Source organism: Pleurodeles waltl, chromosome 1_1 (assembly GCF_031143425.1).
Source record: "Pleurodeles waltl isolate 20211129_DDA chromosome 1_1, aPleWal1.hap1.20221129, whole genome shotgun sequence".
Lineage (NCBI taxonomy): Eukaryota > Metazoa > Chordata > Amphibia > Caudata > Salamandridae > Pleurodeles > Pleurodeles waltl.
In genome coordinates, this window is record NC_090436.1 from 758,458,788 (window position 1) to 758,530,876 (window position 72,089).

Sequence of the window (72,089 nt, forward strand, 5' to 3'; positions counted from 1 at the left end):
CCTAACTTAGCTTCATTCAGGCCCCCCACCTCCCCTGCGCTCTTTCCGCTCTTTTTTTTGCTCCAGACAGGCCTCCCTGCATCCCATTTTTTCTTCTCCTGCCCCCCTAACTCTCCCTGTGCCCCACTCCCCAGGACCTATGTCAATCAATCAATCAAAGCATTTTGAAAGTGCACTACTCACCCATGAGGGTCTCAAGGCGATGAGGGGGGCTGCTACTGCTCGAACAACCAAGTCTTGAGGTGTCTCCTGAAGGAAAGTATGTCCTGTGTATGTCGCATGTGGGTGGGAACAGTGTTCCACGTCTTGGCGGTGAGGTAGGAGAATGATCTGCCACCAGCAGTCGTTCTGTGGATGCATGGAACAGTGGCGAGGGTAAGGTCAGCGGAGCGAAGCTGTTGGGTCGGGGTGTAGAAGGAGAGCCATCTGTTGAGGTATTCTAGTCAGGTATTGTGCAGTGCCTTGTGAGTGTGGGTGAGGAGTTTGAACGTGATTCTCTTGTTGGCGGGAGCCAGTGCAGGTCTCTCAGGTGGGCTGTGATGTGGCTGTGGTAGGGGATGTCCAGGATGAGGTGTGTGGAGGAGTTCTGTATGCGTTGCAGTCTTTTCTGGAGCTTGGTCGAGGTTCCTGCGTAGAGGGCGATGCCGTAGTCCAGTCTGCTGCTTAAGAGGGCTTGGGTGACTGTCCTTCTGGTTCCAGTGGGGATCCATTTGTAGATCTTCTGAAGCATGCAGAGGGTGTTGAAGGAGGAGGAAGAGACGGCATTGACTTGCTGGGTCATTGACAGCGATGAACCCAGGATGAATCCCAGGTTGCATGCGTGGTCGGTGGGTGTCAGTGCAGTTCCCAGTGTGGCAGGCCACCAGGAGTCATCCTAGAGCCATGGATGAGGTCCTCAGTTTTGCCAGAATTCAGTTTCAGACAGCTTCTTCCATTCGGCGATGGCCTTCATTACTTCGTGGAGGTTGGTTTTGGCAGTGGCAGGGTCCTTGGTGACGGAGAGGATCAGCTGGGTGTCATCAGTGTATGAGACAATGTTGAGGTTGTGAGATGGGACAATATTTTTGAGCGGAGCCATGTAGACGTGAAAGAGGGTCGGGCTGAGGGACAATCCCTGGGGTACGCCGCAGATGATTTTGGTGGCTTCAGGGCAGAATGGAGGGAGGCGGACTCTTTGGGTTCTGCCGGTGTGGAAGGAGGTGATCCAGTCGAGGGCTCTGTTGCGGATTCCTGCATCATTGAGCATATGCGTAGGGTTTGGTGGCAGACGGTGTTGAACACGGCCAAAAGGTCCAGGAGCATGAGGGCCACGGTTTCACTGTTGTCAATTATGGTCCTGATATCATCGGTGGCGGCGATGAGGGCGGTTTCGGTGCTGTGGTTGCCGTGGAATCCGGATTGGGATGGGTCTAGAGTGTTGTTCTCCTTGAGGAAGCGGTCAGTTGTTTGTTGACAATTTTTTCAATCACTTTTGCCAGAAAGGGGAGCAGGGAGATGGGCTGGAAGTTCTTGAGGTCCTTTGGATCCGCCTTTGCTTTCTTGAGGAGGGCGTTGATTTCTGCTTGTTTCCAGCTCTCTGGGAAGGTGGTGGTCTCGAAGGAACTGTTTGAAGATGTGGTGAGGGCGGGGGTCAGATGCTGAGCCGGAGTGGATGGTGTTCATGATTTTGATGGTGTCGTCGTCGTTGATGTGGTTCCAGGAGAGCAGGAGGCTGGTGTGGCTGGGGGGGCGATGAGTCTGTGGTGTCGGTGGTTGACGAGGGGTCTGGGTATTGAAGCTGTCATGGATGTCTGCGATCTTGCGGTAGAAGAAGGTGGCTAGGGAGTCGCAGAGGTCTTGTGATGGCGGGATGTCATTGAAGTTGGAGCCGGGGTTGGAGAGTTCCTTCATGATGTTGAAGAGCTCCTTGTAGCTGTGTGCGCTGTTGTTGATGCATTCTTTGAAGGCGGTTCTTTTGGTGGTTCAGATGAGTTGGTGGCATCTGCGGATGGTGTTCTTGAAGGCTGTGTGGTTGTCCGGTGTCTGTTCTTGGTGCCACTTTTTATCGAGTCTTCCGCATGTTTGCTTGGATTCTTGGAGGTAGGTGATGAACCAGAAGGCATTTCTGTTGGTGCGTCTGTTAAAAGGTTTCTTGATTGGGGCGAGAGTGTCTGCACAGTCGTCGATCCATTGCCTGAGGTTGCGGGCTGCTGTGTCAGTGTCAGTGGTGTCGATTGGTGGGTTCCCGGAGAGGGTGGTGATTAGCTGGTCTTCGGTGACCTTGTCCCATCTGCGGTGGCAAAACCGCTGTGGGTGATGGTGTGTTGTGGGTTTCTTGTAGGAGAAGTGGATGCAGCGGTGGTCGGTCCAGTGGAGTTTGGTGGTGTGGCTGAAGGAGACATGTTTGCAGACAGAGAAAATGGGGTCAAGCGTGTGACCTGTGGGGTGAAGGTGTGTCGTGATGAGCTGCTTGAGGCCGAGGTTGGTGAGGTTGTCGAGCAGGGTGGTGGTACATTGCCCTCTTCACATCCAAGAAGTGCAGCAAAGCTTCTTCATCAGAATTAGGATCAGGGAAAAACAGCATCAGCACCACCTCTGTAGACCTGAGAAATTAAGAGGGCACTTTAGGGTAGAAAGTGGGATTAGATTTCAGAATCACTGTGTCCGACAAAATCTCAAAAAAGTTTCAGATTTCAAGAAAGAACTCAACCCACCTATTCCCCTGGCTAAAGAAATAGCCACCACAAATACTACTTTAGATGTCAAGAACTTTAAGTCAACTGACTCCAATGATTTGAAAGTTGTCCCCTGTAGAGTTCTTAAAACAAAAGGTAAGTCCAATGATGGAGCTGCCCTCATAGGTCTAGGTCATTTCAGAGCAAAGGATTTCAAATAATCGTGTCACTAGAGTATCTGGATGATCAAACAAGGGACATTTGAAAGCAATAATAGCTGCCCACAGATCTCTAATGGTCAAAGTGGCCAATATAAGAGCAAAACCAACTGATTAGAAATCAAGAACTCTAGTTGGGTCCACATCTTAACAATCAAAACCTTTCCTAATGCACCATGTAAAAGAATTCCCCAAATATTTGCCATATCCTTTCAATGTAGAAGTGTGCCTAGACTTTGGATCAAATCTTCCTCCACAGTTGAACAACCTCTGGCTATCAAATTTATCCTTTCAACAACCACGCCTGAAGGTGCATTTTCTGTAGCATGTATTTCAGCAGATGGGGACCCACTAAAGTATACGAATGAGACTGACCCTCCCACTCAGGCTGAACTGTTAACTCTACCAACAGGGGAAATCTCTGTTATCTCTACCACCCTCAAACAATCAGAACTACAGAGGCCCTGTCTACTCTGATCTTCTGTCAGAGGGAATCAAAGGAACCTGGCATATTTGATTTACTTATGAGTCTCTAGTAAAGTGCACTACATCTGCCTAGGGCCTGTAAAGTAAATGCTACTAGTGGACTTGCAGTACTGATTGTGCCACCCACATAAGTAGCCCCTTAACCATGTCTCAGGCCTGTCTTTGCAAGGTCTGTGTGTGCAGTTTCACTGCCACTTCACCTTGGCATTTAAAAGTGCATGCCAAGCCTTAAACTCCCCTTTTTCTACATATACATCACCTCTAAGCTAGGCCCTAGGTAACCCATAGGGCAGGGTGCTATATACGTAAAAGGCAGGAGATGTACATATGTGTTTTATTAGTCCTGGTATTGGAAAACTCCTAAATTCATTTTCCACTAATGTGAGACCTGCTCCTTTCATAGACTAGCATTAGGACTGACTTCATATACGTTTGAGTGGTAGATTCTGATCTGGAAGGGGTAACCAGAATGGTAATAGAAAATCCTGCTTATTGGTGAGGGTGTTGTATTGCTATTTTAGAAATGTCACTTTTAGAAAGTGAGCATTTCTCTGCACTTAAAACCATTTGTGCCTTGGAGCCTGTCTCCAATCAGTGTCTGGTCTGGGATGGCTGACAGCTCCCTTTTGCATTTCACCCAGACAACCACGAACACAGGACTCTCAGTCACAGCTGCATTCATCTGCATATTGAATAGATTTTCCTGGGCTGGAAGGAAGTGTGGAGGGCCTGACACTTACATTTCAGAGGCCAGTGGGCGGCCCTCACACAATGGACTACCAAACCCCCTTCTGGGACCATGGCATACTGGACTGAACTGAAAGGGGAACTTGTGCACTTCAAGACCACTCTTTGAAGTCTCCCCCACTTCAAAGACATTTTGGGGTATATAAACTGGCTCTCTTACCCCACCAACTCAGGCACTTCTGGACCTTCTCCTGCTCCCTGTCAAGAGGAACTGCCTGGCTGTCCAAAGGACTCATCTGGACTACTTTGCTGAGAAAGACTGCTGCCCTGCTGTTGCCCTGCTACCCTGCCGGCCTCTGAACTTGCTGAGGAAGACTCTGCCTTCCCCAAAAGTGCCCTCCAAGTGGTTGGATTGAGCTTGCCTACTGTTTCTGAAGGCTCAAGGCCAACAAAGATTGTATTTCTTGAAAGAAACTCCTTGTGCGTCAGAAATCGATGCAATGCCTGCAGAAAAAGACACAAAGCCTGCCTCGCAACTGAGAAATGGCCACACAGCCCATCAGAATCATGCAGCCTGACTTCCCGAGTGGAAATTCGATGCAGCCACCTTGCGACTGAAATATTTGATGCATTGGCTACCTGATTGATGCAGCACTTGTGCCTTCTTCTGGCGCGTCAAGGATTTTCACCCATAGGAGTGAAGATCTCCCCGCATCACAGTAAGAAGCATGACTGTGTGCCAAAAAATGATGCAAACCCCTTCCAGCGTGGAAAAAAATGACTCATCGTCTGTGCTACGCCAGAAAATTTGACGCACCACCTTATTTTTCCAATCATATCCTTCTCTGCAGTCTCCATGATTCAGTATTTTTGACGCATACCAGGTAGTTTAGTTTAGTTTTTAGAATTTATAAAGCGCATAGCGACCCAAGGGCATCCCAGCGCTGAAGCAACAAAAAACACGAGTAGGTAGGGGGGTCATTGTTAATTACGGAATATAATAGTTTTGAGCTTTTTCCTGAAGAGTCGCTCCGAGGATTCATAGCGGAGCTCCAAGGGAAGGGCGTTCCAAAGATGGGCAGCCTTGCTGGAGAAGGAGTTATTGCCCCAAGCTCTCTTAGACCGAGAAATGTGTGCATACCTGAGAGAGGAGGATCGTAGATTCCTAGATGGAATATGCAGGAAAATTTGTTTTCTCAGAGAGATGGGACCCTTACTGTGTAAGGCCCTGTGGACAATGCAGAGTGATTTGAAATGGATCCGTTCTTTGATGGGGAGCCAGTGAAGAGTAGAAATAGCCGATTTGGCGGACGAGTATTTTGAGGAGTGAGTAAGAAGCCTGGCAGCTGCATTTTGCACTCTCTGCAGCTTCTTTATAACATAAAGCGGTGAACTGAGGAACAGGGAGTTTCCATAGTCTAGACGGGAAAGGATTAAGGCTTGAATAAGGATTCTTCTAGCTGTAGGAGGGAGAAGGGTAAGAATCTTCCTAAACATGCGTACAAGACCAAAACAAGTAGCTTGGGAATCCATAGTAAGCCGAGGATCAAGCAACACACCCAGAGTCTTAACTTGAGGTTTAGGAGGAGGGATATTGCTGAAGGTGTCTGAAAGTGATGGGAGTGGAAGAGCAGGGGAACCATTGCCCAGGACCAAGACTTCCGACTTCCCATCATTGAATTTGAGTTTGGACTCAGTCATCCAGTTGGCGATGTCACTCATACAGCGGGAGAGGCTATCCACAGACGAGTCTCCAGAGCTGGAGAGGGACACCACCAACTGTGTGTCGTCTGCATAGGTGACCAGTGACAGATTATGAGGGGCGATCACTTTGGCTAATGGTGACAGATAAACATTGAAAAGAGTGGGACTAAGAGAGGAGCCCTGGGGGACTCCACATGCCAAGGGGAAGAGGCCAGAGAGGAAGGTACGGTCCAAAACTTGGAAGGATCTACCTTTGAGGAAGGAGGAAAACCAGGAAAGGGCGGAGCCTCCTACCCCTATTTCTGATAGTCTCCAGCAGAGAAGATCGTGATTGAGTGTGTCGAAGGCTGCACTTAGATCAAGCAAGATAATGGCTACATGAGTCCCTAGATCTAAGAGCAGACGAGCCGACTCGGTTACAGTGCAGAGCTTTGAAGCCCATTTGAGTGGGATGGAGGAGCTCATGGTTTTCAAGATAGCTAGTTAGTTCAGAATTGAAGTGTTTCTCAAGAATCTTGGTGGAGATAGGGAGGAGGGCAATAGGTCTGAAGTTTTCTAGTAGAGTGGGGTCAAGTCTAGGTTTCTTCAGAAGGGGCTTAATAACAGCGTGTTTAAAAGACTGAGGAAAAGAGCCAGAGGATAGAGAGTTGTTAAGAATTTTTGTGAGTGGAGGAACAATGGTGTCTGATACCCGCAAGAGAGCAGAGGGAGGAGCAGGGTCCAAAGGAGAGCCAGATTTGATTTTGGACAAAAGGTTGTTAGTCACCACGTCGGTGAGAGGGGAGAAGGTGGTTAAAGAGACTCCTTCAAAGCGGGAATCTATGTCCTTACAAATAGGGAGCAGATTCGTTAAGGCGGGGAACCCAGAGTATATACTGATGACCTTTTCTTGAAAAAATTATGCCAGTAGATTACTGTGGGTAACGGAGGCCTCCATCATAGGGGCAGATATGGGGGGTGTAGTCAGTTCTTTAAAGATTTGAAAAATTTATTTCTGGGGACATGAAGAGCTTTCTATTTTCTCACCATAATAGGTGGACTGGGCAATTTTAATATTATGATGATATATTCTGATCGATTGTCTGTAAATCTCTCTGTTGGGGAGACTGTCGTTTTTTTGCCACAGCCTCTCTAATTTTTTACAGTTCTTTTTAAGTTCAATAAGGTGAGGTACTGTGTGTAACAGAGACAACTGTTTATTTCTAAGGATTAAGATTCTTTTAAACCTTTTAAAAGTGATATTTCAACATGTGCTTATTTGATCTTTTTCGTTTTGACATTATTTTATTCTGATAAATATCTATTTTTCTAAACCTGTGTGGTGTACTTTTGTGGTGTTTTCACTGTGTTAGTGTATGATTTAATGCACAAATACTTTACATGTTGCCTTCCAAGTTAAGCCCAACTGCTCAGTGCCAAGCTACCAGAGGGTGGGCATAGGATAGTTTGGATTGTTTGTGACTTACCTTGGCTAGGATTGTGGTCCCTACTTGGGAAAGGGTGTACACCTCTACTGACTAAAGACCCCATTTCTAACAAGCCACCAGTTCAAACCTTCATTCAACTGTGCTTTGACTGGAATCCCCTGTGTATAATTCTCAGAATTCAGCAACAGTGGTCCAGTAAATGATTGATCATTGGCTACACATGCAGCCAAGCCAAAGGAAGACCCAAAGGAGCAGCTAACATCATGCCATAGAGATGTAACCTATGCTTTACAGGGGGATATGGCTGCTACAATAACTTCTTGATGTCCACCACCAGAGTCTGCCTCCTCTCCATTGGTAGGTACAATTTCCCCACTAATATCTTGAAATGTGCCACTATTAAAGTCAGGTTTTGTGTCGGAGTGAGACACAACTTCTTTTGATTCAACAAGAATCTGTGTTTCTGAAGGATCATACAGACTTCCTCGACCTGATGCTCAGCCTTAGAGAAAGAAGAAGCAGAAGTCAGCAAATCATTCAGATATGGAAAACCCTGAATCCCCTTAACATGAATGATTCCAATTAGTGAAGCCAACACCTAAGTAAAAACCCTTGGTGAAGACACTAAACCAAAAGGTAATATATTGAACTGAAATTGCTGACCATTCCCACATAACCAGAGAAATCTCTGAGAGCTCTGATGAATTGGCATAGGCCAATTATGCTAGAAAATCCCATTGATTTATAAAGAGGAGAATGGTTTGCAGTGCAATCATTTTGAATTTTACATGGGGTATGAACTTGTTCAACTACTTCAGCTCTACCACCCATCTGAATTCCCCTGAATGTTTTTACACCAGAAAAAGTATACAATATATGCCCTTTTCTCTGTGTGAATGCAGAACAGGCATAATTGTTCCTTTTTCCAGGAGCTTTTGAATCCCTTCTTGTTAGGCTTGCCTTTTTACTCCACTTACTGGGCATGGAGTTGCCTTTAAAATATCTGGTGGAGAGGTCCCAAAAACTTCCTTCACTACTTGCAGTGCCCACTGATCTGACACTGTAATTTTCAAACATGGCAGAACAGAGTAATCCACCCTCAAACTGGAATGTGAGCACTGTGCATATAGTCAGGGTTTTGCGCTGGACTGATATGAAGAAGTCACAGATGATGAAAACAGGATTTTTCCGAGGTAGGGGCACCTTGGCATCACCCCTACCTCAGAAAGGCTGGTTGGGCTTAACCTGCAAATTACGAATCAAAAGCCTTTTTATTACTATTATTATTATTCAGTGAACTTCTTAGTCATCTCCTCCGAAGGGGGCCCATACAACTTAATACTAGAAAAAGGATTTTTTATTAATAATGATTTTTGTGCCACACCTGCCTTCCAAGATCTCAACCACATCTGACGTCTAGCCACTATAGATGAACCTGCTGTTGAAGCCGCCTAATCCACAGAATATATCAAAATGTCAGATAACAGTCTATCTCAGTGTTCCATTGAGGCCAATGTAGGAGTAATATCCTCCTCTTGATCAATCGACCCCACTAGTGACTGAAAATCCTTCATGAGTCATTGAATAGCATAGGATGAATATGCTGCTGCCCTAATTGCAAAGTATGATGCCACAAAAGTACACTTCACAGCCATACCCACCCTTTTTCCCACCAGATCTGATGGAGACGCATCTCCAGATATGATAATACCCCAGGATGCTTTGACTGCAATAAAATAATCCACTTTGATGGATGCATGTAACTTCTCAGCAAACTCCTGTAACAGATACTACTCCATACATTTCTTAATTGATCAGTGGAGAGACAGGGAATCTGTCTCTTTCCTCTGATTCTGTGAAAAACAAATCTTCACTTTTCTCTTGCAAACAAATATAAGGAAATCTAAGTTTTGCCTGATGTGATCTGCTGAGGGACTTCTTTCAATTCCTGTCTTTGTATATATCTCCCTATGATCGTGTCATCCTCAATGTCATAATTCATGACAGAATCCACAGTAGTCACTGTCTCCAAATGAGGAAGTTTAGGAGAAGGCTGAAGCTCCTGCTCCTGAAAGGTAGCAGCCACTGCTGCCTGAATCATCTGTTGTAAAACACCTAAAGAAGGAGGGCCTCTTGTGGTCCTGGCTTCTCCACACTGTAGACTGGCTCTGTAGATTTCCCCCAGATTTCATTGTGTGCTGGTAAACACTAGCCAAAGAGCAGGACTTCCTGCTTCCTATAGTTGCTAGGTAATGCCTTGACGATTGCAAAAACTTGCCACCGTCTCTTAGAAACACAAAAACATGCACCACAATGCCTTGCACCCCTATCTATACAGCAAAATCAGTGAGAATGGGCATTGCTCTTGATGTGATCACTGCATCACAATTTACACCTTTGTGCCCTCTACATGCTTAAAAGCTGAGCACTCGAGAAACCTGCACCCTTCATGAATCACATGCAGAGGTGTCTCAACACTTCAGCCGCTGAGTCCTCTGGAGTAGGACCTCCATTCAGGTAGAGAGCATCCAGGACAAGACATTAGCACTCCACATGCACCATGGTATCTATCAGCTGATGTATGATCGCCCTGCGAGACAATACATAAACACAAGCAGCAGACACTATACCATTGCGCTGGGCTCGTTACAGCAGGATCTCACATTGTAGGGCTTTAAAGAGTCGGCTAAAGTCAGACTTCTGCCTCTTTGATTATGGAAATGCTCACTTACCTTCATGAAGATTCAGTTTGAAGTTTCATACAGAAACAACAAAATACAGTATGTGGATGGGGATGACTTCCTTTTTCTACATGAGAGGAAAGAGTAAGTTGGTGATCTTGGATGAATGGGACAGATGGGCTTATTTCTAAACCACCAATATGCCAGTTTTTTTTTTTGTTTCCCTTTTTTTGTTTTGTGCTGGGGGTGCCCCCTTTGGCAAGGGTCACCCCCTAAAGGGGGGACAGAGCTGTTGGCCATTTGTGCCCCCCTTGGGGGCAGATTGGGCTATTTGTTTTAGGCCCGTCTGCCCCCAAGGGGGGCAGAATCCATTTAGGCACCAGGGATCTTGTGTGTGTGTGTGTGTGTTTTGTGGGGGTGCGGCCCCTTTGGCAAGGGTTGCCCCCCAAAGGGGGCTCATTACTGATGGCCATTTCTGCTCCCCTTGGGGGCAGATCGGGCTATTTCTGTAGGCCTATCTGTCCCCAAGGGTGCAGAAGCCACCAAGACGTGAGGGAATTTTTTTTGTTGGTTCCCCTTAGTTTTTTTGTGCTGGGGGTGCCCCCTTTCGCCCCCTTTGGCAAGGGTCGCCCCCCAAACAGGGTACAGAGCTGTTGGCCATTTCTGCCCCCCTTGGGGGCAGATTGGCCTATTTATTTTAGGCCCATCTGCCCCCAAGGGGGTCAGAATACACTTAGGCACCAGGGATCTTGTGTGTGTGTGTTTTGTGGGGGGGCCCTTTGGCAAGGGTCATCCCCCAAAGGGGGGCACATTACTGATATCCATTTCTGCTCCTGTTGGGGGCAGATCAGCCTATTTTTTTTAGGCCCAGCTGCAGAAGCCACTTAGGTACCAGGGACAATTTCTAAGTTCTTGGTGGTAGAGTATTTGTCAACTGGATAAGTATTTATATTTGTGATTATAACAGTTTATTTCTTCTTTTTATTCTAGTTCAAAGCTTTTGTTTCCTTTGCTGTGGATCCTTGCGGTTTTGGCAGTAGTTGTCTTGCTGTTTGCATAGTTACATGTTTTAGGTAAGTAAAAGCAATTTACTCCAAAGGAGTATTGTTGACATGAATGAATGGCATGCTTGTAGGTGGTGTACTAAATGCAGGATTGTGTGTGAAATTGTCCTTAGATTTGAGCACGATATTTGTGTTGTCATGTGTCTAATTTGCTTTTTCCTTTTTTATTTTTAGTGGGATATCATTGGTGATTGCTATTTCTGTGCAGAGTAGTTGCTGGTGAGTAGTTTTTTCATGCAAGTGAGTGGTATAGTTTTTTAGTACATAACTCTTTGTGATAAAGCTACACTTTGTTTATTACTTATTTTAGTGCTGGTTGTTGTTGGCAATACATTTGTTGTTAGAAAGGATCATGGTTAGCTGCAGCAGGTTGTTGGCATGCTTTTTGAGTCATCTTCTGACCATGATTATGAGACTGACTCTGCATATGAGGCAGAGGAGGAAGTGAGAGATTCTGGCAGTGAGCTTTCTGTCCAAGAGGATTATTCTTATGAGGAAGCCACTCTCAGTGCAGATGAAGGGCCTGTTTCAGAAGAGGACATTGATGTGCCAAGAGTGCAGCAGCCTGGGGCTGAAGGGTTTCCCATTAGAAGACCTGACACCTGGATTGCCCCAAACATGGAGCAGCCACAGTTACCTGCATTTACTGGTCTCCCCGGGTGTAGAGTCAATACGGAAAACTTTTTGCTTCTTCTTCTTTGTATGCTGCATTTTGTAGACACTGCTTCAGCCTTGCCACAAGATCACCCTGATTTTGACCGTCTTTTAAGATTAGGCCTGTCCTTGATCATTTTGTAGATTGATTTTCAGAGGTCTATGTTCCAGGCAAAGAGATAAGTGTGGACGAGTCTTTGGTCCTGTTCAAGGGGTGTTTAGTTTTTAAGCAGTACATTACTAGTAGGATGGCACGGTATGGAATTAAATTGTATATGCTGTCAGAAAGTAGTACAGGGTAAGTGTATAATTTCTGGGTCTACAATGGTAGGGATTTCAGTATTGACCCCCCTGGTTGTCCGCCCACTTTTGGAGTTAGCGAGATAATTGTGTGGGAACTTGGTAGACGACTGTTTAAAAAAGGTCACCATTTGTACGTAGATAATTTCTACACTGGAGTGCAGTTGTTTAAGGAGTTGTTCAGAGTTAACACTGTTACTTGAGGCACAATCTGTTCTAACTGGAAAGGCTATCCAAGGGAGCTTGTCTGTAAAAACTTGAGAGGGGACAGTGCAATGCCTTGTGGAAGAATGAGCTGCTAGCTCTGAAATTTTCACACAGGAGGGAAGTGTACATGCTATCTACCATTCATGATAAAAGTACTCCCCATGTGACTGTTTAGGGTCAGGTTGCCGAAGTGCGCAAACCTTGGTGCATTTTGGACTACAATAGGCACATGGATGGTGTTGATAGAGTAGATCAGAGGTTGAAACCTTACACTGCTCTTCGTAAGTCTTACGTGTGGTATAAAAAGTTGGCCCTACATTTATTTCATTTGGCAACGTTTAAAGCTTTTATTGTTTTCAAGGATTGTTCACCTGAGTCAAGGATGAAATTTGTTAAATTTGAGGAGTCAGTGATAGAGAGCCTTTTTGTGGTGGAACAGACAAGTTCTTAGCGTAGCAGTGGTGGAGGTTGTGGCTAAATTGAAAGATCGCCACTTTCCAGATCCCATTCCTCCAACTCCCAAAAAAGACTTGCCCACTAAGAAATGTAGAGTATGTGGCCGAAGAGGTATCCGGAGGGAGAGCCGGATGACCTGCCCTGATTGCTCTTCTATGCCTGGGCTGTGTGTGGCCGGCTGTTTCAGGAGTTACCACACAAAAAATATTTTTGGGAAATACCGTGAGCGTAAACTGCCTATTTTATATTTTCATATGTTCAGTTTCAGGGTTGGCATTACTGTCATGTATTTAGTTAGATCTTTTGTTTTTGTAGTTTTGTACCTATTTTATTATTAGTTAGTGGTTTCTTTGTTGTTTATAAACAAAAGAAAAGTGATGGTGGTGTGTGTGATGCTTGGCTGGTAGTTTGCATGGAGTGGCGCTTGGCTGGCGGTATGTGTGGAGTGGCGCCTGGCTAGCAGTGTGTGTGGAGTGGTGCTTGGCTGGCAGTGTGCGTGGAGTGGAGCTTGGCTGATGGTGGGTGTGGATTGGCAATTGGCTGGCGGTGTGGGTGGATTGGCGCAAGGCGGTGCCAGCCAAATGTCAGTCCACACACTCCCATCAGCTAGTGTGATTGCTGTATCAGGCAAGTGGGTGTATGTAAGTGATGGGCCCTTGAGTGGCACTGCCTGTCGATGCGAGTGTTGTAATGTGCTGGGCCCGTGGCTGGCGGCATGAATGGTCTTGTGCATGTCATGTATGAAAGGTGTGTGAATGGACTGTAAAACAGTTGGTGCCTTGACACGGCTTTACAGCTCACAAGCTGTGAGTCATTGGTTCAGTTTTTTGGCCTTTCAGTTATTAACAGTGCATTTCACTTTTGTGAAATCTCTTGTTAATAAAATTTGATCTACTGAACCATAACTCACCCTTGTGCCAAATCCAACCAGTATTTGTGTTAAAAATGACAAAACCTGCTCCGCTGTAATCAGGCGAAGCATGCAACCGACTTGGTTGGTGGGTAAGGGGACTTTTTCACATAACTTAAGTGCGTTTCTTTTCACAGTTTTAGTGTTTGGCACATCACAGACGTACGTGGACACATCAAAATGATATATTACAAAACTACCTGTGTTTGGGGGGGAGGTAACACCTATGTTTTTGGTCCTGGGTGCAGCCTTCATCTAGGGAAACCTACCAAACCCAGACATTTTTTAAAACTAGACACCCCAAGGAGTCCAGGGAGGTGTGGCTTGCGTCGATCCCCCAAAATTTCTTACCCAGATTCCTCTGCAAACCTCAACATTTGCTTGAAATAGCATATTTTCCTGACTTTTCTTTGTAGGATCACCGCTCCGACACAAAATTCCCCCTCCCCAGCATCTCCCTCCGTCTCCTAAGTAAAATGACACCTCACTTGTGTGGGTCCCAAAAGCAGAGTCAGCCTAAAGATGTGTTAAAGAAAAATATGTGCTTATCAACTTGCTGTGCTATCCCCTCAATCGCTACAGGTTTTTGGCCTTTTTCTGTTGCAGGCACCTGGCCCACCCACACAAGTGAGGTATCATTTTTATCAGGAGACTTGGTGGAACGCTAGATGGAAGGAAATTTGTGGCTCCTCTCAGGTTCCAGAACTTTCTGTCACCGAAATGTGAAGAAAAAGTGTTTTTTTTAGCCAAATCTTGACATTTGCAATTGATTCTGGGTAAGAAAACACTTGGGAATCAACGCAAGTCACACCTACCCGGACTCCCCTGGGTGTCTAGTTTTCAGAAATATTTGGGTTTGTAGGTTTCCCTATATGGCTACTGAGCCCAAGTCCAAAAACGCAGGTGCTCCCCCTCCCCCAAAAAAACAGTTTGATTTTTTGGGGATAATTTTGATGTGTCCACATTGTGTTTTGGAGCATTTCCTGCTGCAAGCACTAGGCCTGCCCTCACAAGTAAGGTATCATTTTTATCCGGAGACTTGGAGGAACGCTGGGTGGAAGGAAATTTATGACTCCTCACAGATTCCAGAACTTCCTGTCACCGAAATGTGAGGAAAACGTGTTTTTTAGCCAAATTTTGAGGTTTGCAAAGGGTTCTGGGTAACAGTACCTGGTGAGAGCCACACAAGTCACCCCGTCTTGGATTCCCTTAGGTGTCTAGTTTTAAAAAATGCACAGGTTTGGAAGGTTTCCCTTGGTGCCGGCTGAGCTACAGGCCAAAATCCACAGGTATGCACTTTGCAAAAAACACCTCTGCTTTCTTTCGGAAAATATGATGTGTTCACGTTGTGTTTTGGGGCATTTCTTGTTGAGGGCACTAGGCCTACCCACACAAGTGAGGTATAATTTAAATCAGGAGACTTGGGGGGATGCTGGGTGGAAGGAAATTTGTGGCTTCTCTCAGATTCCAGAACTTTCTGTCACCGAAAAGTGTGGAAAAAAGTGTTTATTTAGCCAAATTTTTAGGTTTGCAAAGGATTCTGGGTAACAGAACCTGGTGAGATCCCCACAAGTCACCCCATCTTGGATTGCCCTAGGTGTCTGGTTTTTCAAAAATGTACAGGTTTGGTAGGTTTCCCCAGAAGGGGGCTGAGCTAGAGGCCAAAATCCACAGGTAGGCACTTTGCAAAAAACACCTCTGTTTTCTTTGGGAAAATGTGATGTGTCCACGTTGTGTTTTGGGGGATTTCCTGTTGCAGGCCTACCCCCACAAGTGATGTATAATTTTTTGTTTTTTTAATTGAACCCATATTCTAGTGAGTCATGAACTGTTGTTTTTTAATGGTGTTGTCCTTTTTTTAGACACTTTTTGCATTAAACATTAGTTAACCTGTTTCCCTTATAAGATTTTAAACATTCTGGTGTCTCTTTGCTCATTAGTTTTTGTACTATTTTTCTTAGTTAGTTTTGGAAATTTATTGTGTTGCTTTCTTGATTATATAATGGTTTGTACTGCTTGAGTTTAATCCTCATCTTTCAAGCAAATTCCCTGCTTCTTGTGGTGTGTTTGAAGGACTGAGTTGAGTTTCTCTGAGACTTGTGTTGTGACCTAATCAAGGTGTGTTTATTAAGGTGCTAAGGGTCCCCCTTCCCACAGTAATAACCTACTCTTTGATATACTTGGATTATGAACATTATTTAATTCACCTCTGAAACAACCACCTTTTTTTAACTCCTCCATTTCCACTTCTACCATTCTGACGGCCAGTAATGGGCCATTATAAAGCATCCTATTAAAAAATACAATGCCAAGCCTAATATCTATTCTAACTACTGCCTTACAATAACTTCTATCTTTTGCAGTCAAGGATTTATGAATATAAGTTATTAGTAGGTGTTCTGGGTATGTAATTGTGTGAGGATAGGTAATATTTTGTGCAAGCAAGGCTGCCTGTGTTTCTAAAAGATAACAGTTGAATGGAAATGGAAAATCTCTACCTGCTGTGGAATGTGCTATGCATTATAAACATTTTGCCACTAACATTTCCTCCAAAATACAATTTCTATGGAGGGGCACTTTCTACTTTTTTGTTCTCTTCCACTGGAAAGCAGCCATTTCCAATTTAAATTCTAAACCAGATCCATTCTTCTACCTCTCTTGTCCTCCCACAATTCAGTTCTTGATGGGGGAGAGGTGTTCCTCTCCGATGCATCACATTCTGCTTGTATGCAGGGGGCTCACTTGATTTTCACGGTGACAAGCTGGAAGTATCCATTATGTAGACAGTTTCTCTAGCAATCATTCATCAATTTGTGCCTACACAGACACACACACTTTCTGCTGCTTCAGGGACAGAGTCAAAGGTAAAGCAGACAAATCACAGGACAGTGGTCTTCTGTCTTTGAAACAGATTTCTAATAAACAGTGGGTTTTGCTCATGGTGATTTGAATCTGCTGTCCTTAGTGCAAGAAGCAGATAGAAAAAAAGAGAAGGTCATCCTTTTACAGACATTACGCTTGTGATTCTAAGATGGTCAGAATGTAGGTGCTCTTTATCGTACCCAACAAAGTCTGACTACCTGGGGTCCAGAATTTATCTGATGAAAAAATTGCACTTATTTTGAGTGTTTAAAGTAATAACGTGCAGATTTTGGTGCTTAACACACCAAAATCTGCCTGTACCAGTAATTACCATATGTCTTCTCCTATAGTATTCCACCAATTTTGATCTGCTTACATTTCATGAAGGGTGAGGTATCTAATGCACTTGGTAATTACAGTGTGCAGTAAATTTCACCCAACTTGGAATTTTGATCTCTGTGCAGGAGTCTAAAAACATCAACTAACTTGGAATTAGGGAATTAGAGGAGTTTTGTAGATGGAAGTAAAGGGCCATGCTCAAATATGTTAGAATGTCTTGTTCCTGCACAGTGTTCCAAGGCTCTGATATGTAGACTGGATTCCACTATTTCACTCTTCCCCATACATGGTTGCCATTGAATATGTCAGGCTGTTTGCAGTTATTTGGAATTAGTAGGTTTCATATTTCAATAAAGTGTAAGTATGAGATAAGAAAGATAGAAGGTTACATTGTTAAAAGTTGGATTGAGTACTTGTGGGTCAAAGTGGGCAAACCATAGAAAACTGCCACTACACTGAAATGCAGTGGTCTTTTCTGTATGCTCCAAGCTATTGAATGCAACAGTCTGCAACAATATGAAGGGCACTCAAACAAATTCTGAAAAAGTAAATTCAACCCAAAATATTGTAGTTACAAAGTTATGAAAACTTTAAGGAAGACTTTGTTTAAATTTATGGAGAGGACTTCACAGGAAAACCAATGGCAGTCAATAACTTGCATTGAAGGCCAGGTGGTTGTTTTCACCATCCAATTAGTGGATTAAATCCTGCTTCACTTATTTCTATTACTCGGCCAATGCCTCTTTGCTTACACTAAAGCTGCCAAGCATATACAAAGTAATGGATTGAAAAGTGATCAAGAAATTACAGGTGGCTGAGATTAATTAAGTCTCTCCACCCATCACTTTTTAAATAAATATTATTGCCTAAATATGATGGTTCACCCTGATATATGTGCCATAACCTACTGTACATTTAGATCTCATTCTCAACCTGAATGATGAGGCCCAATAAGGCTGAAACTGTTACTGGTTTGCCTGTGTTTCTCTTCAGATGGGATGTGGAGTGGCAGTTCTCTACAGATTGTTCCCATTTGAGCCGGACCAAGTCAGATTTTCCTATGGTTGCTCCCTTTCTGTAGTGGTAGAGTAGGCAAACCATGTTCGGACTAGAATGTGACCCAGTGCTATTACCACTGACTCAGATGTATTCAAATAGTTCACCATTCCTTTATTTGTTTGTCTCAGTGCAGATAGTAACAACCTCATTTTCCTGTTCTCCAAATTACGTCCTTGTGTTTGGTGAGCACTTAATCATTTTAGATACGGCTATTTAAAAACAAACATGACTAATGCAAGCACCCTTTCTGAGTTTGCTTGAGGCCAGCATTATTTTGCAAAATAAACTAAGGTTTTACTCATTTATGTTTGAAGGGCTGGTTGTTCAGAAATATGGGGTGCCTATACTGTTTTGAATTTTTGCATTAATTTGCTTATTGTTGTCAGGGAGGGTGAGGATGCAAGCAGCCCATTGCAGCCACAAGTGCCAACTCATAACAGGGGTTGGTGTAGGTTCAATGGCCATCCACTTTGCAATATCGAGAGTGAGTGTGTTGGTACATGCTTTTTGTGCTTTCTGACTAATGGCCTTAAATTTACTGACATTATTCTAACTTTTTTATTCTAGGAATTCGGTACATGTGGAGGACATATATTCTTCCTGAATTTATTGCTTCTTTTGTAGATGTTTTTTGTTTGTCTTGGCATGTTTGAAGCCTTCTGTGTTTGCCACAGACAGCATACACAAAGTGCATAATTTTTCCATTCTCTGTCCTGTTGTCTTGGAAGTACTGTTTTTAGGGAGTTCTTCTGCACTCCTTGCCTAGTATTTGTGTTTTAGTGGAGTGATCAGACTAGGAGGCCATCTTCATTCCTTTATTGCCTTAGATCGGTAATTTGTATCTGTGTGTTAAGGTCCTTGAATGTTCTCCAATCAAAAGATATTTAACAATTCAATATATTGTTTAAATTAAAAAGGAGAAAAATACATTTTATGTAGTTATAATATAATGTAAAAAATATTTAGATCATAATTTTAACATTAATCAGAGTTAATAGTCATATATTTTAAAAGTCAGAATTAATTTATTTGACAATATTTCCTCTGGGGTTTAATTTTAAGACCCAGCTTCCATTATTTTTTATGAAAGGCTGTTGCAATACCTGTGGTTGGCCATGGGTAGTGTTGGAATTATGCCAGGTCTGAGCTGGAGTACATCTACTACTATTTTAGGACATCTTAACTGTAGTATATTTAGACATGTAGCTTGTGAATAGGAATGGACTTACTCTTTTGTTGGTGGGTGTCTGTTTCTCTATAAGCCCATTTAACACTCCTTTAACACCTCCTTAGTCCTACCTAAACCCCCCTTATTTTGTAATAAATGTGTCCCATTTTAAAAAACATTCCCCCAGTCCTACTCACATTTACAACTAAATAGTAGACATATATGTGTGGAGCTCCCTACAGAAAATATAGAAGAGGTGAAAATTTGCACTCGTAGGATTCGGAATAGTATTTTTTAGGTCGTTGGTAGTACTATTGTAGTACTCCTAAATGTACAACAAAATGGAGTTTGTTAATAGGCCCCCACATCTTCACACTTGCTGGGGCTCAACATAGCATTTAACTTGATGCATCAGTATTATCCTTGAGAGTGCTGAGAAACTGGCACAAAAGGTGTTTGTCTCATTTTAGGTCTGGATGTTGCTAATGCAGCTGTTAAGAAAACTGTTTTAACATACTCACAATTGCTTTGGTTCTCTCGCTTCAAACATTTCGGGGCACATTACAACCTCAGCAGTAAAAACCGCCTACCGCTGCGATGACGTCCCCCAAAAGACCGTTGCTGCGGCTACCAGCCATCCGCCATATTATGACCACAGCCAGATTTCAGCCAGAAGGTTGCCGGAAATTCGCCTGTGGTCATGCCGGTGGAATGCGGTACGGTGGCGCTGCTGTGGGCTAGTAGACCGCTGCAGACCGTATCATGACCCATGATACGGCCTGACGGTGTTCTGCTGGAGGACGCTGCTGCTGGCCTCAGCGCCCCGTCCCGTCTCCTGTCAGAGGACCCGCTGACATCAGGTAAGTCGGGTGCTTCAACAGGGGAGGGAGGTGGGGGTGTTGTGTGTGTGTGGGGGTGTGTGTGTATGTCTGTACGTGTGTGTATGCAGGTGTGTGATGTGTGTTGTATGTGTGTGCATGTATGGATGTATGAGTGCGTGTATGGTGTGTTGTGTGAATGCGTGTGTGTTTGTATGTATGTCAGTGTGTGTGGATATGTGCATGAATGGATGAATGTGGGTATGAGTGTGTGATTGCGTGTGTGTTTGCGTGTGTTCGTGTGTGCATAAAAGTGCGTGTATGAAGGGCGAGGTCTGGGGAGGGGGTAGCCAGGGGAGGTGTTCTGAAGGGATTCCCTGTCACTGATAGTGCCTACTGTCATGGTTTTCGTGGCGGTAAGGTTGCCATGAAAACCATGGCGGTAGGCGGGGTCATAATTCCGCAGGCGGGCAAGTGGCAGCCGCTGGGCTGGAGACTGAAGTCTCCAGCCCGGTGGTCATTACTGCTGTGGCAGTCGGTGTGGTACATTGACGGTTTGGCTTTAGCCAAACCACTAATGTCTTAGCATGGAGAAAAGTACCTCCAGCCTGTTGGCAGTACTTTCCTCCATATTGACGCCATCCACGTGGGTCATAATGACCCCCTTTGTATTTTTAGATCAGCCTCTTTCAGCCATTGCCCTAAGATTTTATCAATTATGTTATGGCTCATATCTATGGGGTATTTTTCTCTAACTTAATGCTTTTGGCTGTTTGAGTGTATCCTTTTACCTAATAATGAGTGCTTGCAATGCAAAGTATAAATGAATATTTTAACTATAAGCAAGGTTGTCATGATAGAGCACACTATTGGACCCATTCACAAACTGAATTTTGTAATATGTTTAGTAATAGTAGAGAAGTGCTACTCATATACCATGGAATCAGTTCACAAATCTCAGTGCAATGTACATCTTTTCAGTGGGGAAACCAACACTACCAGTTTGAAGATCTCACACATGTGGTTCTACATATTAGTTATTAATTTGAGAAGTGCAGGGAGAGAGGCTGGAAAATGGGATTCATGATATATTAATCACAGGGGTTCAAATCACTAAAGTCAAAAACTTCACAAAACAGCCTTAAATGCACTCCAGCTCAGTATCAGTAGCTTGAGGGAACCTGTTCAAACAGAAGGTGGAGTGGGGGGTGGACTGTCTCACATCCAAGCACTCAATTTGCCCTAATGCATCATGGTAAATGCAGTGCATGCTAACACTTACTTCAGTACTAGTATTTAATTTTTCACTGTTGTTGGTGCAGCTTGCACTCACTAACTCTAGACGTGTGCCTCTGGTTAGTTTCTTGATAAGTAGAGAGTGACAAGTTGCTTTGAGGTACTGTAAATGCTGCACAACGACTCTTCAGGTCTCTGTACCACTCACTGGGGGCAGGTGCATCAATATAAGCTCATCAGCTCAGTAGCTCAAGGGTGTCTTTTCAAATAAGAGTGGGGTGGGAGCACACTGCCTCACATACCAAACCCTATAATATACTTTAGAAAGATCTTTGCTCCGGTGGCTGAGACCTCTGTCTACTCCTAGGATGAAATTTACATTCTGAATGGGTGAACAGCAAAACAGTGTAAAGATGTTTTGAGGCACAGAAGTAAATTTACATGGAATTAAATCTATGTGTGTAAATTTACCTTTGGAATAAGGTCTTTCATAAGAAATGCCTCTTTATTGACTGTTTACTTTCAATAGGGCACAAATATTTTTTCTTTCCAAACTGGTTTGTCATTAACCAAACAGCCACTGACCTATTAACAAAAACAGCATTTTTCGACCACATTTTCTGAAATGTGAAATTTAAAAAAACAAGAATAATAATAATAACAATATTAGCAACAACAACAACAATAATAATAATAACAATAATAATAATAATAATAATAATAATAATAATAACAATAATAATAATAACAATAATCACTTATTTGCATACATGCACCTACTATCACTGAGTCAGTGGGGGCTGCCCAGTATAAAGTTCCCTAAATAACAGTCCTAATTATATCTACATTTAATGACACTCAATCGACTCAGGAGTAGATGAAGGTATAAGTTTACCCTGCTTCTAGTAGACCTTGTGACCCCCGCCTATGCACAATTGTTCTCAAGAAGCCATTACCTTGCAGGACCATCTTGGTGACTTAATACAATACTGTGCAGCAATAATTATTCCTCTAAGTCATATTGTACGTCTTTCATTTAGGTTTAAGTTGCTGCAGCACAGGGCACTGGGGATGTCATTTTCTAGTTCAGCAGTGTTTCTTCAGAGTGCCGAGCAGTTCAAGAGCACCTGAGAAGTTACCTCAGAGAAATGAAGACTGCTGCATAGAACTGACGCTGCCTTAAACAATCATACTATGGACTGCGTGCATTCAATCAATGGCGTGCAACATGCTGCCTATTGAGAGGATGTAGCTGGTCCCTGTAAACGTTGAGATGGAACGGTGTGTTGAACAACACAAAACTGTTCATGCCTGTGGGAAATCTCCAAGCTTCACTTTTTCCACTGTGCACAGATGACTATGAAGCTGAAATGAATTTTGCATTGTATTTTTATGAAATGGAACACATTGGCAGCTGCTCTCGGTTGCAAAGAAACAGCGCAACTATCTACCTGTGGCTGGTTGACCGAGGGCATCATTGAGGATCAAGTGCAGCTCAACAAATATGGGGACAGATTTATGAAAAGTGGTGCTGCACATAGTGCAGCGCCACTTTTCGTGCGTCCCTTAGTATCTATCGCCACCATGTGTGCACCGTATTTAAAATACTGCGCACCATGGTGGTAGTTAGGAAACTATTGTCATCATTTTTACTCTAGTTCAGCACTTAGCAGGACTAGCTAAAAAATGTTGACGCTTATCCTGCAAAGCACCCAGAGGCCCATTGAAAACAATGGCATGCTTCCTTTTAACACCTGCTCTGAGCATGCATTATAAATCCCAGAAAAAAATGACACAAATAAATATTTTAGATTACTTTGCGCCATTTTTTCAGCCACACTAATGAGGGAATGCCCTCCTTGCATACATTATGCCTGGCGCAGGCATAATGTGGCTCAAGGGGTTACAAAGTGGTGCAATGCATGCATTGCGCCACTTTGTAAATATGGCGCACCATTTTTGGCCTTCCAACACCACATTACTGTAAACAAAATGACGTTAATGTGGAACTGGAATGGCTCTAGGCCCTATCTTAAATCTGGACCATGTTGTGTTTTTACCGCTCTTATCAATTATGTGATTATCAAAAATAGATCTAAACCAATTGCATTGTACAATTAGCTGGAGTTAGTATACAGTCAAAACGTGGGAGCAAAGCAGACAGAATAGTCAGTTTGTGCCAATCAGTGTAAGCCTTTTGTACAACAGATCCATGAGGAAAACAAACATTTGTGGCTCAAACAACTAGAGCACATCTCTGCCTAAGCTCTCCCACTCTCAAGCCTCTTCTTTTGTTTGGTAAATAGCTTTTCACAAAGTCAACTGAAGGTAAATGTGATGGTTACAAACTGCAAAATTCATTGAAGACAAACCACTGGTTATTATAGCATTTCCACTAGGCATTACATCTTGAAATTTAGATCTAGGTTTTAATAGAGGAGCCATTATTATTATCACAGTTTTATTGCTATTTCATTGTTGCTATCGTTGGTATTATTATTTTTATTATTGTCTGTAATATACTTACAGTCAGCTTTGGATCCACATCTTCAACCATTAGTTCTTCTGGACCAGCCTCGTTTACCCCATGGATTGAAACTTAGTCAATCATGTCTGTGCTCAGCCTTCACAGCATTTCTCTCTCACCTAATACTATTGTCATTTTGTGTGCTAGCACTTCAAAGCATGAGGTGCTATTTTGGAATTAGCAACCTACTGCTCCTCATTGCTAATTCTTGCCCTTTTCATTTCCAATATGTTTGTTTAATTCTCTTAGTTTTACGGGGTATTGCTCATCCACCCTGGCCACCCCTCTCATGTTGTTTTCTATTTTCTATCCCAATTTCCCCTGTATGTCCCTTCTTCAATGCTTGCCTACCCATCCCTCTTGATGCTTCCTCCCACCTTTACCTCTAAACCCTTTGTGTCGCTCCCAGTAACTTTTGCGTGCCCATCCCTCTCATTATCTTATCAGAGCAGCCTTACTCTTCCCTCTGTGTGTAACTCCTTGTAATTATCTCTGACCCTACCTCTTTTCCCTATTGTTTCCTTTGAAGTTCCCACAGGTTCTCATAAGTGCCGCCAGAAGTGAGCATGTATATTTTTCTTAACTTTCATAGAAACAAAAACAATAAATGATATCTATCTGAAAGGTTGACTTTTCTTCAACATTCATTATAGTCTCTATGTCAAATAAAGGGTGGGTGCCAAAGAAGCCTTTATTATAGCACCTTTTTAGCTCCTCTATCATAGACACGACAGTAGGACTATAACGAAGGCTGCTTTGTCATCGTCGAACAATTAATTAACATACAATCAAAAGCAGAACTGCATTGAAGGCAAGGACGCTTTCAATATAGACCAGCTTTGCTTCTTAAATTTGTCCTGCTTCAATGTTCTTAGACAACTTATTCGCTTGCCAATAATTTCTGGCATGTGGAGCTTACAGTCCAAGTGCAATTTAGCTCTTTCATGTTTTCCACCAACATTAAACACCAGCCTTTTCAGGGTGGAGACCGTAAGTATAAATTGTAAGAAAGTTGTTGCTCGTTGACTGGGGTGTGAACCCGGGTCAAGCAGCAGCCACAATCCTTGTCAAGGTGAGGCACAAGCAAGCCCTAAATTAACCTGTGCTCAACCATCTGGTAGCTTGGCATAGAGCAGAAGTCAGGCTTAATTTTTAGTCAATTTGTAAAGTATTTGGGCAGCACTTCAAATAGTAATAAAGTGAAAACACCACACAAAAATGATCCCATACTAAGGGGGATCAAAACAACAAAAATCCAATGAGTGGAACCAGAGTTATCAAATGTTAATGATTTTGGTAAAAAAAGAAGAAAAAGTTGAAAGTGCTACCACTTTAGAACATGCATCAGCTACCTGGACCCAGTAAGGTGAACTGAACACAGTACCTTAAATCCTGTTTTGCAGAGCGTTGTGAGGATCCACATAAAAGATGCATCATGCAGTTGAAGCGATGAAACTGTTCTGAGATGTGTTGAAGCTGTGATGCAAGGGCGTATGTCATCATCAAGGATCCCATTGATGAGGTTTGCCCTGTGAAGTCAGGCGTTGAGGATGTAAAGTGCAGTGGGGGTGATGCATTAGTCCAGCAGCGTGGCTGTCCTTTCAGCAGCACAACAGCACCTCTTCCTGGCAGATAATCTATAGGTCCAGAAGTGTACTGAAGAGATGCTGTCTGAAATCCAGTATTTATACAGAGTTGTGTCTTTGAAGTGAGAAGTATCTAGATGTCTGCCTTTGAAGTGAACAGGTGCCCCGCCTTCCTGGCCCTGACGCCAAACTAACCACAGGGGGCATGCAGCCCTTTGTGTGGAAACAGGACACAGCCTATTCAAGTGTAAATGGTCAAATGGTCCTTGCCAATGATGGTCTGTTAGGCCTGTCAGCCTTAGGGTGGTTTTCTCCCAAACTTTTTTCCTGTGTGCCTGTATCTTTTTGTTGACGTTAGGACTCTGAGCTATTTGCCACTAGTGACCAGTGCTAAAGTGCATGTGCTTCTCCCCTAAACAGGGTGACATTGATGTATCCACAATTTGCGTATTTAATTTACTTGTAAGTCCATGATAAAGTGGTATACCATATACCCAGGGCCTGTAAACCACCTACTGGTGGTTGTGCAGCGCTGATTGTGCCACCCACTTAAGTAGCCATTTAAAAATGTCTCAGGACTGGGTGTGTAGTTTTACTGCCACTTCAATTTGGCATTTAAAATCCCTTGCCAAGCCTTAAATTCCCCCTTATTTCATATGTCTCCCCTAAGGTAGGCCCTTGGAAGCCCATAGGGCAGGTTGCTAGGTAAGTAAAAGGCACAACATGTACTTTTAAGTTTTACATGTCCTGGTAGTAATAATGTCCTTGGTCATTTTTCACTACCATGAGGCCTACTCTTCTCATAGGCCAGCACTGGAAATTGCTTAATATACTATTAATCTGTAATTCCTGACCAGAAATGAGTAGCTGCATCATGCTTCATATCATTGGAATGGTAATGCTAAATTCTTTAAACTGGTAATGTCAAATTTAACATTAGTATTTTGGAAATGCCACTTTTATAACCTGGGCATTTCTCTGCTCTTACAGCTCTGTGTGCCTGCAGCCTGTCCCCAATACACACCTGGAGTGGGTGACAACTACACAGGATAGGTAGGTGTGTCTGAGCACTCATCTGCATTCATCTATATTCTGGTGGGTCTTCCGAGGCAGGAAGGGTGGAGGGGAGCTGACACTTACACTTGAATAGGGAGGGCCTATCCCCAAATAGAGGGCTGATTACCTCCTACGGATAGCCTGGAGCCAGGGCTGATGACGTAAGGACATTTGAAGTCACCCTCACTTCAAAAGCACATTTGGGCATTAGAACTGAGTCTCTGATCCCTATCAAATCAGACACTACTGGACCTGTAAAGAACCCCTTCCGAGTAGGGACTTCTGCGGTAGAAGGAGTGCCGCTCTCCTGTACGGCTTTCCAAAAAGGACTGATCTCTGCTTTGATGAGTTACCCTGCTACCTGCTAATCTTTTACCTTTTGAGGAAAGGACTGGAGACATTCTCATCTGAACCTAGAGTGACTCCAAGGGCTTAGTGGCTCTCCTTCGGTTTGGGATATCTCAAAGCCATCAACAACTTCCTGCAACTTTGTCACTGCTTCTGGACTCACTATGCACATGTCTTACCCTTGCCTGAAGTGACAGTCTAGTCCTGGCTCTCAGAAGTTAGTCTCTGCAGCTTTCTGAACATTGACGTCGATGCATCAGTGTTTTGCATCCATCGGAAATTACGCTTCCCTTCGATGACGATGCAGCAGTTGCTCAATGTCTCTACAGCAGCTTGACAATAAAGGTATGCTCGGCTTACCAACGATGCAGTGCCTGCACCTCAATGGAGTAAGACACTGACATTGGAACCAAATGAGTTGCTCAACGATGACGCATCTACCTGACTGTGCGGATCAGAACTGACGCATGCCGACAGTTGCTCCATTCAAGGTATTTTTTCAGCGGGTACTGCATGGGTCCAATAGCCGGCCTTCCCTCCATCGAGGTGAGAAGATTGAACTTTGAATTTACCTTGGTCTACCGTGACCTCAAAAACCTTTTAGGGCTATTGACTTCTAAGCACTATTTTTGATTTATGCTTTCAAAAATGTATGCTTTCAAAATGTATAACTCCGCTTCTACTTATTGGATTTTTATAGGTTGATCTTGATTTACTCATAAAAATACTATCTAGTTGTCTAACCCTGGCTGGAGTACTTTTTTGGGTGTTTTATTGTGTTTGTGTGTGTTGCACAAATACTTTACACATTGGCTCTTTAGATGAGCCTGCCTGCTCTGTGCCAAGCTGTTAGAGGTTGAGCACAGGTTATCTCTAAAGCCCATATGTATAAAGCTACTTAGCGTTTCTTAAGGACCAAGGCCCTGATTCATACTTTTTGGTGCAAAACTGCACCAACTCAGTTTTGCACTAACAAGTTTAGCACCGGCTTACACCATTTCTGTGCACCAGCCGGGCACCATATTTATGGAATGGTGCAAGCCATAGCAAAGGGTAGGCTAGTGGCAAAAAAAAATTACTTTATTCGGGTTGGGCAGGCAGTATGGAAGAAGGGGTTTTTGCAAAAAAAATGACGTTAGGCAGGTTAGAGTAAAAAAAAAAAAAGACCCTAGAGTCATTTTCTGATGCAAAACCATCCATATCTCATGACTCCTGTCTTAGAAAAGACAGGAGTCATGCCTACCACCAAAATGGCCAGTACAGGGGACCAGGGTCCCATGGGCATGGCCAATGCACCCAGTTCCATGTAGTGGAGGCTCATTTCAGGGCCCCCAATTGCACTTTAAAAAATAAAATAAAATAGTTACCTGGGATGGGGTCTCCCATCCTCCGCTGTCCCTCTGGTGTGGGTGGGGGAGTCCCTGGGGCCTGGGGAGGGCACATGTGGGCTTATTGCATGGTGTTTCACCATGGAAATAGGCCTACAGGTCCCCTAACGCCAGCCCTGACCCAGGAATTAAACAATGGGTCAAAGTAAGCTATGCACCATTTTTTGACCCCTCCTCCCTCCCGTGCACCATTTTTCACTGGTAAATGAATATGACGTTAAGGCCATAGAGTCATTTTTTGCACGGGATCGCATACCTTGCATCTCAATAAGGCAAGGTAGGTTTTCACTTTCGAAAAAATGACTTTAACTCCATACATTTGGAGCTAGACGGGTCTAGCACCAAATAATAAATATGGAGTTAGTTTTGCACCGCATTAGAGTAAAAAAAATGATGCTTATTCGGTGGAAACAGAGTATAAATATGCCCCTAAATCGCTAAGCTTGGAACACGGTCGTAAAATGTGATTTCAACCATATTGAAATCGCATTTTGCTATTACCAAAATAAGAAATCGCGAATAGGGATTTCCTATTTGCGATTTCCAAACAACATGTAAATATAATTTCCTAAATGCAATAGGGCATCTAGGAAATTATATCACCATCAAATCTAATCCGATGATAACCTGGTGCAATGTTTTTAAATACTTCCAAAATGCAGTTTTTACAGTGCCATGTAGAGCGCTCACTCGCCTCGAGGGCATAGGAGTGCTGTATATGAGCAGCACTTTCTACTTAAGTATGTTTAAGGAGGAGCTTAGGCCCATAGGTATGAAGGTATCTGCATTTCCAAAATTGTGTTTTCCTATGAGGAAATGATATGCCATTTGTACCTATTGGCCTAGAGCCTAGGGCCCATCAGTACAAATTGTTTAGCATTTCCAAAATTGCCATAGACTAATATCGATTTCAACTCCATATGCCTCATTATTAGGATTTCTTTTATTCCATTTTGCATTTGCTAAATGGGGATTTCTTGGGATTTGCTATTTAGGATATGCAAATTTAAACTTTTGCACATATGGGCCTTAGTGTGTATCTAGCCTACCCAGACTAGAAGTGCTGGTGCATACTATGACATCCAGAAACCCGAGTTCTAACATGGCCCAGCCATGTCATGGCCCATCCTGTCAGACGTAAGCTCCCATTGTGTGTGGCTGTCTAGGAGGAATACACAAAGCTCAACTGCCACCCACACCCAGTCATGTGACCCACAGACAGGATGTAGACAGTAAGGGCCAGATGTACAAAGCCTTCCCCGTTGAGAATGGCACTGCAAAGATTTTTTCAGAGCAGGCAGTGGTCCTATGGACCACTGCCTGCTCTGAAATTTTTTTACGAAAACGTTTCATTTTTCATTTTTGTAATGCGTTTCATTTTCCTTTAAGGAAAACGGGCTGCATTACAAAAAAAAACCTGCTTTATTAAAAAGCAGTCACAGACATGGTGGTCTGCTGTCCGCAGCAGGCGGCCATCCTGTGAGGGCTGCCATTCGCAAGGGGGTCACAAATTGTGACCCACCTCATGAATTTTCATGAGGTGGGCCTCTGCAACCCCCTTGCGATTCGCAGATGGTGTCAGGGACACCATCCAACATTCTGAATTGCGACTCGCAAATTGCGAGTGGCTCTGACTCGCAATTTGCAGGTCGCATTTTGGAATGTTCCTACATCTGGCCCCAAACTACTAAGGTAAGAAAATGCCAACTTTCCAAAAGTGGCATTTTCAGAATTGTATTTTAAAATCCGACTTCACCTAAGTTAGGATTTTACATTGTGATTCCAAAGATACTAAACCTGTTCCATTTCAAAATTACACTTATAAAATATAATAAAATAATCTCAATGTTATCCTAAATTATGTTATTCTATGGTAGAGCCTGGCTTTGCCACAGTGCAAAAACGATTTTAAGAGTTTTTCACTACCAGGACATGTAAAACTGAAAAGTACATTTCCAACATTTTCTGTACACTGCACCCTGTTGTTGAGGCTATCCAGGGTCTATCTTTCGGGTGACTTCGATACATTAAAAAGGAAGGTTTTGGCCTGGCAAATGGCTTATTTTTCTAGGTTGAAATGACAGCTTAAAACTGTATACATACAGGTGAGACATTTTTTAAGTGCTACTAAGTGGATGGCATAATTAGTGCTGTAGGCTCACTTCACTGTAAAGCACACAATGTTCATGGACAAATCATTTGCATAGAAATATTTCAGCGATATTAAATACTATTACTGTTGTAATTAACCATAGATGAAATTTCACAAATTAATAAATCTTCAAACAGCGTGTAATTCATTTCTGAAGATTTTTTATATATTCACTAATAATCTATCTATTGCAAACAAAAAGAGATTGTTTTGTGTTTTTATACAAATGCACTGGTGACCCCTCTAGTCCACAATCCCTTTAAATCCAAGGAACAGAAGGAGAGCACCAACCCTCCTGACTCTCTAACCACAAAAGTTTTGGGTCCTATATGCAGTTTTCCAAACAATCAGAAATCACTCCTAAGGGACTCCAGCAGCTCATGCGAAGAATTGAATCATGAGAGTATAATGTCGACATTTCAGTCTCCCGATGCTCAAACCGCCCATGAGACCATCCTTAGGACAATGTATCAAAGTGGATTGAATCACAATAATTATTCCTTCAACATGCACTTCCTAGAACAGCACCGCTTAATCCTTTTCATCCAGCACATTCAACGCTAGTCAGGAAAGAACAATGTAATTTCCCCACAGATACGTAAACACCTACAGGGCTCGAATCAATCATAAGGCTCTTTAGAAAAGGATTAAGCAGTGCAGTTCTAGGAACTGGCATACAAACATGGGGGAGCAGGTGCTATATTACATTATCAAAACAGAAAAGGATGGCTTATATGGTGAGAGATTTCATAAAGGAAATGGTCCTGTGAATATTTCTCCCATACAAGTCAAATAAAAACATATGCACAGTTCCACAAAAAAATATATGATGGATCTACCCCTAGTCCAGGAGAGATCAAAAACGGTCCCTGTGGATATCCTAAATCAGGAACAGGAGCCCTCACTCACCGCTTGGTGACATGCTTCATCATCGGGCTTTGCTCCTCGTCAGACCGGCACTGCAATGTCTGATGGGCCCCTTGTGGGGGCTCTTTACCGGAGATCTTTTTCAAAGAGTATTGCTGGTGGTGAATCCAGTAATGTGCGATTGGTGAGATCAACTGTTAAATTTAACTAGAAGGACCATGTAGTAAAATATTTATTGAATGTGGGCCTCTGTCAAGACTAAAAACAAATTAGATAAGGGAAAGTAAGAAAAATGTCTGACTTACCCTATTCAACATGTGGTGCCTGATGTCAGTGAGCCCTGTAGTCTAGGGATCTAGTATGAGTATGGCAGAGTTGGACATCCCTACACTGCCTAAATTGGAAAAGGTCAACATGTTTTCCGCTAAAATAGGTCTATAAAGATCTAGGTGTGATTCGTCAGGGCCTCAAACTAACCATACCTAATCCTCACTGTTGTGGTAAACTAAATGAATATGCGACACAGGAACCTAAAAGAAGAAAAAGTTCATTAAGAACACAGTAGTCTAGTAACATATGGTGCAAAGAAATGCATGCCAGTGTTAATCAAAACACTAGTGAGAACCCCCTAGTTGTGGTTTCAGAAAAGTGGTGACATGTGGATGAACACTTTTAATAAAAGAGAGCTAAAGTTCTTACCCTCCTCAAAGTAAAGGATGGGCCTGAAGGGAATAGCGGAGAGCATTTGTAATCCAGCCAATGTAATAATCAGCACGTCTGGAGTATAAGGAAGAATAAACAGTCATTGCATGTCCATATATAAATCTCATGGGATCTCTTGTGGAAATCGGATAATCTTGTATCTAACCTGTCAGGAAATCACATAGGTTCTAACATTAAATCATATGTAGTGCTATCCCTAGCACATGTTAGTCTATCTGGTAGTATTTAGATAAATATAATGATAATAATGTAGTTAACTGCGATGGAATGGTTACTATTAGTCATCATCATTCGGCCTGTTAAAACATTGATGATAACAGTGCACACCATATACTGTATAGGTGTGACGTTTATGGGAATAATGTTACTTAGTATTAGTAAAAGTACCTGATAGTAAGACTAGGACTCCTAGAGTGTCAGGGTGTGTTAATGTGTCCAAGTGTACCGCTCTGGAACTGGTTTACAGCCCCCACCAAGGGACATATATAAAGAACACACATAGACAAAGATGTGTCCTATAAATAGGTAGCTGAAAGTTATAGAACATGGCTATTATTACCAAAAGTTGGTAGTAATATGTAAGTGATGCAGATATCTCTTAGAGACCTCAGGTGATGTTATCAATCATGTAAAAAATATAACTCTTCAATTGTTAGATAAATGTCAGCTCCCACCAAGTTACGAACTCGTAATGCATAAGTAAGTATCAGTAAATCAATCATGCCAAAAATTAAGTGATCCATTAAGGATAAATGACATCTACTCCCAAGGAGTGAACACGTAATGAATATGTAAGCATCAATCAGACCCATAATCGGGTGACTATCATGCTGTAAGTTCTAACCAATAACAAAAGTGTTGGTACTACATGAGGTCCCTGAGTGCCATAATTATGCGTGGCTCGCGTGTAAGGCACTTACTTGAACGTGGATCATGGTGTCCCTTAGCACCTACCCCTGCTCTGCGTTACTGGAACTGGCATCAGTGTGTAGTACATATCTACTTAAGCGGGAGGCTACAGACAAAAACACCACAAAAATAGAAATGGGACTGGCATTGCGCATCAGTGTGGCGGCCGCCATCATGAAAGGGGAATGAAATTTAATACTTCCAAGCACTCTCATACGGAGCAGGCTTGAAATTACATCGTCTTACTTGTTCGTCCGTGTCTGATCTGTAATCATCTATTGTTGCTCCATTTTTGCAGAGAAAAATGCAGAGCTGAGGGAATTAATTTATACAAAGGCAAAAGTTAACTGAGACATAGAAAAATGTAGAAGTCAATATCCAGGGTGGTAGTATTCATTTTGGAGTGAGGATCATGGTTTATATAGTAAAAATGTTAAAAAAATCATTATGTTGTGGTAGTATTAGCCTACCAAACCTTGTAAGTTGATACAGTAAATATGTGTAGTACATGATAATGTGCGAGGATCAGGGGGTTTTGATGCTAGTGTTACTAACAGAGAAAATATGCTACATATATCTCCTCATGATAGTAGATCAAGTGTGTGGAAAATTATGGATGAGTTGCATCAATTCAGACCAGGAAACATCCTTGTTAAGGCCCCTAATATGGGTCCTTAATCTGTGCAGCCAGCGTTGTTCTTTCTCGAAAAGTCTAATAGTACATTCTCTGTGTGCTTATGTTCAATATAATGTATCGTCAACTTCATTGACATTTGTTGACATCTCATTGTGCTACAGTGTTTGTTAATCCATATCTTAATCATCCCTGTGGTCATTCCTATGTAGAAGAAGTCGCAGGAGCAAAGAATCATATAGATGAAATTCTTGGTGCGACAGTTTGTGTGTTTAATCAACTGCCACTTGCTGGCCTCTCCTAAATCTAATTCTGTGGTGTTCATGGATAGGGGACAAACATTGCAACCACCACATGGGTGGTGTCCTTTCACCTTCAGCCACGGTTGCGGCAAAGTGGTCTCTATGGTCTTTTTTTGTCTTGGTCTGGTGTGGACTATCAAGTCCCTAATGTTCTGTGTCCTTTTGAATGCAAATAATGGATTATCTAAAGGGTCCCCGGTACTGGTCAGTATCAGCCATTTCTTGTTGATAATCTTTTTAACCCGATTGCTCAGAGGTGTGAAGGTAGTCACACAGGTAAATCTAGATTGTAGGTTCTTGTGGAATCAGTCAATAAAACCTCCCTATGTATATTACAGGCTCTTTTTTAAGCCTGAGCAATGACCCGAGTAGGGTGAAGTCGGTCCCTTAATTTCTGACTGAGAGTGACATGATGTGTATGAAAGTCAGCAATCTCGCTACAGTTATGTCTCACTCTTAAAAATTGACCAAAAGTTAAGTTGGTCCTCAAGGATTTGGGATTGTGGCTGTCAAATATTTGGCAAACTGTTTTTATCAGTCTGTTTATGAAAGATGGAAGAGTGTAGATTTCCATCTTTCAATATGATACTTAAGTCCAAGAAAGCTACTTCCTTATTGAAGTGGGGTTGCTGAAACATAAGTGTCGGTCTAGGGTATTCACCCAGCTTCCAAATCAATTTGCCTCATCTATTTCACCCTTTCAAACAATCAGAATGTCATTTATATATCTTCGCCATAATCGGATGTTGGAAAAGAAGGGTTATGTAGGTTCTAGAATGTGGCGTCTTTCAAAAGTGTACATGTAGAGACAGGCTAAACTGGGAGTGAAGGTGATGCCCATGGAAGTCCCTTGTATCTGATGATAAAAGTCATCTTCAAATTGGAAGAAGTTCTCTTTCAAAGCCAGGCTAGCGCACTCTAAGATAAAGCTTATTGGGGTCTTATAAGTCCAAGTGTTGGAAGTGAGGATCTCCTCAACAGCTTCTAAAGTAGCATCCTGTGGTATATCAGTATATAGTGCCTCTACATCCAGGCATATCAGCATATCTGTGGTCCCACTAGCATTGATGTGGTCTAACAGCATCAGTGTGTTTTTTGTGTCCTTAAGAAAGGTGGATATCTGTTGGACAATAGTTTGAAGAAAAAAGTCACAGATTTTGGATAAAGGTTCCAGTACAGATCCTATACCTGAAACTAGCGGGCGGCCAGGGGGAGGGGTTCTTTTATGCATTTTGGGGAGACAGTAGAAATAGGGGACCTGAGGTTCTTTGGTGTTCGAAAATTCCACTTCTTGAGGTGTAATCCATCCTGCAGTTATTGCTTCCTCTATCATGCTACAAGTTAGTTTGTTGTAACCTTTGTGCAGGGTTGGACATTATGGCCCTCATTATGACATTGTCGGTAAGTCCCACTTATCACCACTCTGACGGCCACGCTGACGGCTGCCAACTTACCACCACAGTGGAGGATATCCGTTCACCATATTATGACACACACCAATCTGACATAATACAGCCACATACACAAATCCGCAAGCCCAAAGGTCAGTGATAAAGTGGCGGTACCAAAACTCATACCGTTACGCCAACAAAACAATGCCCACCACATTATGATCCACGAATCACCACGGCGGACATTCAACGGCGGTAAACCATTGGCGGCACATACTGGAGCGCTCAGAATAGACACCCACATACAAAACAACACAACATTGGCCAATACCAAATACACACACCTGACACCCATACACACACCACACCCACACCACTATAACACACACACCCACATTACACACAACCCTTTAGAAACAACAATTGCCGCAAGGAGACTAAGAAGAAGAGCACAGAGACAAAAAGACACACACACCACTTACACCCAGACACCCCTCGCGCACTCCACATCACACACCCTACAACGTTACCCAACACACTCGCACCAACACACAACACACAACACCAATGGCACCACAAAGGCACCCCCATTTCGCTGAGAAGGAGTTAAGGATCAAGGTAGAGGAAATTGTCAGGGTAGAGCCACAGCTCTTTGGAGTACATGTACAGTAGAATTCCATTGCAAGGAAGATGGAGATATGGCAGAGAATCGTGGACAGGGTCAACGCCGTGGGACAGCATCCAAGAATAAGGAATGACATCAGGAAGAGGTGGAACGACCTATGGGGGAAGGTACGTTCCATTGCAGCAGGACACCAGCTCACCATACAGAGGACTGGCGGTGGACCCCTACCTCCTCCCCCACAGCTCACACCATGGGAGGAGCAGGTGCTGGCAATACTGCATCCTGAGGGACTCGTCAGAGTTGCCGGAGGACTGGACACTAGTAAGTCAATATTTACTACCAATCACACCCCCATACCTGCATGCCATCTCACACCCACACCCTTACCCCATCACTCCACTCCATCCCACACATTGCACCCTCACATCTGACTAACCCCAAGCCCAAGCCCTGCATGCCATACCAATGCATGGACACCCCTCCCAGGCCAGCATGGACACACATCACTAAAGCATGTACAGCATAGGGAAACTAACATAACCACAATACATCACCATACACAAGCAAAGGCTGGCAGGGTGACACCAACCTTAGAGGGGAAGCTAGGGAAGTACAAATGGCAGACATATGAAGCATAATACAATGTTTACATCCCCACAGGTACACCAGCCAAAATCATTGGAGAGGAGGTGCCACCACTATCCAGTCCCCCAACAGAAGAGGCCCCCAGTGATGACAGTAACAATGGACTTCAGGATCTGGAGAACCTACCTGGCCCATCAGGGATCACTGGACAGTCGGCCATCCAAGCCCACTTACAGCCCACCACAGAGCCTCCCCCATCAGGATCCATCACCACAGCACCCACCCAGTAACCCACACCTCTGTCCCCAGGACACACCAATCAGCAGTGTGCCCAACTTTACAAGGACCCCAGGCCACACCTCGCCCACAAGACAATCAGGGACCTGGGGTCAGTGGCAGCGGGCACACCATTCAGGGGACAGAGGCACAGTCCCAGGAACACTAGGAGGACTGCTGTGCATCAGGGGGAGGAGAGAGCAAGGGAATTGACTCTCCAGGAGGCACTATCCGAGATCTTTGGAGCCTAACAACATTCCCTGGACACGATGGGCCAGATCCTTGACAACGTGCAGGAGGGACAGTATCAGGGGATCAGGGAGGACTTGCAGGCCGTCAACAACACCCTTATCTCCATAGCAGAGGTGCTGGCAGACATGGCCAACATCATGAGGGAGGCAACAGCACACCAGCGGGCCCCTACCACTAGCCAGTCCATTGACCAGCCCTCCATTTCCGCTGCCGCTAGTGGCCAGGAGGCCCTGCCAAAGGACCCAGAGGCCTCCAGTACCCCTCCCCCTCCAGAAGGTGAACCACCCCACCAACGCTCCCTGTGAACCAGACAGAAGCCATAGACACTTGCCAAGACCGCTGCCAGGAAATGAGACTCTCCCTTGTGTCCCACACTGTCACCTTGTCCACTGTGAACTGCTATAGCTCCCCTTCCTTTGTCCCCCTTGGACACTGCACCTGTGCTACAAACAGACTGGAACAAAATCCTGGACTTTCCTCCATCATCACCCCATTCCATTGCACTTTCCCCTCTATTTCTTAGCATTACAATAAACACCCTAGGACAAACTTCGACTACTAGTATTTCATGTTTGAAAATTTGTATTGATTGAAACAGCTACATCCATTGCAAATGACCTGTACATAGTGAGAGCATAGAATGAATGACCTGTTTCTGGCTGTTGTGATCACATCAGGACATTGTTGTCATATCACCAACATCTGTAAAATGACACCTCATAGATAACAGTAAGTAGAGGAAACAAGTGGGTAAAGCCAGCATTCCAATGCCACACAGAGTACAATAGTCACAGAAATGTGAAGTTTCACGTCTCACCTGTGTGTCATTGGAAGTACTGACGGATCACTAATGTTCTGTTGTCCACACCCTCATCCTCTGTCTCCTCATCCTCACTGTCCTCAGGGTCCACTGCTGCCACAGGGGCAACTCCAGTCTCCTCCTGCAGAACAGGTACATGTCGTCTGAGGGCCAGGTTGTGCAACATGCAGTATGCCATTACTATCTGGCAGACCTTCTCGGCTGAGTAGCACAGGGATCCACCTGTCAGATGGAGGCACCTGAACCTGGCCTTCAGGAGGGCAAAGGTTCTCTCAATTATCCTTCTGGTTCACCCATGTGCCTCATTATAACGTTCTTCAGCCCTTGTCCTGGCATTCCTCACAGGGGTCAGTAGCCATGATAGGTTTGGGTATCCAGAGTCACCTGCAAATATTGAGGGACAACATCTAGCCACACACTATCCTATTTGGCCAACAGAATAGGCATACACCAACATACAGTGGGAAGGGACCAAGGCTTGTCTATAAGCCACGCCCTGTGCCTCTGTAGTTGGGCCATCACATTTGAGATGCTGCTATTCCTCCGGACAAAGGCATTATGCACCGACCCAGGATACTTAGCATTGACGTGGGAGATGTACTGGTCCACCAGGCACACCATCTGCACATTCATGGAGTGGAAACTCTTACGATTCCTGTACAACTGTTCATTCTGGCGGGGGGACAACGCAATATGTGTACCATCAATTGCCCCAATTATATTGGGGATATGTCCCATTGCATAAAACTTGGCCTTCACAGTGGCCAAATGTTCAGCCTGGGGGAAAGTGATGTTGCTGCACATGTGTTTTATCAGGGCGTACAATACCCTTGCCAGCACTATTAAGAACATTGGCTGTGACATTCCTGTTGCCAAGCCCACTGTCATTTGGAAGGAACCAGTTGCCAGGAAATGGAGCACTGATAGAACCTGCACAATAGGGGGGATCTTAGTGGGATGACTATTAGCTGATATCAGGTCATGCTCCAACTGGGCACACAGCTCTGTGATTGTGGCCCTGTCCAGTCTATAGGTGGGTATAATGTGCCTGTCTTCCAGTGTAGCTAAGTCCACCAGGGGTCTCTACACGGGGGTATGTCTCCATCTCCTCTTTATCCGCAGCGGTAGGTATCTAAGGGACACAAGAGTAGGTAGGCTGTCACAATTTGAACAACAAAACCCCAACCTCAGTGTACAAAGTGCATTCATGTGATGGGACAGTGGACTTGAAAAGTATGTGCCTTTTAACCTGTGACACAGCAAGTATTGTTAGGCCTGTTCCCCTATCCCCCCGAAATCGAGTCCATCTGTCCTGTGTGGAGGGACAGGTGGAAGTGAGGTAACTCCGCTGACGTTGTGTGCCATGGCGGTAGGCGGTTGCGAACCACCATGCAAATCTTCATTGGATATTACTGGGCCCTATGGGGAACAGTAGCCAATGGAGATGTACGCCGGTGGTGACGGTATACACCGCCACAGACGTGATCGCCATTTTCTATCTGATTCCTCACTCGTTTCTTGACCTTCCACAAGAGAAGACCTATACTGCATGTGCTGCTGTGATCTGTGCTTGGAACCTACCATGGCCCGTGTGACTGGGGAAAGGGCCCAAGCCTTCACTTCGGAGCAGTTGGAGCGACTGGTGGATGAGGTCCTACCCTAGTACGGACTGCTGTATGGGCCTCCAGACCAACAGGTGAGTACACCGTGCACACAATGCATGTGGCATGAATTCATGGAGATGTGTGTGAAGGCATCGTGTATGGATAGTCTGTTGGTGGGGTACATGTTGTCCGCTGGGCTATGGGTGTGCCAATGGTAATGGAAATGGGCATGGTGGGCCATTTATGTAACAGGCTGGACTGTTTGTTCAATGGTGTCCTCCTGCCAGTATTGTCTCTGCAGGTCAGCGCCCATCAAAAGAAGGGATTATTGTGTGCCATCGCCAAGGACATGCGGACCCTGGGAGTCTATGGCAAGCGGAGACAGTGGGAGAACCTGAGACGCTGGGGGCGGATGACTGCAGAGGCCCAGCTGGGAATGGCCTCCCAATGAGGAAGGGGTGCTTGTCGGACCCTGACCCCCCTGATGGCCCGCATACTGGCGGTGGCCTACCCAGAGCTGGATGGGCGCTTGAAGGCATCACAGCAGCCAAAAGGGGGGAGCACAGTGGGTATCATTACAACTTATGGCTGGTGGGGTGGTATCTGGGTGGTGGTTGTGTGTTAGTGGGTGTCCCTAAGGCCAGGCCAGACATAGCAGCGTAGGTCCTCTGAAGGGTAATGGTTGCACTGCAAATACAGGTAACCTAGCTTGTTAATATTCACCTCTAGACAGGGCTGCATGTGTCCCAGATGTGCTGCAGTTGGTGGTGTGTGCTCCCCCTCATGCCTTGGTGACTAGCAATATTATTGGTAGTGCAATGCATAGTGTGTAGGCCTGTTCCCTGTGTGTGAGGGTGCTGTGTACGCCAATGGGGGTGGTGGGGCAGTAATTGACCCAGTGTATCCTTTGTCTCTCTCACCCCATTCTTGTTTTGTCATCCTGTCCCAGTGTGCATTACCATCATCTTGTGGAGGAGCATAGGCACTGGTGACAGAGGGGGCTGCATCCTACAGGACCCTGGAGGCAGAGTCCACTGACGCCGGGGGGATCCATTGGGACAGAGGGCGAGGGAGCACCACGGCCGAGACTGGAGGGGACAACACAGACTCCTTTGTGACCACCCCAGCTGCAGGTACAGCCTCCACCCTGTACCAGCACCACCCTCCCAGTAGCACCTCAGCGAGTTGCCCGTGCCCGCTCACCCAGGAGGGTGGGCATCTCCTTCGCCCCGGCACCTCAGGCCCTGTCCCAGTGAGCCCTGCTGCCCTGAGTGAGGAGGCTATTGACCTCCTGGTATCCATCTCTGTAGGGCAGTCATCCATTGTGAATGCCATCCAGGGGCTAGCATCCCAGATGCTTGAATGCAGTGCATTCCTGGAGGGCATTCGTGGTGTTTTGGCAGCCGAACAGAGATCAATTCAGGCTCTGGCCTCCTCTGTGATGGCAGCCATTGTCCCTGTTTCAACCATCCCCCTCCAACTTCCACTTCCCAGTCCCATTCTCCTCAATCCCAACACATCCCAAGCACACAAACAGACCTGCATGTACAAAAGGCAACACCCAAGAGTGGCACAGGCAAACACAAGCACCACACTTCATCCCACAGGCACTCACACAAACAACATCCCATTGCAGACACTACAACATCCACAGCCTCCATTGTGTCCCCCTTCTCCTCCACCCCCTCTCAGTTATGTCCACACTCACACCTGCATGCACTACATCATCCTCCACTACCAGCATCACCACACCAAGCAAACACACACCTTACTGGCAGACACCTCCACAACATTCATCCACGTGTCACCTGTGTCCTCTCCATCTGTGTCTGTCCCCACTTCCTAAAGGACACAAAAGCAAGCACTCAGACATGCAAAAGCCATACAACCTCACATCAGCATACAGCCCATGCACCTGCACCCAAAACCAGCAGATGTACACCTCCGACAACCACTCCCTCATCCTCCACTCCGTTACTCCTCCCTCCTCCCGCCCCAACATCCCTAAAAGGCCCAACTTGACCTCTTCCCTACCTCCCAATCCAGCACATATGGGCAGGTTACAAAGGACACAGCCCAGCATCTCAGTCAAACAGTCTACGGGGACAGTGGTAGCAACACCTGCTTGTGGTGGTTAGGATACCAGACCTATGACACTAAATGGGAAGGAGCCAGCACCACCATGGATGAAAGGGAAAAAGAGTCCTGCACCAGCAGTGAGGAAGGGGAAGGGGCCTGCACCAGCTGTGAGGAAGGGGTAGGAGCCAGCACCACCAGGCAGAGAGGGGAAGAGCCCATCCATCCCAGCAAGGAAGGGAAAGGGATCCTCAAACCATGAACAGGAGGAGAAGAGGCACTCTATGCCAGCGGAAGCTGTCAGGCTAATAACACCACCACCACCAGCTGTCACAAGCCCCCAACGCCAGATGTGGATGTGCAGCCATCAGTGAGTGCGGGGGCTGCCCAGGAGCCTTCCCCAAACAACACCAGCATGCAGCCATCAGTAAGTGCAGGGGCTGCTCAGGAGCCTCCCCCAACCACCACCACCACGCAGCCATCACCAACGGCGGACGCCATGTAGCCCACCCTTCCGGGGCTACTGTGCGGGCTATCCCCCCCAGTGGGGAAGACACCCACTCCAGAGACTGTTGCCTTGCACTTCCCAGGACGATGCACTGGGCATGTTGCCTCCTCCAGAACCAGTGGGAAAGACACCCACTCGTGAGTCTGTGACCTTGCACTCCCCAGGACAATGCACAGGGCATGTTGCCCCCTCCAGAACCAGTGGGTAAGACACCCACTCCAGAGACTGTGGCCTTGCACTCCCCAGGACAATGCACAGGGCCTGTTGCCCCCTCCAGAACCAGCAGACAAGTCACCCACTCCAGAGACTGTGGCCTTGCACTCCCCAGGGCAATGCACAGGACATGTTGCCCCGTCCAGAACCAGTGGGGAAGACACACACTCCAGAGGCTGTGGCCTTGCACTCCCCAGGACAAAGAACAGGGCATGTTGCCCCCACCAGAACCAGTGGGCTTGTTCCTGCATCCAGCTAAGGTGACCCACATCCCCCTGAGGTGCCTGCCTATTTGCAAACTGATGTCCCTATAGTGTTCTAGGATTCGAGTTGGGCATTATACTGTGCCCTGTTGCACGTGGGCCCTTTCAACTTTGGACTGGGCAGTGTCCCTTTTTGTACATGTGTACATATCTGTTTCATTACCAAATCGCATTATTAATTTTGTTGTTGATCTGATTTAAATCACTTTAGACAATTCCTGTTGTCCTTGCATTATTCTGCCCTTTTTCAGGGACAGATTGTCTTTCTCGTGCAGCTAGTAGTGTGTATGGTGTGTGTGTGTGTCGGGTGTGTGTGGTGCGTGTGTGTGTCACTCTCATTTTCCACCCTCCCTCCCTTGTATGTTAGGTGTCTGTACTCACCGCCATTGTCTGCCTCGGCCTTGGTGTTCCAGGTGGAGCATAACATAGAAGATGATCAAGAAGACTTGCAGTTCAGGTTCCATAGTGGTGTGGTTCTTCCCTGTGTCCTTTCACTTTTGAGCTCTGTTTACGCCGGGCTTTTGTTGGTGTTAGTACCACCCGGGAAAAGGTGGCGGATTTGTGTGTCTTAATATGGTGAGCGGTACTTTGACTTCCGTCTGGCTGTTGTTGGCTACCACTGTGGTGGTTGTTCTTTCCGCCCTGGCGGTTGGTGTAGTACATTGGCTGTCTATTGGAGGTATCACTGCCATGGTCATAATTTGGCGGTGATTACCGCCAGCCTGTTGGCAGTATTACCGCCACTTTATCACCCACCGCCAGGGTCATAATGAGGGCCTATGTGTTCATAGTAGGAGGCTTCACTCAGTAATCTCACGCATTCCTGTCTCTAAAATGCAGTGTCTAAGACCACAAAGGCTCCCCTTTTATCTGCAGGTTTGATAGTAATATCCGGATCCTGAGATAGGGAGAAGATAGCTTGTCTTTCATTCTTGGATAAGTTTTGGAATGGCCGTGTGGGTTGTAAGAGTCCAACCTTGTGGCGGATTGCTTTCTCAAAAGTTAAGACCTCGATAGGTACCATGCTAGGTGGGGGTATGAAGGTGGATGGCTTCCTCAAATTGGTATCCCCTGTCAAAGGCCCACATTTTCAATAAATATTTTACTACATGGGCCTTCTAGTCAATTTTAATGGTTCATCTCACCAATCCCACATTACTGCATTCACCACCGGCAATTCTTTTTTAAAAGATCTCCGGGAAAGAGCCCCCACGAGGACCCGTCAGACATTGCACAGCCCGTCTGACGAGGAGCAAAGCCAGATGATGACGCATGTTACCAAATGGTGAGTGAGGGCTCCTGTTCCTGATTTAGGATACCCACAGGGACCGTTTTTGATCTCTCCTGGACTGGGTGTAGATTCATCATATATTTTTTGTGGAACTGTGCATTCGTTTTTCTTTGAGCTATATTACATTACTCTTTTTATAAATAAATTAATGTTTCTTTTGGTTTACTTGCATAGTATTTATTAGGTGTGTGACCAATGTTACATAATTCTCAGGGTCAACACAATCACTCCTTTTAAGGACAATTCTAACTATTTCACTTTGCAATTCTCCCAAAATGCATATTTTCTTACTTCCCTGCAGCTCTAAGTTCATTCCATGTTGTTGGAATAGAAAATAACTTCCTACAAAAATCTCAATAGCTTAATTGTCAAGTGTAAAACAAACATCCCAAAATAACAGGATACCTATAGTTCGTAACAGCAGTCCATGCCCTTTTCTAAGTGTGGAATATTGGGAAACAGTTGTCCTGTAAGCTACTGTGGTCTCCACTGACACCTCACTCAAGTGCCATATAAAGGTGTGTTAATTTTGCAAATGCTTTATATGAAATATTTGTACTTTTCAAGAAATACACATGTGAAATCCATCTTACCTGTAGCTTAATTGAGTAATTTTCCGCAACAGTATAGATCTCACAAAAAGGTCACCGAAAAACCAGTAAATGATTTGTATTTGTTTGAGGAGAAAATGTCTTGTTCAAGGAGAAAAAGAGGCATATTTATGAAAAGTGGCGCTGCACCTAGAGCCGCGTCAATTTTCTTGCGCCCCTTAGCGCCCTCCTAACGCCACCAAGGTAGCACTGTATTTATAATACGGCGCACCATGGTGGTAGTTACGGTGATTAGCATCATAATGTTTTACGCTAGTCCAGCGCTTTGCAGGACTAGCGTCAAAAATTATGACGCTAATCCTGGTGCAGGGTTTTTTCCCTTCCAACTCCACATTAGCATCCATAAAATGATGCTAATATGGCATTGGAACGGCGCATGGGCTCCATAAATCTGGCCCTAAATCGCTCGATGAGTCATTTTATACTCAAACCGTTCGCTGAAAAAATCATATAAAATTGTGCATTTCACGAAATGGTAAAGTATTTGCATAATTCTCTCGGTCCTAAATTTTGGAATTATGGGCGATTATTGTGGTTTATAAAATTTTCACAAATGCTTATTGCAACCTCACGTTTACAAACCTTCTTCTGGTTTCAAAGTCAGTCTGCAAAATCATCTGAACGGATATGTCACATTTGCTACTCATTACAGCTAACGAACATTACATCTATTTTCCCAAACCAGTGACTACGACAGGTAACTACACCACTCATTATTTTAGAAGCCAGATTTGCTGATAATTTCAATATAGCATAGTTCGCCACGCGTCATAGTTTTATGACTGCTACTCCTTTGAAATTCTGGGAAATACTAATATAGTCTTCAGTGGGTTTCCTCAACCAAAAAGGAACGCCTTGTTATGTCTCACTTAAATAAAACAGATCCAAAAATAAACAGGCTTTCTTTCTTAGAATTATTTTCGGTAAATGCTTTTTAGCTGTACTAAACTAAAAGGGAGCTCTTCCGCATTGTTAATCAAATTCGATTTAAGTGACAGTGGTGCAGGGGACATTTTTGAAGCCCCATACTAAAGCTCAGGTCCTCACTAAATCACAAGATTCGTGGCTTGTTAAATGTATTTTCAAGTTTAATTGTGTCTTCTTAATGACTCTATTTTGGTTGCCACATCTACTATCTTAAGACAAGTAAAATCCTGGTAATTATGCAATGCAATAATGGCTGTACACCATTACATTCGTCAAATAATGTATTTATTATTATTTTTTTCGAATCCGATCTTTGCAGTTTTGTGAAATGAATTTCTTTCGCCCCTTAGTGTCTTCCTACCACCACCATGTGTGTTCCGTATTTAGAATAGGGCACACCATGGCACAGGGTAGGGGCAATAGCATAAAAATGTTTGACGGTATTGATGTACCTTGATGTACCTTTTAGGGTTAGGTGCTAACCCTAAACAGTACATATGGTCCCATTGTAACCAGTGTTGTGCCCCCTTTTAACTTCTGTTCTGAGTAGGTGATAAAAAAGCTGAAAAAAATGGAGCAAAGAAATTGTTTAGATTTCTTTGCTCCATTCTTTCTGCCCCCCTAACGGGGGTGCAGGCATAATGTGGTTCAAGGGGTTACAAAGTGGCGCAGTGCATGCATTGAGCTACTTTGTATATCTGGAGCAGTGATTTTGGCTTTGTTGGGCCACATTGGCGTAAAAAATAAATTATGCTAATGTGGCACAAGGAGGCGCTAGGCCCTCTTAAATCTGAGCCCCAGTGTGCAAAGCTGAAGGGCATGTGCAGCTTGGGATGGCAGCATGCTGCAAATTGGATGGATGGTCTTGCCCCCAAGTCCAACCACCACAGCTCATGGCCAAAATGTAGATTTTCCTAGTTTTAATGACGGAAAGTCTTAATTTTATTAAAGACACGGCGGTGAGTATTATGCATTTCTTTTCTTGCTTTAATAAAACAGCAGCAAGTGAAGAAAAAACTACAATTCCCTTGAGCGCAGAGAAACCAGCCAATGGGAAACAAGATGTAGTCCATTAACATTAGCCAATGAGTAATCATGTGTGTCATTATGACGTAACTGGGCTGCGAACAGCCCTCTTTTCTTGCGCTTAAAGTTCAGCTGGCACAAATTAAAGGGAAAATAGAAGCCAAAATTAGAAGAGCCATAATGAAAGATAACAACTCGGAGCAGAAGTTCATAAGTCCAGGGAACTGCCGGTGAAGGGAAGCACACTGGTGATCCGCCAAACAAAGATGTGGATAAGGAGACAGCGTTGACGATGATGGACCATCCACACCATGAAGTGATGACTTATGTAGCAGGTTGAACAGACGATGATGACACTAGAGGGATGGGAGAAATATAAATAAACACTAGTTACCAAGAAAAACAACGGGTGGGATAATACTCGCCTCCGTGTCTTTAATAAAATTAAGACTTTCCGTCATTAAAACTGGGAAAATCTACATTTTATGACAAGACCGGAGGCTCCTATTATGCATGTTCAAAGCAAATTAATGACATTTGTAAATACATTATCTAGAGGTTTACAATAAAAGACTCTAAATACATTGTCATTAGACCAATCTGCGGATCTAAGAATGCCCTCAAGACGGGAACCCGCCCAAAAGGCTTTGGATGCCATAGCACCTCTAGAAGAATGGGCTCCAAATTTAGAAGTGTCAATCCCAACCAAAGACATTATCCGCTTAACCCAACGAGCCAAAGTAGCGGAAGACACAGGCTTGTAAGGCTTCCTGAAGGAAATAAGAAGTTGATTAGTTGAGGACGTTCTTAGATGAGCAGTCATATGCTCGTACACTTTTAAACATTATGCTACACATAATTTGGAATGATCCGGAAAATATGGATAGAAAACAGAATGTAAATTTGTTTTTGTTCTTCGAGACACAGTAAATAACACCCCCGAAGGAGTAAACTGTCTGGAGGAAATATCTAAAGCTTTGACGTCAGAAATCCGTTTAATAGAAATAAGACACAACAACATAGTGAGTTTAGCCGACAACATCTTCAGAGTAAGAGAAGAATTGTCGGGCCATGAAAGAAAGAAATTCAGAACGATATTAACCTCCCACAAAATTCTGTATTTAGGAAGTGGTGGATTAGAAAATTGTACTCCCTTTAAAAGGTGGCAAATAAGCGGGTGTTCACCCACTGGCTTTCCATTGACGAACTGATGATTAGAGGAGATGGCTGACCCGTACAGATTAATAGTACGAAAAGCTTTACCCTTACTAGCCTCCGCAGCGAGGAAATTCACTATAAAAGTGACATCTGCTGAAAGGGGATCAATGTGTTTTCCCAAACACCAGCTCTGCCATAAAGCCCAGCTGACTTATAGGCATTCCTTGTTCCAGGGGCCCAAGATTGTCTGATATATTCCGAAGCTTGTGACGAAATGCCAGGGAAAAATTGGGAATTCCTGAAATTTTCCAAGCTGAAAGGGAAAGAAGGTTGTTCAAAATGGGGTCGTGAGGGCGCTGCAGAGGGTCCAAAAGAAGGTCTAGGAAAGAAGGGATGAAAAAAGGAAAATCTATGGCTAGTTCCATAAGAGTTGGAAACCAAATCTGGGACTGCCATAAAGGAGCGATAAGAATTAAAGTGGCTTGCTGATGACGGACCTGAGCAAGAACCCTGCTGATCACAACAAAGGGTGGAAAAGCGTAAAAAAGGGACTTGGACCAGTCCTGGAGAAATGCATCATAGGCCAGGTCCGAAGGATCCGGCGCCAACTGTAAAATTGGGGGAGTTGCGTGTTGAGGTGAGACGCGAACAAGTCGATTGTCATGGGCCCCCATTTGTCTTGTAGGAAATGAAAGATCTCGGGATGGAGCTTCCAATCGCTTGAATCCTGTAGATGACTAGGGTTCCAATCGGCAATGGAATTGAGAGTTCCCGGAAGATACTCTGCGTGAACCGAAATTTGGTTTGTAAGGCAGAATTCCCAAAAACTCTTTGCCAATTCCGCTAGAGGTTTGGATTTTGTACCCCCGAGATGGTTGATGTATCGGACCGCTGAAATATTGTCCATCCTGAGAAGGATAGCGCAGCATACCTTGTCCTTTGCGAGGCTTCTGATTGCAAAGGAGCCTGCAAGCATCTCTAAACAATTGATATGCAATTTGGACTCCTCTAACGACCATAAACCTCCAGTCGAGATTGGCCCACAACGGGCCCCCCGACCAGTTAGGCTTGCATCTGACTCTAATACAAGTTCTGGGGCTGATGGAAAGATAGTCCTCCCGTTCCAGGCGTCTAAATGGTCTATCCACCATTGCAGTTCTGTACGAGAATCGTGATCTAGGAGAATAATATCTGCGTAAGAAAGTCTTTGCGTAAATGTTGAATCTTTAACCGCTGGAGAGCCCGGTAATGCAAAGGGCCTGGAAATATAGCCTGTATAGAAGAGGATAGAAGACCGACGACGTGGGCAAGGGTCCTCAGGGAAATGGACGAATGACGTAGAACTTGAAGAATCTCTGACTTCATAGATTTGATTTTTGCAGAAGGAAGAAACAGAGTGGCCAAAACTGAATTTATTAGAAAACCTAAGAATTCTATACTTTGGGTAGGGAGAAGAATAGACTTTTCTTTGTTGATGATGAAGCTGAGTTCCGATAAAAGAGCGCAGGTTAGGCTGAGGTGGGTTGTAAGTAATTGAGGAGATTGACTCATGAGGGGAATATCGTCCAGATAAATGAGAAGTCTCACTCTCTGAGCCCTGAGATGCACCACCACTGGCTTCATGAGTTTGGTGAAACACCATGGAGCTGAAGAGAGACCGAAAGGTAGAGATGTAAAGTGAAAGAATTGGTCGAGCCATTGAAATTGAAGAAACTTCCTATGCTCTGGGTGGATCGGGACGACCAGGTAAGCATCTTGTAAATCTAAACGGACCATCCAATCGTTCTGAAGCAGAGAATGGTTTCCATCTTGAAATGGCAGTAAACCACAAATTGGTTGAAGAACTTGAGATTGATAACGGGTCTCATTTTCTTGTTCTTCTTTTGAACAAAGAAAATGAACCTGGTGAAACCTGACGGGTGAGGCAGAGTAAGAGCAATGGCTCGTTTCTGCAGAAGAGTTTGGACTTCCGAGGACATAAGAGCGGACATATCTGTAGAAAAACGAGGAAGAGGAGGAGCAACGGCTTGTATTGGAGTTGAGTAAAATTCTATCATATAACCTCGAATGGTATTTAGAATCCAAGGATCTGAGGTAATTAATAACCAATTTGGGAAAAATGACAAAGTCGACAGCCCACGGAAACAAGAGAAGGAAAAGAATTTACCTGTTTGGTTGGCATTTCTGGTATTCCTGAAGCCTCTGGTGCAAAAACCTCTGGCCCTTTGCGGGTAAAACTGTGGCTTGAAATCTCTGTTATGAAGAGTTGTAGTTGACACGGGAGCCTTGGTTGTAATGGGAGTGGCCGGCAAAGCGGCTCCTGCCTCTGCCGGCCCTGGTGAAAACCTGCTGGTTGAACATTTTCTTTAGAGACTGTTGGGCCTTATCCAGCGAGGTAAATGTAGCAACGTACTTGCCCAGTTCTTTAATGAAGTTATCTCCAAATAGAAAACCCTCCGTTTTGACCTGTGATTGAATTGTGGCTAGGTGTACAAGTTTAGGGTCCAATTTGAGCAGAATACCTTTGCGCCTTTCTTGAGAAATAGCAGCGTTAGCATTCCCTAGAAGGCAAACAGACCTTTGAACCCATAAGGAGAGTTCCTCGGGATCAATAGCGGAGCCATCAATTCTGGCGGCCTCAGCCATGTCAAAGAAACGGGCGAGAGGGCCAATGACGTCCAATAGTTTGTCCTGACAAGAGGACCAGGCTTTATCAACCCCTTTCCTAGGATCCTTGCCAAACTTGGTGAAGAAAGTTAGGATGTGTTAGTCAATGGTAGGTGTAATGGACGACTTATGCGCAAAGAGGGACGAGGACACTCTGATTTGAGTTTGGAGAGAGTTTGTTTATCCAGGGGACAAAGTAATTTTGCCGATACATAATCCCCCACATGAGTGGCCAGGAACCATTCATTTGAATTGGGGTGTAATATAAAAGAAGGGTCAAACATAGGCAAGCCTTCGCAATCTAGAAGCAGTGTGGTATTGGAGGCCTCAGAGGAAGAAAACTTAGGTTTCTTGGGAACAGGCGCAGAGTCACAATCATCTTGGTCAGATGGATCAGCATCTGAATCTGCATCGGGTACCTCATCATCAGTGTCCGGTATGGAGGTAACAATTAAAGGGGACATAATATTTGTAGATTTCGCCTTGCGTTTCTGAGAAGTACCCTCTGTGACTCTAATCTCCTTAGATGGAGCCTTTTGAGGAGCCGCGTCCTCTGCCATGGGTGAGGGAACCTCACAAACGTTTAGCAACGATTTTTGTGTACTTTTTGACATGAGTGAAGGGCGCTGTCTGCACTCCCCTGCAGACTGGGCTGATAACGACTTGTTAAACATTTTTAAAACTGAGGATTCTAAAAAAATGTACAATTTATTTATAGAATTATTAACAGCTTGCTGTACAGAATTTTGGATAAACTCATTTATATCCTATTTAATGGCAGAAACCTCCTCAGAGTCCACCTGAAGCGAAGTGGAACTGGCAGAATCCATATTGATAGGAAAAAAACAGGAGTTTGAGGGTTAACTGTGAAGGGAAGGGAAAAAACGAACAACTCTGCCCCTGGGCGTGCACAAACACTGCCTACTGAGAGGTCACGCAGAGAAGAAGAGCTCTGAAGAAGAAAGGATGTGTCCGATAAGTGAGGGCCTGAAAAAGGCCTTAACATGCTTTGAACGCGGCATTATGCGCGTTAGGAGGTGCTTCTGGGCAGCTGGACCAACGGGCAGCAACTCGTTCCTCACACGCGGTCCAAAAACAATGGCGCGACGCGTGAGGAACGGTTGAAACCATTCTCAACAATCCGAGCGTGCGCAGGGGTGCGCGCAAGCAGGAAGAGAGAAATGTGGCAACTTACCGACTAGGGGGCAAAAGGTAAAGTTAATAAAACAACACCGCAGCGCTAGTAAAGCGCGATAATAAAACACATTAATAGCAACATTTACAATGAAAAACACAGTATTAATGAAGAGTAATAAGGAAAAACGACTTAACTGGCTGCGAGCAGCAAGAAAAGAGGGCTGTTCCCAGTCCAGTTACGTCATAATGGCACACATGGTTACTCATTGGCTAATGTTAATGGAGTACATCTTGTTTCCCATTGGCTGGTTCCTCTGTGCTCATGGGAATTGTAGTTTGTTCTTCACTTGCTGCTGTTTTATTAAAGCAAGAAAAGAAATGCATAATAGGAGCCTCCGGTCTTGTCATAAAATTCGTGTGAAGAGGTGGTTGGCTTCCTGTGTTCTGGCCAAAGGCCAAGCATTGCAGCCAACCTGTGCTTTGCACGTCCAAAGACTATGCACAATGTCTATTGTCTGCCATCTGGGGATTGGGCACAGGGCCTGGCCTGGCCGCTGCTCAGTCCCTGACCTCAACTCTCACTGGGCACAGTTAAAGGCCTTGCTCTGCAGTAACTGGCTGCTACTGTTGGTTGGGTGAAAGGAACTGTTGTAATTGTTATATGATCAGAAGCCACAAACTTTTTCTGAAAGCATTTTAAAATCAATATTTTGTTAGCTTTGGTTAAAAGACATTTTCTTATGGTTGAAAAACACCTTAAAAATTCACTGAAAAAGCAAAGTTAAAGTCAGTTATAGGTATGAATTAAAATTGAAAAACCACTGAAGTTCTCAAGTCTTGGTTCGGGTAACAATTCATAACTCACACAAACAAAATGCAATGCGTATGATCTCTCAATATTTTTGGCAATAACTAACAGCACCTAAAATCAAAATTTTATTAAACAACAACATCTACTCAAACCAACAAGATATACTACAATCATGGTGCCAAGGGTAAAGAGATATTAATCTTATCTGTGCAATGACTTACATTTACAAATGCCTCAATTTCATTATGGGTGAGACCATGCACGATGGATTGGGTGTGCGAGGTCTAAAACAACCAGGTCCTGCAATGCTCAGTGATTTTGGTTGCAATGGCAACTCTCAGGGCTTATTTCCCTGTACAAAAAACAAATAATCACTTTGTCTTTGTTTAAATAAGCGAAGTAAGTGGCACTCCACCATTGTACAAAAATATTGTTTGTCTTTATTTTATATTGACAACTGGGAGAAAATCACTATAACATTCAAAGTGTTTTGTGCCATAGGGCGTAATAGGGCTTAATAGTGGATAAGAGTCATTTCACTGTTTTCATTGTTTATTTATATTCCAAGGCCAGTTTTTAATGTATATTTTCTGGTTGTCCACTTTAATTGTGGGCTTCATCAGTATATAGAAATAATTTTCTTAGGAAAAAAGTCCATATTAATGTCTTTTACATTCTTGTACACAATTCAGGCAGCATCAATTATTTGATTTCAACTCTCTGCTGAGTTAACTTAAAATACTGCACTTTGATGATATATGTTAGAACACCCCATATCTCCAGCATCATTCTACTTAGTCCACTATGGCGGTCATTCTGACCCTGGCGGTCAAAGACCGCCAGGGCGGAGGACCGCGGGAGCACCGCCGACAGGCCGGCGGTGCTCCAATGGGGATTCCGACCGCGGCGGTAAAGCCGCGGTCGGACCGGCAACACTGGCGGGCTCCCGCCAGTGTACCGCCGCCCCATTGAATCCTCCAAGGCGGCGCAGCTTGCTGCGCCGCCGAGGGGATTCCGACCCCCCCTACCGCCATCCAGATCCCGGCGGTCCGACTGCCGGGATCCGGATGGCGGTAGGGGGGGTCGCGGGGCCCCTGGGGGCCCCTGCAGTGCCCATGCCACTGGCATGGGCATTGCAGGGGCCCCCGTAAGAGGGCCCCTAAATGTATTTCACTGTCTGCTGCGCAGACAGTGAAATACGCGACGGGTGCAACTGCACCCGTCGCACAGCTTCCACTCCGCCGGCTCGATTCCGAGCCTGCTTCATCGTGGAAGCCTCTTTCCCGCTGGGCTGGCGGGCGGCCTGAAGGCGACCGCCCGCCAGCCCAGCGGGAAAGTCAGAATTACCGCCGCGGTCTTTCGACCGTGGAACGGTAACCTGACGGCGGGACTTTGGCGGGCGGCCTCCGCCGCCCGCCAAGGTCAGAATGAGGGCCTATGTCTCATATCAGTTCCCTTTTTTTAATACATAATTTTACTCCAGAAAATCCCTTTTGAGCTTTTTCCAATCACTATTTCAAGTTAATACATGTTTCTGCATATAATTATATCAACATGGATGTAGTATTAGACCTCAGAATGAACTGTGATTCTAGTTTTCATCATTTAAGTAATCTATTTCTGCCTCTTTCATACTGTTTTACATCATTTATGAGCACATAATTTCATTTTCCTTGATGGCGTTGATCATAGCATCTTGCTATTGGATATATCAAATCTTTATTTTTTTAACACTCATATATGTTTCGGAATTCTGTTTTAAGTTTACATTTCATGCTCTCAACACAATAATTGTGTGAAGGACACATAAGGGCATAAACAACAAAGGCACTAACAAACAATATTCTGCTTTTTATGGTAACCTTCCTTCCATTAATTTTAACTTACTGTAGGAGGCTGGCCTGGTTTGTAGTGGGTACCTTGGGTACTTACACCTTACACCAGGTCCAGTTATCCCTTGTTAGTGAATGTAGTAGTGTTCTAGCAGCTTAGGCTGATAGTGGTAGCTATAGCACAGCAGCTTCGGCTGAACTATGAGACATGCAAAGCTCATGCAGTACCACTTATAGTTACACAGTACTTGTACACAAGTAAAGACAATACTCAGGGTTACCAAAAATAAAGGTATGTATTTGTGTGACACAGTACCAGAAATATCTTAGAGACAATACTCCTTCTGGAGGTAAGTATTATACACAATATATACACTAGACACCAACATTAGACAAGAAAATAGTCATAGAACAATGCAAACAACAGGAAATTCTATAGAATACAATGGGAGAAAATAGGTCTAGGGGCAACACAAACCATATACTAAAAAATGTGAATCACGAATTCCCCCCTAAACAAGTGTAGTGTGTGCATAATAACTGGTAGAGTAAGAATACAGTAAAGGTAAGTAAACTACCCCACCCCAGAGCCCAGAAAAGCAGGAGTAAAGTACTGCAAATTTCCTTAGAACACACTATACCTCGTTTTTAGGATTTTCCAGCAGCCAACCAAGTCTGCAAAGAACAACTGCTGGATTATTAGACCTGAAGACCTGCAAAGGAAGGGGACCAAGTCCAGAAGTCGAAAGAAGTTCCAGGAAGGACAGGAGCCCCTCCCAACCAAGAAGACGGTGCAAAAGAAGAGTCCCTGGTTAGTCGAAGACTGCAGAAATGCACCCTAAGAAGATGCCTGCATGATGCAAAAGATGTCCCACTGTGTGATGATTGTTGCAGATGAGGTTTCCTATAGGAAGGCACCAACATGCCTTGGCTACGACAAAAGTGCATTTTTTGTCAAAATGGTACTGGGTGGACCCAGGAGGGACCTGGGGGGCTCAAATCTGTGTGAGGGGGAAGAGGGGGCTTTCAGCACTTTAGAGAGCCCTCAGAATTCCAGCCAGCACCCCCAGAAGCCGCAGTATCTGGGTTCAAAGGAGGTGCAAAATGCAGTTGATGCAGCACAACAAAAGAAGGTCCCACGCCCCTGGGGAACAACTCAGCGAGCTGAGCATTGCAGAATGGAGTGCTGGGGATCTTGGCCAGGCTGTGCAGAAAGGAATTTTGCAAAGAATGCACAGAGGCCTCAGGAGGTGAAAAAGACACAATACACAGGGGTACCATTGTTCTCAGAGAAGGAAAGGTCTTACCTCCCCCAAATTGCGTCAGCAGGACCTCAGGACAGTCTATGTTGATGATGTCCACCCTCTGTGTCCTTAGGAGCACTTTCGTTGTTGTGAGAGGAGCCCCAGGGTACCAGTCGTTGTCTTGGAAGGTGCCTGCTTGGAGCATGGGAGTGACTCCGTCACTCCAAGGGAGATTTCTTTGGTCCTCTTGGTGCAGGATGAAGACAGGGAGTCCCCAGAGCGTGCACACCATGGAAACAGTTGCAGTTGCTACTTAGAGCTGAGGTTGCTGAAGAAAAGTGTCTCTTGTAGACACTTTGGGCCAGATGTAGCAAACTTGGAAATTGCGACTTGTAATTTGCGAGTCGGAGCGACTCGCAAATTGCAAGTCGCAATTTCCAATGCAGAACGGTGTCTCAGACACCGTCTGCGAGTCGGTATGGGGTCGCAAAGACCCACCTCATTAATATTAATGAGGTGGGTCGCAAATTGCGGCCCCATACCGACTGTGGGCACTCGCAAACATGGAGGCCTGCTGTAGTCAGCAGACCTCCATGTTCGTGACTGCTTTTAAATAAAGCAGTTTTTTTTTTAAGTGTAGCCTGTTTTCCTTAAAGGAAAACGAGCTGCACTTAAAAAAAAAAAACGAAACCTTTAGTTTCGGTATTTTTTCAGGGCAGGTAGTGGTCCCTTGGACCACTACCTACCCTGAAAAAATAATTTGTGGTCCATTCACAAACGGGAAGTGGTCCCATGGGGACCCCTTCCAATTTGCCAGTGGGTTACCATCCACTTGAAGTGGATGGTAACTGCGACACCATTTGCGACCGCATATGTGGTCGCAAATGGTATTGCATACCACTACGAATCGCAAATAGGAAGGGAACATCCCTTCCTATTTGCGATTCTGAAATGCATTTTGAGAGTCGGTCCCGACTCGCAAAATGCATTTCTGCATTGGAAACACGCATTTGCGATTCGCAAACTGCAGATTTTGCCGTTTGCGACTCGCAAAGTGTTTCCTGCATCTGGCCCTTTGTTGCAGTTACAGCATTTCTTGGAGCAGGCTGCGGTTGATCCGAGGTCAGAGGAGTCTGAGGTTTTTGCAGACGATTCCCGAAGGAAACTTGCAAGCAGAATCTGAAGAGAACCCAGAGGAGGTACCCTAAATAGCTCTGAGAGGGGGATTGGCTACCTTATCAAGTATGGACCTATCAGGAGGGGTTTCTGACTTCACCTGCTGACACTGGCCACTCAGAGCCCTCCAGAGTGACCCCACACCTTGCAATGCAAGATGGCTGAAGTCTAGGACACTGGAGGAGCTCTGGGCACCACCCCTGGGGGGGTGATGGACAGGGGAGTGGTCACTCCCCTTTCCTTTGTCCAGTTTCCCGCCAGAGCAGGGGAGAAGGGGTCCCTGAACCGGTGTCGACTGGTTTATGAAAGGATGACACCATCTGTGCCCTTACCATCTGTGCCCTTCAAAGCATTTCCAGAGGCTGGAGCAGGCTACCTCTCCCCAGCCTGTAACACCTATTTCCAAAGGGAGAGGGTGTAACACCCTGCTTTCAGAGGAAATTCTTTGTTCTGCCTTCCTGGGATTGGGCTGCCCAGACCCCAGGAAGGCAAAATCCTGTCTGTGAGGTGGCAGCAGCTGTAGCTGCAGTGCAAGCCTCAGAGAGCCCATTTGGCAGTACTGGGGGTCCATGGTGGAGCCCCCAGGATGCATGGAATTGGCTCCCCAATACCAAATTTGGAATGGGGGAACAATTCCATGATCTTAGACATGTTACATGGCCATATTCGGAGTTACCATTGTGAAGCTACATATTGACTCACAAAGTCCAGGGAAATGGCCCTGAACTATGTGGGGGCACCTTTCCTAGGGCAAGGGTGTCCTCACACTCAGTAACTTTGCACCTAACCTTCAGCAAGTGAAAGTTAGACATATAGGTGACTTATAAGTTACTTAAGTGCAGTGAAAATGGTTGTGAAATAGTGTGTGCACTATTTCACGCAGGGTGCAACAGCAGTCCTGTGTAAGGGTTTGTCTGAGCTCCCTATGGGTGGCAAAAGAAATGCTGCAGCCATATGGATCTCCTGGAACACCAATGCCCTGGGTACCTAGGTACGATATACTAGGGACTTATAAGGGGGGGTCCAGTGTGCCAATTGAAATTGGTAAATGAAGTCACTGGCCTACAGTGACAAATTTACAAGCAGAGAGAGCATTAGCACTGAGTTTCTGATTAGCAGAGCCTCAGTGACACATGTAGGCAGGATCCCAGTGATGCTAGCAAAACACTCTGACATATAGGTTTTTTTCTATGAGCACTGGGGTCATGGCTAGCAGGATCCCAGTGACACAGTAAAAACACACTGACACACACTCAAAAACAGGCCAAAAGTGGGGATAACCATGCTAGAAAGAGGCTACTTTCTCACACTTACCTTATATGTTTTTCATTTTTGTGTATCATACATTAATTACAACAGACACCAGTCCTTTAAATACTAAGCCAATAAAAGTTTTATTTTTTATCTACACATTGATTGCTTACTACTAAGGGCCTCATTATGAGTGTGGTGGTCTGAGACCCCCACACTAGTGTTGACGGTCGGACTGCCTCACTCCGGGTGGCCCGACTTCCCAATTAAGACTCTGGCAGGGGTACCCACGCTTGGAACATTGTTCCTGACGGGCTGACAAAGGTCTTGGTTGTAGTCAGCCAGAGCGGCACTGAACCCGGCACCACTCGGCTGATTACAACCTTGTTCTCTGACAGCCTTTTCATGGCAGTTTCCCCGCCATGAAAAGGCTGGCTGAGAAAAAGCACAGAGGCCGCCCTACCCAGCACCATCAGAATGTGCACTGTCTGCAACGCAGGCAGTGTTCATTCCAAGGACGCTGGTTGGTCCCCTCTGTGCTGCAAGATAGCGCTCTGCTTCTTTAAGGGAGGTGAATGCTATCTCACAGCACTTTTCCTGTCGGACTGACTGGCATGAATGCCTATTGCAATGTTCTCGCTGGTGATCCCAGCGGGAACATTGTAATACACTTGGGGTGTAAGTCTTTTAGCACATGGGATCTTGGATTTAGGTTTAAGTACTTTTTGTAGATCCTTATCACTTTTTAATATCGAGCAATGCTTTTTTGCTTTCCTCAGTACTTCAGATGCATATTTTCTTTGTTTAATTCTTTCTACATATAGATTTTCATGTTCTTAATATTCTTCTTCCATTGCTCGTTTTGTTTAATTCTTAATAATTTCTCTTAAAGTCAGCTGATGAAATCCCAAAGCATTGCAAATATTTTTGGTTGATAATGATTTATAATGTGTTGTCTGTTGGTTCACCTTTACTAATATATGTTTCTGTATCCAAAATTATGCCTGTTAAGGAAATGATATGGTATCTAAAATGGACATTAAATAATATTTCACAAAATCTCGTATCATATTATGAATAAAAACTCAGTAATCCTCAGCAACATTACTGTCTTACCCACATGTATCATTATTTCACCGATAATCTCTCAGTTTCCCAAAATATCATTGCCAAATTCACATAGCTGAGTGCTAGTGAAGTTTCCCAATTAGCCTCATACATTTGTTTATAAACATCTTTGCTAAACATGAATTAACTGGTGTTCAACCAGGAAGTTGCCATTTCCAAAATCATCTTTATATGTTGAGCAATTGTTATAATTCTTTCCTTCAAATAGTATTTACACACCCTCAATCACCGGTCATGAGATATTATTCTGTACAAGGAAATCACACCCATAGTAATCAATTCATAATTCAGATGCCACAGTATGTTCTGTATTTATATATTTGAGAAAGTCAGTTGTATGTTTCAGAAACGAAAGTAGTCTTTTTATCAGAGGTGATAAAAACAGATCTAAATATCCTGCTGTTTTTTTCCAAATGATAACCAGTAGCTGGTATTTTGGTCTTTGGGATTTTCTAGTATAACAAATAGTGCCTGAATACGACCCTGGCGGTCTTGAGACCACCAGGGTCACAGTGGCTGTCTGACTGCCACCAAAGCAGTGGTTGGACCGCTTTGGTGGTGGTCTGACTACCACATCCATGGTCAGACTGCCAGCTTCACCAGTTTTCCTCTGTAAAGGCTGGCGGAGACAGGGTGCAGGGGGACCCAAGGGGGCCTCTGCACTGCCCATGCACTTGGCATGGGCTCCCATGTCCAGCCCTGTCACGTTTTGCAGACAGTGAGCAGTGCGACGGGTGCTGGTGCATCCTACGCAATGCAGCATTGCCGCCGACTCAATTATGAACCAGTGACAACGTTGTGGGCTGTTTCCCGCTGGGCCAGTTGGCAGAAACACCGTTTCCATCCGCTGTCCCAGTGGGATACTCCTAATGGGGCCCGCAGGGAGGCAGCCACACGGTGCGAACCGGAGTTTGGCGGACGGCAACCACAATGTACTGTGGCACTCCATCAACATGCAGGGTGTCTGTGATGCAAGTGGTAGCTTCATTGACGTACATGCAGTATTCCCAGGCTGTACCCATGACAGCTATGTATTCTGCAGGTCACCTGTTGCCCAGCGGATGGCAGCGGGAACATTTGGCAACATCTGGCTGCTGAGTAAGTACCAAGCATCACAGAAGTATGTAATGGATAATTGTGTATGTACACAGACATCAGACAGAGATGATCCTCATCCCAAATTCATGCCCCAAACTTACACAGAATGTACCAATGCATACAGCATGTAATATACATACTCATGAGTCACTTCTTTTCCTTCCTCGGGTGATGCTGCACATGCACTCTCCCCTCATCTCCTCAGACCACCAATTTGTGCAACCACTGTGCCTCAGCAGAGGCACAATAGGGCACACAGACGAGTTATCATTGAACACAGTGTTGGGCCCCTGAAGTCAAGATTCAGATGTCTTGACCGTACAGTGCTGCTGTACTCCCCTCAGGTTCTGTTCAAGATTATAGTAGCCTGTTGCGTGTTGCACAACATAACATTAAATCATTGCTTACACATACATCTGGACCTCCGCTTGGTCTGAACCTGGGCGACTGTGCATTGTACAAAACAGCGGACAGGGTATGCAGATGCATGACCAGCTAGTTTATACTTTTTTCACCTGAGCAACATGTTTTGTCATGGCCTCATGTGATTTGCAGTATGTTGTCAATGATGGTTGGTAGACATTTAACACTCTGTCCGCATATGCCATCCTGAGACTACTTTGCAGCCCATACATGATGTCTGTATACAACTGCTGTCCCCAGGAGTCAAAATATTGTTCATGGTATCATGTACACATGTCATGGATTAGCCTGTCAAACCTCACTTAAGGCCTTATTAACTCTGGAGATCAAAGCTCAACATGTGTTAGACCTCCCTAGATTGTGTCACAAGAGGTCTCTACTTCACAAAGGAGGTTGCCCAATGGGGTGAAGGTGCCACACCAGAGGGGCTGTACTTGTAACCAAGGTGGATTTTCCTGTCATAATATATTGCAGTGTCATGATTGCAATCCATGTGCAATGGTTGAGGGGCCACTGCCAGTAGTGCGAAGGTCATGGGCATGCCCTCACTGGCCATGGTGGTGTTGGCCCTTTGTCACAGGCACTGGAGGGGAGGGGGCAGTTCTCAGTATAGTGTATTGTTTCAGAACTGGCATGCCAATATGTGCAACTGGTTAAAAATCGGCAATCCTACATGATCCACACACTTGAACTTACAGTTTCTGTTTTTGGGGCTGGTGTGAGAAACTAGTCAGTGCTGCAATGGCTTCCCAGTCTTACACTGTTCTTCTGGCCTTTGTGTACTCGGTTCTATGTGTCCAGGGACTTGACATCACAACCTGAGCTTGGATTGGTGACACAGCACAGTTTTCTAAGCTGTGAGTAAGATATGTTGACCACATGTACTATAATGCTATTCAGTGGAAAGTCCTGTAGTGTAAAGTGTAACCACAAAACATTCCATCACTCCATCAGTATACCTGCCCTTCCTACATGCTTGAATATGTCACTTTTAATTTCCATTTTCCCCTTTTTTTATGATTTTCATTCTGATAGCAGGAAGTCCCAGCCAGGAAGTTGCATTTTCTGGTCGTTCTGAGTCATCCTCTTCTACAGAAGAGATCCTCTGCCATCCTGCTGCTCAGTCCATCCTTACTGCCCCCAACATGACTGAGGGATTCGAGGAGAGAGCACCCCCTTCAGTGAGAGGGAATTGGACATCTTAGCTGGAGGAGTACTGGACCCCTACCCTCAGCTTTATGGGCCCCCCAAGGACCAGTTGAGCAATGCAGTGCGTGGCTGGATCTGGGAGCAGATTGCACAGTACTGCAGTACAGTGGGTGTATACCACCGGTGGGCCAGGACGTGCCACAAGCACTGGGAGGACCTGAAACATTGGGTCTCCCTGAGGGCCCAAGAATTGCTAGGGCAGTCCTCCCAGGCCAAGATGCATGAGCCCCGCCTCACACCACTCTACAGGAAGGTAACACAGCTGTACAAACATGTAGCACATGTCATCATGTACAGAATCTGGGCATTTGCTGTAGCAGTCATTAGGCCAATGCCCCATGTGATCACTTTGGAAGCACTGACCAAATTGCATTCTGGGATTTGTAGTGTACTGGACACTACAGGGGAAATAGCCATCACTCACCATTTCATGTGAAGAAATGCAAGGCCTCCACCATGACTGGTGAAGCAAGGGCCTTGTCACTGCTGGGGGCAATGCCAAATGGATAGGCCAGACACTGTCCATTGTGTGGTCAAGTATTCACATTTCTTGTGTTGGATGCTGCCCAATGTGAGGTCAAGTGGTCACATTTCTTGTGTTGGATGCTGTGACATGCATGCTCTTTCTCTGCTTCTGATGTCTTTTTGCACAAAATCACAACTATTACAGCAGCAGTTATAAGGCCAATGCCCCATGGAAACACTTTAGAAGTTCTGACCAAAGTGCATTTTGGGACTTGTAGTGCTTTCATGGCAGAAATGCAATGCCTCCACCATGACTGGGGAAGGAAGGGCCTTATCACTGTTGGGTCCAATGTCAAATAGGTGGGCCAGACAATGTCCATTGTGAGGTCAAGTGTACAGATTTCTTGTGTTGGATGCTGAGACATGCATGCTCTTTCTGTGCCTCTCATGTCTCTTTCATAAAATCACAGCTATTGCAGTAGCAGTCATAAAGGCAATGCCATATGGGATAATTTTGGAAGCACTGACCAAAGTGCATTCTGGGACTTGTAGTGTGCTGGGCACTAAAGGCAAAATAGCCATCACTCATACTTTTATGTGAAGAATTTCAATTCCTCTACCAAAACTGGGGAAGCAAGGGCCTTATCACTGCTGGGTGCAATGCCAAATGGATGGGTCAGACACTGTCCAGTGTGAAGTTAAATGGTCACATTTCTTGTGTCGGATGCTGTGACATGCATGCCTTGGTTGTGAATATCATCAGTGTAAAAAATAATTCCTTGTATCTTGGTGTAATGGCTGACATTGGAATACATGTCTCACACAAAATGTTTTTGGAATTTCCCAGGCTGAACAAATGCATCTGGCCTTACAACAGTGGCTCGTCTGTCTCATTTCACAGCTAACTAGCTGAGCCAACTTTGCACATGTGCCAACTGGTGTACAGCACAAACAGACAATCTTGAACTGCCAAATGTGGCATATGCCGTGTAGATTGGCATGTAGTTCCAGACACTCCACAATGCATGTACTCACAGCTTAGCAAAGGTCAGGAACAAGTGCTGGTTAGCACTTGTTCACCAAGTCAAGCGTTTATGTCAAATCAGACAAGGCTACACAGCAGATGACATGCAATATTTTGCAGCTACCAAGTCTGCGCTTGACAGGGTGATCATTGACATGTGGGGCCGTATTAAAAAAGATTAACTTAGACAAAAATTCCATATTTTAATCTGCAAGTCTAAGTTTAGATCTAAAGTCTAACTTTACTAGTTGTAAGCTTAGACTTTAGGTCTAAGTTTAGACTTTTGGTCTAAGTTTGCATTTGTGAATTGGGCCCATGACTTTGCGGCGGACACCTCCATCCAGACCGTGTTCCATCTCCACTTGTAGATTGAATTGTGAAGAAGACTACGAAGTGAGGACAGGAATCCCTTGTCCCAATACTTTGGGTATCTTGAACTTTAGTACAAGAATTTACACGTACAGCTTTTATTGCCATGAAGAATCTGGACAAAATGTTTAGGTTTTGCTCAAGATTTGGCTTTGTCACTACAGTAGGATATACCACCCACAATTATGACAGATGTCAATGTGTGAGTTATGTCTGGACATATCAGTGATGGTATACATTCTATTGGGAATCAAAGTCAGTTGGTATTGATCAGTGAGATCAAAGGTGGACAAAGTCAGCTTTTGCTTCAGATACTCATGTGCCTTGCCATGATTTGGACAACAACTACATAATGTTCTCACTTAAATTTCAGTGGACCCGGCTGGCCAAGAAGACCAAGGAGAGGACCGGGGACCAAGGAGAGCTCCCTGGGGATGACGGCAGGCACGACCTCTATTATTTACTGGGGAAGAAAAGGAGGAGGAATCTGTACCATCTAAAAGCAGGGGTTGTGCACCCACCCAGACAGATTCTGAGGACAATGCTTGGGTGGAGTCTGTGCAGTCTGCAGGAGGGAACCTAGATCGGACACCTCTGGCCAGGGTGGGGGATGTCACCTCTCTCCTGGACTTTGAAGACCTTGATCAGTCAGAGATGTCCAGAGAGCTGCAAACTCCAACATCTGTTACTTGCTCTGTTCACTCCATAGAACATGAGTACCCTAGTCCAAAGGTGCCCCCAGCTGCCACCTCTGCCACCAGTCCCCCCCATGTGCCTGTCCTAGACCCACAGAGAGCTCTGTGGTATGTGACACCCTACATGCCTTTTGTGCTACCTAAACCCCTGCCTCTGTTGTGGCCCCTGTGGCTACATCTCAGGAAGGGATGGTGGCATCTGAGGGGGAGTGGGTCAACCTCTCTTGGTTCCTACAGTGGTTAATAGAGGAACAGTATGGGACTCAAGAGGACTTGACCCACTCCCTGGATTCCATCAATGCCACCCTTATTTTCTTGGGTGCAGCCATGATTTCAGCCCTATCTCAGTGTCACTCCCACACTACCATCCCTATGCCCCCCCGTAGTTCCCCCCACTCAGTTTCACCCTCATACCCCAATATGTCTAGGTCCTGTGGGGTGTCAGGTCCTCCTATTTCCATCCAGGAGGAGGCCACAACAGCAAAGGACCTCATTGTAATAGAGAAAGAGGATTACCAGAATGACTGGTGACTGGACATTTGATTTGGACTGGACTTTTCTTTTTCCCCTTGTGAAAAGACTGTTGCCCATGACATTTCCTGACATGTTTTATTTCTTTTGCCTATCCCCTTCCATGTACCCTGCCCCTACTCTATGAAGAGCAATGTTTATTTTTGTTTCTCCCCTCCCAATGGACGATTGTGTTTTTTGGATTACATTTATCTATATAAAGAAAAAAAGAGAAAGTGTATTGTGTAGTTCACTATCTGTGCTGGAACCATAGTATGAAATTCTATGTCTGGAGTTGGTTAGCTATGCCTTCCATATGACACAACTGTACACAGATGGTACTAGTGATGAACATGTCTTACATTGTTGACATATACATGGCCTAAGCCACATAAAGTCTTTGAACATCATCAACTAAGACCAAATGAACTCAAATGTGCAAAGTTTCATTTATTTACATAGTGCTGTGCACGCATATGTCACAATGCTCATAGGGGATCTCGGCTGAGTCTTCACAGTTTTGGTGGTGATGACCTTTGCATTGTTGTGCCTTTCCTGGAGTACTTAGTTGCAGGCGGGTGTGGTGCCTGTCCAGTGTGGGGGTCTGCTTGGTCAATGCGTATCTGTTCCTGTCTACTATGGTAATCTGCTTGGAAAGCAGGTGTCTGTGCCTGTCCAGTGTGGGGATCTGCTTGGACAGCGGGTATCCAAGCCTGTTCAGTGTTGAGGGTCTGCTTGAACAGTGGGTGCGGAGCCTGTCCAGTGTGGGGGTCTTCTCTGACAGCGGGTGTTTGAGCCTTTCCAGTGTGGGGGTCTGTCTGGACAGCAGGTATCTGAGCCTATCCAGTGTGGGGGTCTACTTGGACAGCAGGTGTCTGAGCTTGGCCAGTGTGGGGTCTGCTTCGACAGCGGGTGTCTGCACCTGTCCAGTGTTGGGGTCTGCTTGGACAGTGGGTGTCTCAGCCTGTCCAGTGTGGAGGTCTGCTTGGGAAGCGGATGTCTGAGCCTGTCTGGTGTAGGAGTCTGATTGGTGTTGTGGGTACACTAGCACATCCAAGAGTTTGATTACAGTAAGATGCTGTTTCTTGCAACATTCCGACTTTTGGGTATTGTCATTAAATCCTTAAATATTAAGTTTGCAATAAACAATGCTTGTTAAATGTCTCATTTGTTATCACCAATGCTTGTTGATTATGCACATTGTATTCCACCTGCTCCAACTGTAACTGCCAAAACATGTGCTCTTCACAATGCGATCTGTAATGGACATTTGCCACAATCTGAAGGATAATTGCTAATTTCCTTAAAAAGCAATCAACTGTCAAAAGGCACATGCGCACATTAGATTATTTAATGAGGCTTGTGATTATGAGGCCTTGCTCGGGTTCATACCTATTGTTCTTCTCACCTGTTTCCAGTCAAGTCAAGTTCCTTGTCCTCCAGCCTGCCTCCAGGCGAGTTCCAGTGTTCCTTGTTCTCCCCCCAGCTTCCAGTCGAGTTCTAGCCTTTCTCATTCTCAGGACAGCTTCCAGTCGAGTTCCGGTGATCCTCGCCCACCGGTCAGCTTCCTGCGGAGTCCTGGCTTTCCTCGTCCGGCTTCTGCTGATGATGTCGTATTTTCTGTAAAAGTGAAAAAATAAGAAAGGTGAAAAAACCCAGTTAGGGTTCCTCTCAATTTTTCAAGCAAGTAACTTAATTTCAAGGTAAAGAAAGATTAATTGCATAAATTAATCAAAACAGAGCTCTGTCTTTTAAATAATTTATGACAATAAGAACTAGTGTGATTTATCGTTTGGGTGGATTTGAGGATAATGCTTGTGAGAGACTGGCACCTTGTTGCAGTACCCCCCACTTTTTGCCTAGTTTCTGAATGCAACATGGACTGGAGTGCACTGAAATCCTGCTAACCAGGTTCCCAGTGCCAGTGTTCTTTCCCTAAAACATTGTAAAAGTAATTGGATGCGCCTTTAGCTACTATAAGTCACTAGTAAAAGGTACTTAGGTGTCCAGGGAATGGGGTACTATGGGTAAGCTCCTGAGGGCAGCAGCACTGATTGTACCACCCCCAAGGGCCATGCACCCAGATGCACCCAGCATTGCCAGAGCAGGTTGAGTGTCCTGGTGCAAACCTAAAATACAAACTCGACATGGCACACTACCTGTGTGCCCAGTCTACCCTACACTGCATATGTTATGCTTATGTCACCCCTCTAGCAAGCCTTCCATCCCTAAGGCAGGGTACACCATACTATATGTGAGGGCATAATTGCATGAGCAATATGCTCCCACTGTGTCCTTGCCAAACCTGCAACATACTGAGTGAACAGAGCAGCCATTTTAATATATGTGCTGGACACTGGTCAATACAAGTTTCCCAGCTACATAATGGCTACTCTGAACTCTGTATTGTTTGGTATCAAACAACTCAGAATGATAAATCCAAACTGGTAGCAGTATTAGATCTATAATAAAATGTACCCAGGGGTCACCTTAGAGGTCTCCCCTGCAAAAACTAACCATCCTGGCATGGTTTCTGACTGGTTCCAGCAAGCCTGCCACATCCAGACAGCCAATATACAAACCCGTGTGAGAGCATTTCTCTCTGGTTTGTAAATCAAAGCCCTTCCTGGGGTGAGGAGCTAACGCCTCCTCCCTCAGGAATGTGCACTGCCCTGGCAGTAAGTTTCAAAAGGCTATCACCCCTGAAACTCAAGCCCCCAAGTCTGCTGCTAGCAGCAGATGGCTTCCCCCTTTGCAAACCCCCACTTTTGGTGGGAGCAAAGGCAGGAAACCAGACAAAAGGGTAGGAGGAGTGGCCTCACGGAGCATGCACCACCCCTAGAGGCTTGCAGGCGAAGAGGACCCTCCATTCCAATTTCCTCTATGTTCGATGGTAGGAAAGTATCCAATAGGGTTTAGGGAAGTGCCCCTTACCACAGGAAGTGGTCACTGTAGTGGGTGTAGCCACCTATGGGTAAGTGTCCCATTAGACATTACCAGTTTCCCCCTAAAACTCCCACTAAATTCAGTATTTAGTGGGCTCCACTAGATCAAGAAATTAGATTCTTCTGGAAGAGAAAGAAGACGGCACCAAAGAATTTGACCTGACGAGAACAGAGGACCTGCTGCACCAGAAGAGGCTCCAAGGCCCCTGCTTGCTGCACCAGAGTCTCGACAATCGCAGCTGCAGAGGAGCTGACCACTGGACCGACCTTAAAAGATCCCAATGACCTCCAGGGTCCAGCAGTCTGATTTTTCAGTCCACAAAGCAGAAGCTGATATTTTTTTATTTTTCTCTTCCCAAAACCCCCTTCCCCTTGAGGACTTGCGAGAGGGCAATGTACTCTTCATCGTGGTCATGTTAGTCCTTACCAGGATTGGGGAATTGTTATAACGCCTGGAATTCAGGTGAGTGGCTCACACAAAACACTTGGACAGCTGGTGTATGAGCCTGTCCAGTGTGGGGGTCTGCCTGCCGAGTGGGTATCTGAGTCTATCCAGTGTTGGGGTCTGCTTGGACAGCGGGTGTCTGAGCCTGTCCGGTGTGGGGGTCTGCTTGGGCAGCGGGTGTCTGAACCTGTCTATTTTAGGGGTCTGTCTAGACAGGGGCCATTGGAGCCTGTACAGGGAGGGTACCTGACAGTGCATTAAAGAGAGTGTGCAAGGTGATTGTGCCCATAGTGGATTGGGGGGCTGGGTGCAGGTTCCCTTGCCAGGAGTTAGAGGTGGGATGGTGCAGGTAGATGTGTTGGCTCCCCTACATACATTGACAGTGGAGGGTTAGTTATCATTTTGAGTACCCCCTCCATCATCTCCGTAGCCAATGTATAGTGTTTGCATTCTCCTGCCTCTGTAGGGCCGTGATGTAATTGCCTTTTCCCCATGTCTTGCCAGGATGTAGCCATCCTCTCCAACACCTGGGTCATTCTGTGCACCAACTGTGGGAGTTGGCGCAAGTCCTGCAGTGAGACAGACATGTCAGACAGTGTAGCCCCTATGTCACAAATATCCTGCCTCTCATCTCACTGCTACTGGAAAATATCTTCCTCCCACTCTCTGACAGTATAAATCGGCCAGCCTTTTCCACCTGGGATGCCAACAGCAGGTACACAAGGGGGGATGCCCAGTGGGAGGTTGTGAGGTGCAGATTTGTGCCTAGGGGGCTACCTGCTCCTCGCTTCAGATGTTGGAGAGAAGGCCTGGGAGACACTGTCAGTGTAGGAGAGTGTAGGGGAACCTAAAAGTGCAAAAAGAGGGCCCCTGAAACACATATAGGGAAACCATACCAGGAGAAGTAGCAAAATCCATAAACCCTAAGGCCACCCTATTATGATAAGTGTGACCATACAATACTTATATACCATATATAATGTACATAGAGTCCATATATAAACTTAGTTGTTTTCTTTTTATTTTATGTAGATTCAAATCAATATATTCATAGTACATAATTATTCCTCAAGACCAAATAACAATCATCAATATACAATGTTCTTTATACAATACAAAAAAGTGCCAATCTGATGAAGAATCATTTTTATGCACCCCTCTACATCAAACAATCAGACCTCACAGTCCAAATCAAACTCAGCTCTCATTCATACCCATGTCACTATACACACTCTACATCAGACATACTGTCAACTCATTTCAAATAAATCTCTTGCTATTTCAACAGAATATTGAATTATGGTTCCTCTATAACATTAACATCAATGAAATCCAACATACATAGAATCATACTCTGTATTTGTTCATAATTATTCTTTCTTTGCTGATATTGCTAACTAGAATACTAAAAGCTATCCTTCAATGGTCTAATCCTCTTTCTTTGTTATATAGGTCCCGTAATTACAATTTGACACAGATCTTATACTCTTAGAAAACAGTAGCACCAACGCGTGATTCAATATCTCCCTAACCAGGGAACCACATTCATAAGGGCGCATACACACTTTGAAACAAAGGGGTGGGTCTATAGTAAGTTCTCCAATTTTCTATATGAGAGGGTCTCGAACCCTTCTCTGAAAACAATAAGAAACAGGCTCATATTAAAACCAACAAATACAATACAAATCAATATCACAGGTAAATGATTACAGCAATCACCACCACCAAGTGTGTACATTCACCAAAGTCAAAACGTGTGAATACTCATAACGAACCATAAAAAAATCAAAGGGAATAGATAAATAATACCCAGAGTGAGTATATAAACCTAGTCTATCCAACATGCAACCAGACCTCCTCTTTGACCTCCCGCATGTGGGAAAACGTCAAACAACAAATAAAAGATAATAAAACAATACCCATGTGTCAATACAAATAAACTCATCATAGGCCAAACTAATACTACCTTGTATTCCAATATTCCAATTGCTTGCCTACAGGTGATACAATGACCTTACAAGGATCCTTGGACTACCAAGAGGTTCATACCATAAGAGTCCTGAATATATACATAAAATAAAGTTCCTCTCATCGGCCCTGATAAGATGGATACCTGTCGATATACATCCAGGGGGTCATAAGCCCTCAACAAAAAGGGTCTCTTCTGATGTCATCTAGGACAAATTCAACTGATTTTATTACAATCACTCCACCTGAAGGTCACAGAGCTACCATAAAGAATTCAAGGAAAGCTGTCATCCAATAGCTTACTGTTCTGTTCAATAGGTGCTGGAAATATGACCCCATACGTAAACCTATAACTAGAATACTCAAAGGGGGAGGTCAGGAATCATAACCTAATAATAAAACTAATATACTACACTTACACTGCAGCCTATAATAGTCAAAGGAGACCAATAAATGCAGATGTATTCCGGGGAAGGAAACCAGAAATCAGAACAAGATACTGAGAAATCCTACGTATCAGTACTGCTAGCTGTCAAAAAGGGGGGTATCCCAATTATCTACCATCTACTTTATTTCCCTTTAGGGGGTAAATTCCACAAATCCAACTAGATCTCACAAAGTTCACGATAGAACGTAGAGAGGGAATTAGGTGAAAATACCACTTCCCGTCTATGCTATATAGTAAACTGAGACTATAGAATAAGACTGCTTTACTAAGCCCAGATACCTATCCCGCTCCTATATTCTCTTACCTGATATCGGGATAAAGGAGGACAAATCAGCCCAGATCAAAAGTGTCCACTCAATGGGTACTCCCCTTCCAAATGTTGGGAAAATTGCTGCATTCAGGCAGAGCCCTCCAGTAAATATACGCCAGCCATAGAAAGGAAACTGGAAGTGATGTGGAGCTCCAACCCATAGGAGACACACAGGAAGGCAGCCACATGATGTGCACCATCTTGTAGGAGCCCTAAATACGGACATAAATAGGCACCTGTATAGTCTAGGGGAGCTCAGGAAATGGAGTGGCCAGAACCAAAGACGTCCTTGCGGCGGGCTCTAAATGCTATTTTCTGAGGAAGCCTGCTAAAGAAATACACATTCCCCATAAAAAATATTACTGGAAGTGGGGTGTCATTCCAAACCCTAGAAAATACACAAAAATAGAGCAACAAAAAAAGCACCATCTTGACAGGGTCTAGATGCAGGCTCCAATAAATAAACTCTAGAGAGCCTAAAACTGCATAGAGTCATACATACAGCCCCTAATGTTGTATAAAGGTCCCAGATACCTATGTATAGAGATTACTGTGTCCTAAAAATGAAAATACATTACCTGGAGCCGATGTCTAATGCCAAGTATCTATTCTGTTCCAATTTGCTTTCCAGTTCATATATCCAATAACCTATTAAGGTAAGCAATAACAGCGGAAGCTATAGCACCAACAGATGTGAAGAGAGAGTGGGGAAAATAGAATCCTCTGTTGTCCAAGGTCCCAAATCCAGGTGCAACCTACTATGGGATAAAGTACAGTTCAAGGGCAGATGGGGGCTTAAAAAGACCAAATGACCGAGAAAGAAGATGTAAACATGGGCACACCTACAACCACCCTTATAAAATGACATTCTCCCATGGAATGCTTTCATTAAGTCCATGACTCCATGTATTTAGGATGAAAATTCAGAACATGTATTGTTTTACCTGATTTTGCTTTCATCCTGTCCCTTCACTGTGTTAACCTTTTTACAAGACGGTCCAGGTCAAATCCTGTTTTATATGTTTCATCAGCCTTCAATGCTCCACCAGTGGTGCTGCCACTCTGTTCCTATGAATCGCTGATTTGTGCTCAGTAAATCATACTCTTAATTCCCAACCAGTCTCTCCAACGTAGACCAAACCACGTGGGCAACGGACAATACATTTGTTGTTCTGCAGTTAGTCATATCCAACAACACAAATCTCCTTTTCCCCCATTGCAACACACTTGATACTATTGCTCCAGGGCAGGCTTGACAGGACCCACATCTATGGTTTCCTTGGAGGGGGTTATGTCCACTTATCGATCTTTGACTGAATTTACTGCTTTTAGGTACAACCTACTTCACTAGAAAACTCTGTAAATTGTCATTCTGCTTGAAAGCAAACAGCGTTTTTTTGCAACTGAGGCATATCATTATGTATATTAAGAATGTGCCAATGTGCTTGTATTATCTGACTGTTTTTATAGTTCAAGTTTGAATGTTGGACCACACAGACCAATTTCTCTTCCTTTTCTCTACTACTGTCTTCACACATGCTTTCTCTGTTATAATATTTGGCTTGTTTGTAGGAATCCCGTATAAGGCGTTTAGGGTTCCCTCCTATCAATAGCTTCTTAGGGGTGTGCTGGGAGCTCTGCTGGCAGAGCTAACAGAGTTTATAGAACTCCGTGCTCCGCTTGGAGTGTGCAATTATCAAAATAACTCCGCTAGCAACCCCAGCATATCAGAGCTCACCCGGTGCGCACCTTGGAGCCCAGTATTGGCTGCCAGCACAAGTGCAGACGGTCTGCGCATGCGCTGTTCAGCCCATAACTGGGCTGCAGTGCTCTCCGGATCAGTGGAGGGGGGCAGCACCTGAAGAGGACTCATCACCATTGGACAA